This window comes from Chenopodium album, chromosome 25, assembly GCF_948465745.1.
Source record: "Chenopodium album chromosome 25, dcCheAlbu1.1, whole genome shotgun sequence".
Taxonomy (NCBI): domain Eukaryota; kingdom Viridiplantae; phylum Streptophyta; class Magnoliopsida; order Caryophyllales; family Amaranthaceae; genus Chenopodium; species Chenopodium album.
Window position 1 is genome coordinate 10,475,219 of NC_137858.1, and position 62,483 is coordinate 10,537,701.

Consider the following 62,483-nt stretch of genomic DNA (forward strand, 5'->3'; position numbering starts at 1 on the left):
TAAAAGATTGCAAAAATTAAAGACTTACCTGGTGGTTTGTCTGATACCCGACATCCTTCATCGTACTATAATTTGTAAAAGATTGCAAAAATTAAAGACTTACCTGGTGGTTTGTCTGATACCCGACATCCTTCATCGTACTATAGACATCACAAGTATCAGTTAACAACACACTGTTGTTATTACAAGTACTATATCATTCCTTACTCCCCCCAGTATACATAGTTCATACTAGATCTATGTATACTGAGCAGTAAATGGTTGTTGCTGGTTCAGATTATAACCTCGGTCACCTACTGCTTTGCTATTTCAGCCAGTCAGGTACCCTCTCGGCGATCATTTTCTGAGCTATGCCTCATATCGGCGTATACTCGAATTGATTTGGCCGGTATTATATTTTGAACCAGCAACCTCGTGAGTTAACGTATACAACTGATCAGGTTGTATATCTATTAACTTCACGGAAGCGGTTTTGAGCTGTCCGTCCCATTTAACGGTGTTCTGTTAAATGGAGGATGCCTTTTCCAACACACGTTGTCTGAATATTTCTTCATTCATCACCGATATCTTACTTGATATCAGCTTCATATAAAAATTGTATATTACACATAGTATTTCTTCAATACAGCTGAGTTCCATACATTTTTTAGGGGTGTCCCATCTAAAGTTTCCAGATAAAACGATCCTTGGATGACGACATCTCTAATCCGATAAGGTCCTTCCCAATTTGCAGTCAGCTTTCCATCTTCATTCCCTTTACCGGTTGCTGCTGTTCTTCGTAGTACCAGATTTCCTTTACTTAACGGCCGATGAGATACTCTTCTGTTGTAGGCTCTTGACATTCTTTCCTTAAATGCAGCTGACTTAACTGCTGCCTTTTCTCTTAGCTCTGGCAAGAAATCTAACTGTTGTCGTAGGAGTAAATCATTTTGGTCTTCACAGTAATGTTGAACCCTAAATGTCGGCAACCCGACTTCTGCTGGTATGACTGCCTCTGTTCCAAAAACCAGAGTATAAGGCGATTCACCTGTGGCTTCTCTTACTGTTGTTCTGTTTGCCCATAATATCTCCGGTATCAAATCTGCCCACAAACCTTTTGCATCTTCAATCTTTTTCTTGATCGCTGTCACAATTTGCTTATTTGCTGCCTCTGCCTAGCCGTTAGACTGTGGATGGCATACTGCTGCATAAGCAAATTTCACCTTGTACATCATGAAGAGATCTTTGACTGGCTTACAGTCAAATTGGGTCCCATGATCAAAAACCATCGCCATTGGCAACCCAAACCTTGTGAAGATGTTTTTCCATATAAACTTTTTTACTTCCGATGCCGTTATCTTCGTTACTGGTTCTGCTTCTATCCACTTTGTGAAGTAATCAATTCCCACTATCAGAAATTTTCTTCCACCTGTGGCCGATGGGAACGGGCCTACTATATCCATCCCCCATTGGGCAAAAGGGATTGGATTTAGTATCGGAGTTAGGTCATTTGGAGGCAAGTTGATAACTGGGGCAAACTTTTGACACTTCTCGCATTTTTTAACATAAGCCGTTGCATCTGCATTCAATGTCGGCCAGTAGTACCCCCTCCTCATTGCTTCCCTAGACAAGGCTCTTGCTCCGAGATGGTTACCACAGCTTCCCTCGTGCAATTCTTCTATTAACCTTGCTGATTCAAAATCCGTTATACATCTTTGCAATGGCAGTGAAAACCCCCTTTTGTATAACTGGCCTTGGTACATAACGAACCATACACTATCCTTTCGCAGTCTTTTCAGCTCTCCTTTATCTGTCGGCCCTACACCATGAACGATGTATGCCAATATTTTATCGTACCATTGATTCCCAACATCAACACATAATACGTCCGCCGACATCTCATCTATACTTCTCCGCTTTAAAACCTCCACCATGACTGTCCTTTCCAAGTCGTTAAAACTTGAACTTGCTAACCTTGCTAGCGCATCTGCCTGAGCGTTTTTTAATCTCGGAACTAGTTTGATCTCAAAGTACTGCAACTGAGCTGCTAATTGCTTCATCTTTTCCAAATATTTCACCATTGCTGGTTCTCGGGTTTCATATTCCCCACTGAATTGACTTGATACCAGCTGGGAATCAGTTGTCAGAACTAGCCGTTTTGCTTCTACTGCTATTGACAACTGCATTCCGGCTACCGCAGCTTCATACTCGGCCTAATTATTTGTTGCCTTGAACTTAAATTTCATGGCGTATTCAAACATTTTCCCATCTGGAGCCGTTATCACAATTCCAGCCCATGCCCCCGTTGCCGTGGCTGATCCATCAACTGATACCTGCCATGTTCCCAACTCCTCTTCTTCATCTGTGTATGTGGTTTCAACAATAAAGTCTGATAATGCTTGAGCCTTAATTGATGTTCTGGGCTTGTAACTTATTTCATACTCCGACAACTCTACTGCCCATGCCAGTAATCTACCAGATGTATCCATTTTGCGCAATGATTTCTCTAAGGGATGATTGGTGAGCACCTCTATCGGGTGTGCATCAAAGTATGGCCTCAACTTCCTGGCTGACATTATTACTGCTAACGCCATTTTCTCTATTACTGGATATCTGCGTTCTGCCGCATTCAAAACATGACTGACAAAGTAAATCGGCTGTTGTTGTCTTCTTCTTTCCACTAACAAAACGGCTGCTACCGTTTTTGGCGATGCCGAGATGTATAACTGCAACACTTCTCCCTTCTCGGGCCTGGCAATTGTGGGAAGAGATCTAAGATGACCCCTTACTACTTCTAAGGCATCACTTTGTTCTTTTCCCCACTCAAATGCCTTATTCTTTCTTAGTACCATAAAAAATGGAAGTGCTTTATCAGCCAATTTGCTGATAAACTTAGTTAACCCTGCCATCCTGCCAGTTAATCTCTGTATATCACGAATGGTTTTTGGTTGTTTCATTTGAAGAACCGCATTCACCTTATCTGGATTGGCATCTATTCCCCGTTCACTGACCATGAAGCCTAGAAACTTCCCTGATCTCACCCCAAAAACGCACTTCTCCGGATTCAACTTCATTTGATATTTCCTCAAAGTTCCAAATGTCTCTTTCAGATCTGCTATGTGGTCTCCTTTTTCCTTGCTCTTTACTATCGTATCATCCACATACACCTCTACATTACGCCCCTTCTGCTTCTCAAAAATCTTGTCTACCAACTTCTGGTAGGTTGCCCCTGCATTTTTCAACCCAAACGACATTGCTTTATAACAGTATACGCCTACATCTGTTATAAAAGTCATTTTATTTCTATCAGCCTTATGCATGCTGACCTGATGATACCCTGAAAATGCATCTAGAAAGCTAAGCATAGCATGACCAGAGGTTGAGTCTACCAGCCTATCTATCCGGGGTAACGGGTAGCAATCCTTAGGGCAAACTTTATTCAAATCTGTAAAATCCACGCACATTCGCCATTTCCCTGTCGGCTTTCTCACCATTACTACATTTGCCAACCATTCTGGATATGTGCAAGGCTCAATGAACCCTGCCGCTAAGAGTTTATTTACTTCAGCTTGTATTGCTTCTATTTTTTCAGTTGAGAAATTGCGCTTCTTTTGCCTTATTGGCCTGAACTTTCTGTCAACATTCAACTTATGCTCCATTACTTCTGGATGTATTCCCGGCATCTCACTGGCCGAGAACGCAAAGACGTCGGCATTTTCACGCAGCAAGCTTATCAGGTTACACCTAGTGTCCACATCCATATCAGCCCCAACCTTCACTGTCCTACTCGGGTCACCTGGTTGCAGTTCAACTTGGACGGTTTCTCCCCCCGGTAACGGCCTTGGTGTTTCCTCAGGTCTTGCATCAAAGTTTTTCATGGTTAAATCCTGAACTGTCGGCTCACCTTCCCTTATTGGGTTACATGGTACCGTAACACTACCAACTGGGTTCTTCAAAGCTGTAACATAACAGGCTTTTGACCTAACCTGACCCCCATACACCTTCTCCACAGCACCCAAATTCGACACATAGGCTATTGCTAGATGGTAAGTTGACACAACGGCCTGCATGTCGTGAATTATCGGTCTGCCGATAATTGCGTTGTAAGCCGACTTGACATCCACCACCAGAAACTCTGCCATCACATCTCTTGCCTGTGGTCCATCACCCATCCTTACGGGCAACACAATGCTCCCTTCTGGCCTTACAGTCGACCCATTAAACCCGATCACTGGATACGATACCGGCTTCAAGTATTGCCTTCCTATATTCATCTCATTAAAAGCTTGCACAAACAACACATTTGCTGAACTACCCCCATCTACCAGTACTCTTTTGATGTCAGCCCCATTTATCTTGGTTATCAGGACTAACGGATCGTCATGCGGGAATACTACACCTCGTGCATCTTCCTCTGTACACTAGGCGAAAATATCAATTGGCCACCGGTTCAAAACCCCCCTATGCCACCGGTTTTGAACCGGTGGTCAGTTGGGGGGTGGCAATTAGCTTTTTAAAAAGCCACCGGTTCAAAATCGGTGGCAAAAACAAGTATTGCCACCGGTTAACCGGTGGCAATAATCTCTCCCGCTCTTTTTTTTTGTGTATTAATGAGTTTTGCCACCGGTTAACCGGTGGCAATAATGCCCTTAAAAAACAAAATTTTTTTTTTTTTCATTTTTTTCACTTAAAGTGTAGCAGAAACATATTTATATGTATAATATAAATAAAAACACATATATTCATCAATATGTAAGTAATTGTACAACAATTCCAATTTAGAAGATCTAAATTAATCAAATTACACAAAACTAAAATCGAATATACATAAAAAAATTTCCAATATAAAAAAAAATTACAATATAGAAACAATATTCCTTCATCTTGACTCTTCGATTCCATTTAAGATCTAAATCAATAATATTCCTGCATCAATCAAAACAAAAAAAAATCGATTAAAACAAGGCACTAAGATATGCAAACAGTACATGCACAAAAATGCAAAAACCCAGAAAAAAAAATCCACAAAATTAAAAACAAAAACAACTGAAAAACCCAGAAAATCTACAACTCGTAATACCCGGAAGAAAACCCAGAAAAAAAAAATCAAACAAAAATGAAAACAAAATCCCATAAATAATTTTAAAAACCGAGAAAAAAAATCAAAAAAATCAACAATTTAAACCCAGAATATTCGAGAAATAACGAATTAAAATCCCAATTTGATTATAATCGAAAATCTCAAATTGATTATAATCGCATAATTAAACCCCAAAAAACGCATGCATCAATTAAAACAAAAAAAATAATAAAACTCATGAAACATAATCCCCAAAAACCCAGAAACCCCAAAAGACCCAGAAAACACGAAAAAAAATCAAATTAAAAATAACCAAGAAATTAAAAAAACCCAGAAATATCAATTAATTGAAACAACCTAAACCCAGAATAATCGAGAAGAGAGTAAGAGGCGAGTTGAGACAAAAGCTTAGCTGCAGTAATACTTTGGAAGAGAGTAAGAGGCGAGTTGAGACAAGAGGCGAGTTGAGACGGCGGCGGTGGTGAGACGACAGAGCAGGAAAGAGAAGGGAGGCCGACGTGAGATGAGAGAGCAGGAAAGATCGAAGAGATGAGATGGGAGAGAGAGGAGAGGAAATCTGGAGAGAGAGAGAGGAGATGAGATCGAGAGGGGAGGAGATCTGGAGAGGAGATCAGGAGAGGATGGAGAGGAGGATATGGAGAGGAGATCAGGAGAGGAGGATATGGAGAGGAGGAGAGAGAATGAGCGAGGGAGGCTGAGAATGAGGAGAGAGAGTAGGGTTTGGGTTTATAAGGAGAAAGAGTAGGGCTTTTTTTTTATTATAAAAAAAAAAAAAGCAAAAGCCACCGGTTCAAACCGGTGACAATAATTATATTGCCACGGGTTTAGTTTGAACCGGTGGCAAAAACCTCCCCTCAAAATCCCGCCTATTTTTCCCCACATTTTGCCCATCGGTTTTTAAAAACCGGTGGCCTTAGGGCGGTGCTTATCTTCTTTTTTCACCTAGTGGTAAACACAACTTGTGGTATTGACGCCGGCCGAGGACGGTTGTCTACATCCAATGCACAAACCAGATGACGGTGCTCCGCCAAATGCTTCTTTGCCCCATTGATCGTCCCTCCATGAATCGGTCCCCCCGTTATCACATCTACCCTTCCTGTAGATAACGGTGGTATTCCTGCATCCCCTTGTCGGACTATTCTTCCTTGTGTTCTTTCGGGCCTTGCTTCTATCTGTTGCCTCTCAACTGCTTGTGCCGGTTGCTGATTCCTGCTTGAATTCAACCGGTATTATGTTAAGTGCCCTTTTCTGATCAACTCCTCAATGTTGTCCTTCAATTGTGTACACTCCTCCGTATAATGTCCCACATCCCTATGGAACATACAATACTTCTTCACATCCCTTGGCCTTGCCCTCATGGGAATCGGCCTCGACCAATCTTCTCTGTTCTGGTTTACTGAGTAGATTGCCGCCCTTGGTGTATTCAAGGGAGTGTAGGTGCTATATCTCATTGGCAGCCTTGTCGGTCTGGAATCTTGCCGACTTCCTCCTCCCCTTCCTGGGGCAGGAGCTCTCGGCCTGCTTCCTCCAAACGAGGTCCCTTCATACTGACTTTGCCCCTTTCCGGCAGTGACATGTCTGCTACTTGTCTTCATTAATTCCTCACTCTTTATATAATCATGAGCTTTGCTGAATGCCGCTGCCAATGTCGGCAGGTTCTTCCTTGTAAGATATCTCTTAAAATCCGAATCAACCAATCCATTCATTAAAGCCATCACAGCTATTTCCTGTTGCAATTTCGGAATGGTGTTTGCCTCATTGTTAAATCGCCTGATATTATCCCTCAAAGATTCATCCGGTTTCTGCTCCACAGCCATCAATTCTCCAGAGGTTCTCTGCCTCACACTGTTACTGACATACTGACCTACAAACATCTGAGTCAATCTTTCAAAGCTATCTACTGACCCAACTTCAAGGTTGTTAAACCAATCGGCTGCAGCCCCAATCAGAGTTGTCGGAAAGACTTTACACCAGACTGCATCCGAGTTAGTGTATAGCAACATGTGTCCCTCATAGGACGTTATGAATCTTGCCGGATCCCCTCTTCCATCATACCTACAAGTCGGCATTTTCACCTTTTCCATTGGCTGATCCAAGATGTGCTGGGCAAATGGAGATGCCCTTAACTGCACCACTGTGCGCACTGCTTGACCCTCTACTTGCGAACTTCTCTGCTGCTGAGTTCCAGTACTCACAACGTGACTTGAGGATTGTTCAACCCGCCGTGATGTTGTATGCGATCTTACCGGCGACTCATGTCGGAGTCTCCTCGACGAGTTCTCCAACTGATTGTGTTGTTCCTCCTGGTGACGGTGCGATGTTCCTCTATCGGCCTGGGCAGCTTCTCTTTCAGCCCGTACCGCCTCAGCCTCCTTTCTCTTCTTACTCATTGCACTCATCACCCTTGCGGCTGTTTCCAACTCATCTGGAGTGAATGCCGCCATAGGATCCTCTGCCTCCCCTCCTCCTGCAAGGGGAGTTATCGGCACATGAAATTGATTACCCTCTAGGGTATGGGTTTCATCTATTATTTCCACCTGGGGTTGTTCTACTGGTATTCCATTGTTTCCGGCCATGGTTATCGTTGTTATATGAATGTTTTTGTGTGAGGTTCTTAGGCGATAGAAGTGATCAACTACCCGTCCTTCTAGCGCCAAATTGTTTCAGTCTGATCCTGACTTCCCCAAGAATTCGGACCTGAGATCCTGATACTCCTATCGGCAAGCTGAGAACCTACACAATGAGAAGAAGTTAGCTAACCCCGGGGTGACCGGGGATAACCACTCCGATGATAAAGTCAGAAAGTGTGTAAGAGAAGAAGGTAAGTAAGGGAGAGAAAGTAGAGAGAGAAAGAGAGTGTCATTAATGTCCCTATTAATGAGGTCTTACCTACTATTTATAATGATCTACCTTGACAAGTGGCTTTCATCCATGCAGAGCCTTCTACGCCAAGTGTCGAGCTTCTGTTGCCACGTGCCGGATTCCGACAGGCCGACATGTCTTCTTTTTGGGACATATCGGCATCCTCTCATAACTGTTTAGAGCCTGACCACGCGCTTTCACAAGATATCGGTCATGCTCAGATATCATCCCATACAATAGTCACTTTGTACTTGTAATAACTCGCTCCTGCATTAGTTCATTCAATTTCATATACTACTTGTCCTATATACTAACCATTATTTTTAAAAGGCTAAAACTCTGAGCAAACTCAATTGTTAATTAGGAACTTATGATTATTTTAATTAAATACTCATAATAGGTGTTAAAAGGAATAGTAAGCCCAAAGGCCAAAAGCAATAAGGTAGTATACAATTGATAATCAATAAAACTATATCAAAAAGGAAATGCTGAAACTATTCTGAAAGATATGAAAATAAGATGTATTCAAACTGGAGTATAAAAATTCTACTACCATCCCTATATATTTTTTTCATTTTTCTTTTTGGTAATCTTAATTACTCTCTTTTATACCCATCAAAAAAATAAAAATGATTTATTTATGTGATTCAGTATGTTATGTAGATGTTTGATATGTTATATAATTGTTTATTTATGTATTAATTTTACTATTTAGTACAAAAAAATACAAGAGGAGGGAGAGTGAAAAATTAGTTTCTAACTTTAAACTACCCAAATTGCCCTTAAACTAAATGCCTTGAAAGAAATCCAATATGAAAATAGAAACATAATCAATATGAGTATCACATTTGCATTCTTCCAAAAATATACAAGTCCATAATAGAATAAAATCAAATCAAATAAAATAACACTAATATCACTACTATATAAGAATAATATATAACTCGTATGCAATCAAAGATTCTTATAGAATATCATACAAAACCTTAAAAAATTATATTTCTATCATAATACTTCCTCTCATTTTTTAATTGAAAAATTTGTGATTTCACGTCTATCAATGTATTATTTTGACGATCAATATCTTTAATTATAGATTAGTGAAAACTATAAAAAGATGAAAATTAGAAATCGAGATGAATCTATTTAGATCTCTTTTTTTTTTTTTTTTTGACAAATCTATTTAGATCTCATGTGATTATGTTTTCCTTACAAATAAATCACAAGAGATGGTCCAAGAATATTGTGTGAAAAGTGTCAAAGTTAAATTTCATTCAATTTTTTTTATTTGCATAAAACAATAATTCTCAGTTTGTAGATTTTAACTTGTATATGTGCGACAAAAAAGAATAAGTATTTAATTAAAGTAAATAGTTATCCCACTTACCTCTTATTAAAATAATTCAATTAAATTGTCTAAAATTATATGTCAGTGAAAGTGTAATAGTGCTTAAAAGAACAAAAGGAGTATTATATTTTAATTTTATGTGTTTACTTTTAAGCACTTTTTTTTAAAAAAAAATGGAAATTATGAATTGTCATAGAATTTCGGAAACCAACATCTTTAGGTTAAATATTAAAAATTTGTAAATTATATTAAGCTTTAAGGGACAATTTAGGTGGTTCACACTCCCCCTAGCTTGTTTAATACAAGTAGATATCAAAACCAAATTAAAGTCATTTTTTTTTCCAAACATTTTGCTCCGTAGTTTCTAGTTTTAGTTTGTACGTTTTTTTTTTTTTACCTTGTGTCCATGTTCATCAATATCAGAGTATATAAACCGATCCTAAGATTCAATCATTAGCTTAAGTTTTTGGTTGAGTTGGTCTTTTGAAATGCTATTAAGAGCAGGGTATGACATGGGGTCCATGTTGCATCCATATTTCAAGCTCATAGGGCTCTCATGTGAGGGGGTGTGATAGAGAAAATAAACCGATCCTGAGCTTCAAACATTAGTTTAAGTTTTTAGTTGAGTCAGTTTTTAACAATCAATGTAAACCCTATCCCATCTTATTCATTTTCTACATGTGGCTTATGTTGTAAAAAATGCTCTAGTCACACACTCCCTCCATCTTTCAAGAAGTTTGCCGTGTATACTAGAAAGAGATGTTTTTGAAGGAGTTTATCTCTTTCGTTATCAATAGAGTTTGAGACAATTCTCTAAATACGATACCAGGTATATCTTAATCAATTTTTATACCCTTATTTTTTGCCTTACAAAATTTCAATATTCTACCGCGTACACCTAAAACAATAAGAGTGAAATTATTTTCATTTTACTTTTTTTTTTTTTTTTTGACAAAGAAAAGAGGGTATCTTTGCCGAGTAAAAGATCCCTACTTTTACGTCTGAAAAAAAAAAGATATGAATACACTAGTACACTTAGGTACATGGTCTACAACATCCCCCATAATTCGGAATTGGAACGAACAATAACATCGCCTAGTCGCCACTCGCCACACTCCAAGCAGGCCAAGTGGCCCCACATCAACATTATATCGTTCCGTTGTCTTGCTCACCAAGCTACTTAATGAGACTCCACCATTGACATTTTACAATTGCCAAGTTGACCATCCTTTTCATTGTTCATTTGCAAGCCAACATCACCTTATGGGCAATAGACCTATGGTGATACGTCTATATGACTATATGTATGTAGGTACATTTCACAATTGGTTAAATTATCACATTGGTGTGTAGTAAGAGCGAGGCTAAAGTTATGTCGAGGTAGCTAAATTTTTTTTTTTTTTTTCCTGACACGGAATAAGTTAGGGTCTGTTCATATTTACTAAACTGAGCTGAACTGAACTGAACTGATTGGAGCTGAACTGAACTGAACTGAATTGAGCTGAAATGAATATTTTATGTGAGAGGGAAATTAAGAGCTGAACTGAACTGATTGGAACTGAACTGAACTGAACTGAAATTAAGTAAATATGAATAGGTCCTTAGTGGGGTTAATAGTTTATTGAAAAGTAATAAATATGAGAGGAAAGATATAATAATAATAATAAAAAAAAAAAAGTAATATTGGGTTTGGGTGGAGACCATGAGAGGAGAGAGATATAATTTTTTAATGTAACTTTTTGACAAAAAAGGAAGTGTAACACTTATTAAAACACGGTCGGATTTGGTAAGTGTAACACTTATTAAAACACGGAGGGAGTACTATATTTTATCAATTTTCTCTATTACTTTAAACCCCACTTAAATTATTTTATCATTTCTCTCTCCTCTATGGTCCTCACTTATATAATAAAAATATCTACTCCCCTCACATATTATCTCTTACATGGTCACCATCTTACCTTTACTATAATAATTTATTCACCCACTCATAATAATATATTACTCTCCTAAAACTCTGCGCATCATAAAGTGATACAAATAAAAATAAATGGAGAGAGTACATATTATCAACTGTTATCTTCAATTTTTAAAAGTCAATTTAATACTAATAAATAAAAGCTACCTCCATCACTAAAAGCTATTCCAACTATTGCGTTACTTAATATTCAAATATTTTTTATCAAGGAGTGATTTGACAAGTCAAAAGCTACTTAAAGCTACCTAAAAAATAAAAACTATTCAAAAGCTAGTGTCAAACACGTCTTTGACATTACGAACTACGATCATAATTATCACTAGTCCATTTTTGGAAATATGTTGTTAGCATGTACTCCCTACTTTTAATTTTGTAAGTGTTGAAGTCTTAGATGATAATCAATGAAGTCTACACAAGACCGCTAACACACACGTTACTATGAGTCTATGAGTCCTATGACTATGATTATGACTTCCTCCCTTGCCCAGAAATTTCTTAAAAGTTTCCATTCACCGATTTTTAACTTGTTTTAATTCTGAGCACCGGAAATTTTTTGTTCTATGTCTTGTACATGGCGAACTTACGTAACATTTACTCCGTATTATGATAACTTTAACCTTTTAAGAATAACTTTTAATTTGTAATGAGTTTAATTTATTTTAATGTGTTTATCTAATAAATCAAAGCTAACTAATAACTATTAAGCAAATACTTTATAATTGCTTTTTTAAGAGTAAAATTTATATTTGTAATGAGTTTAATTTATTTTAATGTGTATATCTAATAAATCAAAGCTAACTAATAACTATTAAGCAAATACTTTATGACTGCTTTTCTAAGAGTAAAATTTATATTTGTAATGAGTTTAATTTATTTTAATGTGTATATCTAATAAATCAAAGCTAACTAATAACTATTAAGCAAATACTTTATAATTGCTATTCTAAGAGTAAAATTTATATTACGAAAATGGTAACTTTTATAATGTATAAGGATAACTTTATAATTTTTAGAATTTTTTTTTTACCCGTCTTACAATAACTTAATAAACCATCTTAATCAATCAATAACTATATACTAAAAGACACATCAGCAATGACACGTGTCATCTCCTGGTGTGTCCTTAGTATTTTTTTTTTTTTAATTTAGAAAATTTTATTTAAAGAAGTTATTTAAAAGAAATTTTTTTTTTGTCAACCAAATAAACAAACAATAATATTTACCTTTCTTATGTTATTACCCAATTAAGTACGGATTAATAAGGAAATAAATAATCTTTCTACAAATATATTAACTTTTTATTTTGTATGCCATAAAGGCGTAAATTAATTTATATAAAGAAAATATGGAGTAATTAAAATAACCGTGCATGGCACGGGAGCTAACCTAGTGAAGAATAATTTGTGTGTGTGTGTGTGTGTGTGTGTTTTTTTTTTAATTTTTTTGGCTTACATTCACTAATTTGTTTAAAAGTGTTTGCAGGTATGTTAAAGAATAGACCTCTCAAGTATTATTACATATAAGTGTCCTACATTAGTTGAAGAAGAGAGAGCTAATCACTTTATAAACTAAGGGGCTACTCCTCCCATTACCATATGATTTTGGGATGGAATCTTATTTGGACTAAGTGGACTTTCTCTTGGTTCGCGGGTGCGTCTTAATTTCGTATTTAACTAGATAGTCTTAAGAGTTGTATGATCGGTCGTGTTATAGGAGTTACTTTGTTTTATTACAAGCAGTTACATAGTACGATCAGTTGCACACGCTTTGTGGAAGTAATGTTAGAATGTACTTTGTAATATATTAAAAATAAAATTTATTTTAGGTGTTGCTGATTGTCCAATCATGAATTTAAGGTGATAGTTGTCCTTTTCTTTTCGATTAGTTATAAAAACTATTGTCCCTCCCACCCCCCCCCCCCCCCTCTCTGATAAACGCGGGCCTAGGCCGCACCCGCAAACCAAGGGAGAGAGTCTACTTCACAAGTCCAAGGAGGTTCCATCCCAAAACCATATGGCAATAGGAGGAGTAGCGCCTTAGCCTTATAAAGTGTTTAATTCTCTCTTCTTCAACCAATGTGGGACACTTACATGTGGTGACACTTGAGAGAGGTTTATTCTTCAACACTCTCTCTCTCTCTCTTTTTGGTTAACTTCTATTTATTTCTTGATCAAAACGTATCTAAACGTGTTGAATGAAATTTTAGATATTAGATCAAAGACTAGTTGATGAACTTGACGTAGATTAATCACAAGATTCACAACAGTCATATATCAACACAAACACTTTGGTAAGCATAGGGGAAGAGGGGGCCGTACGTGTATAATATTATTGTATGATCAGTTCATTTTTAGGGATCACGGAATCACCTTTGTGTACTACTTAAAATGATCTAATGTAATATAAGTTTCAATAACATCTAATTTGGGCATCCCCAACCTTTGGTGCTTCTTAAAAGCATCAAAGATGTACGAGTGTATGACTTATTTTAACATTAAGCTTAAAAGATAAACCAACAAACCAAATATGTATAGTAAAGATGGTGGATAATTCACTTTATGACTTTGAGGTTTTCAAGTTCTACCATCTATGTATGCTTGGGAGTAGAGGATTCTTTCACCCTTCCGATCCCCTCCACTCTCAAAATATGATCTAGTTGAGCTAGCCGACCTGTGAGAGGAATGATGCTAGTTCTAATGTTCTATAGGATAATAGCATAAAGCTATTGATAGTGATAGGTGACATTCTTTGTGCCATCAACGCAATATGTTAAACAACAATGGTAGATCCCTTGGCCTAATTACCATGACCATAAAATACCATGGTTTCGTCTGTCAGGATTAATCTTATGGTAGAGGCTAGCTTAGTTATATATGAACATTAACATTTTGTATTAAGTATAGTTTGCCTGCCTTTATAGTACGGAGTAATTATGTTTGGTGAATGATTAAACAGCCAAACTAACATGAAATACATGTGAATTTTCTATAACTATAAAATTTCTGATAGGTTAGTGGGTACATAATAAGATAACCCATATCGGCTTATAGGCCCAAGTGGGCAGGTAATGATGAGCCCAAGTTGATGAAAAGCCCAAATGGCAGACTGCTAGCTAAGCAATACAGATGTTAGCCCATTTAGTGCTATTGTGGTCTCTGAATATGAGTAAGTAAATACGTAGTAATGAATTTGGCTTTCTAAGGTAATTTATTTTATGTCAATTTTGGATTTCCCGGTTCATAAATTTTACATGTACTTGTATTTAATTAAAAACAATTTTAGATGATCAACTACCTTGATTAAAGAATTAATGCGTATTACTCAAAATTAGAGGTCAAATTCCGTTTATATCACTTGTCCTTACATGCGGTTTTATACTTTTATGCAAGTTAAAATTATAATTCTCTTAGATGAAACACAATTCTTCGGAAAATGCTTGAAACAGATAAGGTAACTGGTTGAAAGGGAATTATATATAGCATGTACAAATGTACAATAATACTGTAATCTTTAATGTATTGTTTATTCACTGGGCGAAGCCTGACTTGACTAAGGATCAAGGGAGGCCGGTCTAATAAGCGCGATTGAAGAGGGGGATCGGTCTAATACTCTAATATGCATCCATGCTACTTCAATAAGTGCGAGTAGGACGAAGCATTAGTAAGGTAAAACATTACAGGGGCCATGGCCCTCTTAGACCTCAACTAAGCTTCGCCCACCCTATTGTACAGAGAAGGGCAAGTGCAAAATATCACATAATTTGTGTAATATAGCTGATAAGTTATACTCCCTCTATTCCTATTTGTTTGCCCCATATTTTATATTTGGATTTTCCTTAAAAATTGCTCCATTTTCTTATTTAGTAATGTGTCCCCACCATTAACCCCACTTGCAAACTTTGGTATTTTTTTTTTTTGAAAGGTTGCAAAAATGCAAACTTTGGTTTAATCCTTAACAAAACACATTTTGCCTATGAAGCAAACAAATAGGGACAGAGGGAGTATCATAATAATTAATTTGCAGAATTAAACATGCTATTTAAATTATTGTGGTGTATGATCTACGATTTCCATAAATTTAATCGGTGAATGATCTTAAAGGTCCAATAAATATAATCGTTGCATGATCTACAATGTTTGGTAAGTTTAAAAAATTGTGGAACAGTACATACTGCATCCATCACTAATGTATTGATTAATTCAACTTGATACTTTACTTAATAATGACCAGTTCTTACTATAGAGTACTACTACTAATCTCTTGGGTCAAGCATATTGCTATGGAGTTTGGAGTGGTTTGCTTCCCAACATCTGAGTATTGAGTTAATATTGTCATAATTAAGGGACATAAAATAATAGTATGGAGTAATTGTAGACATAACCATTCAATATCACATCCAAAACTCCTAAAGTACCATATGTCCATATATATCCATTAAGCTTGGATGTTACATGTTAGGAATAAAAGCGGATGTCAACTGGTACACACAACTCGGAATCAAATTCCATATACATCACCACCTTTGTGGCTCTCTTTAGTCTTTACAGTTAAAAAAACATTTAGTAAAAAAAAGTGTAACTAGAAAGAAATTTCGAGAACAACATATATTAGGGAATGAAACCGATGGACATTAGGGAACAAAAAGGTTAACTAGAAAAGAAATTTCAAGATGGATTGATGTTAGGTAACGAAAGGGATAACCTTGAATAAAATTTCGAGAACGACTGATATTATGGAACGAAAGGAGTAACTCGAAAGAAAAAATGTCCCTTGTAATGTCATTTGCTGTGACTGTTCGAGCAGTGTAACAATTCAATAATACTCGTAGGAGATACCAGAGTGTTCAGGTTAATAAAAGAAAAAAAAGATCCACTTTGCTGCAATAAACAGATAGCCCAGAAATAGTAGAACTATTTAATGGAGATGTGAAATTTAAGAAGAAACAAGTTTGCTTTAGAAGTGGGTCGGTCAGGTCAATTTTCATCACTTGCAACACAAGCTTAGCATCAACTATTACCATTTCAAATTGAGTAGGGTTTTTGTTTAATTATTGCAACCTACTTTAGCTAGGAACATGGAAAAAAAATGTACGAAATTTTCGGTCTATTCCGTCTATAATTTAAATAAACTTAACAGCCCCAACCACTTCATTGAAATATGACAACGACAATTTAGGAAAACAAAAAATAATAAACCAAAGTTTTTATAAACATTACAACCCAATTAGCAAAATGTCTTTAGCTTTCTGATCAACAAGTTAAGCCTAAGAGAAATATGTGACCAAACCCGAACAGTAGCAAGGTCATGTTATATGCGAACCCTTACCCACAACGAAGAATGAGACACGCGGAATCAATAATGTGAATAAGAAGATGAAAAAACAATGTTAGATCTCTGACATGATTAAACCAGGGCGATGCTGCTTTCACCGCCTGGAGGCTTTCGTACCCCTGTGTAGTAGTCTCGGGATTCTGCTTTACCATCTGAGAAGATATTGTTTCCGCTTATCTCTCTCAGCTTGGCATGACTCAAAGGTTTTTCTGTTGAGCTAGGAGGTGCATCTTCTGTGAAAATGTTGTTTCCTGATAAGTGAGCAAATTTCTGGTCGGAAATCTTCTTTGCTGTTTTCACTACAGGTTCGCTGTCAGTTTCCTGGAATGCAGGGGATCTTACAGTGGATCGTGGCTTTATTTCAGGTGGAGGGGCAAAGATGTCGTGTCCACTAAGCTCCTTGCACTTGGCATCGGAGAGTTGTTTCTTCAACTTTGCTTCTGCAGCGCTATCCAGATTTCCACTCAGTTCTCGCTGTTTTGCCACTTCTGGTAAGGTGGCAGGTTTCTTTGGAGAAAGGCTCTCATCATCAGCACCAAATGAGATTTGACTCATTCCAGTAAGAGCTTGCTGGTACACCAAATCACCATAAAATATTGCAAGATCATTAGTACATCGTTGTATACTAACCAAACGTTGAAGAACTATTAATTATGAATTACTATAAAAGATAAACAAATTTTCAACAAGGCAAAGCAAAACAAGAAGCTTCTCTAAGACATTTGACCAAACATATCATGACAAAGTGGCACTTTCCTAGGAAGTACAAACACCCAAGTTTGTTTGTAAACTGGGAGCAGACTAGTAGCTACATTTATCATTTTCCAACAGCCACTACTAATTGTCTAATTTCCAGTAATGTCATGACAAGGAAGTACTTGACCGGGGCATGGACCTCGATTTTTTGTTGATAACTTGATGATCATGATACCGTTCACTCATTTTACCAATCAATACACAACTACAAGGGGGTGATTCATAGTATACCTGGTACATACGTACGCCAGTCTTGTTACCCGGGGTTTGGTTGGCACCTTCAGCTTCTTGTTCATCGGTTTCCTCTTCACCGGCAAATATGCCACTACCAATCATCTCTTTCGACTTGTAAGCAGAACATGGTTTCCTGAGATTAGGCACATTACATACACTTGTTATACATAGTCCTTTCGAAGTTGCAACAACAACAAACCAACCAATCCACAAAAACATACATCTCCTTGAACAAGACGTTCAATTATTCAATCAATTATACTTCGCTCTATTTAGGAACAACCACTCGTATCAACATTGAACATCAATTAAAACAAACCAAAAATTGACAAATACATAGTAACATTAAACATAAGAAATTGATCACGACATCCATCTTTCGCCATCAATCCAACAGAACACCGTAAACCATCAATCCAATCAATCAAAAAGCCAAAAACACAGAGTTTACTTAGATTGCAAACAAACATTATATCCTCACAAACACAAATTATACTTACCTATAAAACACTATAAGGTCTATAACTGAATTATAAGCAAATAAACCTTAATCCCAAAGCAATAACAATAACATAGAACAATTCACACTAATGAATAATGAATGATACTTAATGAACACAATGAACAGACAATTGATCAAACAACCAAATTTTCTTTTTTGAATCATTCATTTCACATTTCTTCTTTTCCATTCTACATGTGAAGAATAAAGATCCAATGAATTCAACATAAATTCACAAACAAAATCACAAAATAAATGGAAAAAAAAGGGTACAAACAAGAAAAACGTGAGAAAAAAAAATATGTTTGGTATAAATTGAACTATAAAAATATAACAGATCTTACCTTTTTACCAAGGATTCAAACTCTTCATCTGTCACTTGACCTCCAAACACCACCTTACTGATCCCATCCGATGGCTGCTCATTTCCCAGCATAAATTAAAATTAATAAAAAAGAAAAATCACTCTTTGTTAATAATTCAAATATCCCAGAAAAATCCAAATTATTAAAAAAAAATAATAATAACCCAGATAATTTTTCAGTAGCAGGGAAACAACCCATAAATTAAAATTAAATAACAACTCAGAAAATTAAAAATTTCTGTTCCAAGAAAATCCCAAATAAAAATGAACCCAAATTTTCTAAAAAAATAAAGAAATTACCTGAACGTTGCGAATAGGGCGATTAGAGGAGGAGAGAGCAGGCGAATCGGCGGGAGGATTTTCCGACCAAGTAAGCAGATCTGCAGTTGAAGTGTGAGGTTTTCTCACCGGAGTTCCTCGGTGCTCCATTTTCTTCTTTAACTCCTCAATTTCCCAAAATGTACAGTTCCAAAATTATCAAAATAAATTTCACTATCTTATATTATAATTATTCTTATGTATAATAATTCGAATCAAATTGTTAATGTTATTATGATAATATAGCACGCAAAGAATAATTAAATTTGAAAAATTAAAAAAAAAATTAGAGGGGTTGTTTTTCTGACACTGAGTTTGTTTAGCTTGTGCTACTACTTGAAGTGGTATGATATTTAGAGAGAGAATGAAATGTGAAATTAATTTTCTTCTTCAAATTCTCTCTCTTCTCGAAGCAAAAAAAGGGTGAAGGGTGAAGGGTGAAGGGTGAAGGGTGAAATGACGAAATTGCCCTTTTGTGGCGTTTAAGTTTTACTATTACAGCTTGGATTATACGGATGCTTTAAGCTACACTCTTTTCTGACCCCACCGTATTAAACCGTATTTTTTAATTATTAATTAAAATATATAATTCCACGTTTCACTCTTTTATTTGTCTATGTATTTTTTTAAGGGGATAATACGAAGAATAATAAATTGATAATTAGGTATTGTAGATTTGAATGTAAATTTGTTATTGGTGAGTGGATATGGCAAATTGGAAAGTAATTTTGAAATTCAGTTGGTGGCAGCCTCAGCTATAGTGATGCTGCGTATATAACGGTTATTTATGATCTTATCTTGACGATTTTTAAATTTTAATTTGGGATTGAATATTCTTTTTTAATTGTTTTAAAATTGGAGGATCGACAAATACGAGTAATATGTTGGTTGTAATCTAAAATTTGAATTTAATTTTGGAGTTACATTTTTGGCTTATTAACAACATTAATTAACATTGATATTGTAATAAATTTAAATCCTTTAGAACTATAAAAAAAAAAAAAAATTGGTGTGGCCGACCACACCATGCGGCAAGCTGACATACACCAAAACACTAATCGGGTAATCCCTGGCCGACTGAGGGCCTATCTCCTCAACTTAATTTCAATACGATTTAGCCTAGCTCCAATCAGTTCTGTTCAGCTCTTTATTTCCTTATCTCATAAACAATTCATTTCAGCTCTATTCAGTTCAGTTCAGTAAATAAATCAGAACAGACCCTGGATAAACCCTAACCGAGTAACCACTAATTGTCCAAGTAACCCTATATAACCACACCATGTGGGCAGCCACGTGAAAATCATATGAATGTAACACACCCTTAATTTGATGTTTACATTTTGGCTATGGGAAATTATAAATGACATAGTGAGTATGCATTAATATTAATGTTTATTTCTTTATGAGTAAAATTGACATTTTTAAAAATTGTTTTGAATTGTGAGAATTGACAAATATTATGTTGGTTGTAATCCAAAATTTGAATTTAATTTTGATGTTAATTTATTTATTAATTATTTACTCTTATTTTTATTTTTTAGGGAAGAAGCTAGCATGAGATTTTATTCCAAATCCAATCTAGCTAAGGTTAAAAGACTTTGGGGAAACAAGTCCAAACAAACAAGTTCCATACAAGTATGCGTATGATTGAATCCCATCTTGCAACAAGGTGGGCTACAATATTTCCTGCTCTACGAACATGAAAAAAATAAAAAAAATTCAAATCGTCTAGCCGTCTAATAATAAGCTTGCTTATATCATCATAAATAAGCCAAAAATATTAATTTTGATGTTACTTTTATGGCTTATTAAAAGCAATTATTAATATTGGTATTGATTTCTTTTGTAAAAAAATTGGCATTTACATTTTGGGAAATATTTAATGTTGTATGGGAAATCATTAATTATTACTCCCTCCATCCCAAAAAGAACGACCCATTTGGCCAAAACTTTGTCCCAAAAAGAATGACCCATTTGCATTAAAACACCCACCAATTTGCTACAATATTTGTGCAAAATTAACTTCCCCATATAAAAATTTGATTTTCCATGTTATTTTATTACTTTCTCTCTTTATTTTTTAACAAACCCCATGTAAATTTATCTTTCCAATATACTTTTACTTCTTTTTACTTAACTTCCTTAATACCCGCGTAATCAACCCAAATGGGTCGTTTTTTTTGGGACGGAGGGAGTATTATGACATATTGGCATATTGCACAAGCATCAAAATTGATTTTTTTTTTTTAATTTTTTAAATAAGTTGGCATTTATTATACAAACATTCTTCAAAAATATTAAGGCCATGTTTGGGAGAAAGCTTATTGGGGATATATTAGCTTATTTGACTAACTTTAGCTGATTGACTAGTCAAACAAGCTAATACAAGTGTTTGGTAGTAAGCTTATTGAAAGAGCTTATTCCACTAAATAAGCTCTTTTTGAAAAAGCTCATTTAGGAGCTTTTTCAATTAGCTTATTCATTAATTATTGTGAAATGACACTTATAACCTCATTTAATTTAAAATTCTATCTAAACTACCTACCCCACAATTAGCTTATTGGTCATTTCACATACTCAATCGCCTTTAAGCTATCAGCTATTTACCAAACACTTTTGGGGGTGTTTGGTGTTCAGCGGATTGAGCCAAAATTCAGCGGATATGCCTCAAATTAGAGGGTTGACCAATACAATCAGCTAATGTGGGTGTTTGGTAATTGGCGGATAGAAAAGGCTGATTGTATGAAATTAGCTAATTTTGAAAACGTTGGGTTTAGCAACGTTTTGGAAGAGCTGATTGAAATTTAGACCCAATTTTACAACACTGCCCATTTGATCAGAGATAAATAACCATCTAAATTCAATTGAAAAACTCCATGAATAAAGCATTGAATGAAGTAAAAATCTGATTTGCAAAAAAAAATAAAAAATCAGAAACAAGAAAAAATTAGCTAATGTTTACAGTAATAAAATTAGAATAAAGAGAAATTAAAAGAGAAAAGGGGGAATACTTGAAATTTTAAGAAGATCTATGAGGAAAAAAAAATACTCCGTATTAAGTTACTCAGCACCATGATTTTGTTGCATTTTCATTTTTAATAGAAAAAAAAAGAGAGAAAGGAGGAAGAAGATGGCTGAGGTGTGCGGTTTGAAGGGTTTTTTTTATTTTTTTTCACTTTTTTTACTCTCTTTGTAAAATAAAATTCATCTAATGGGCTTTATTTATTGCATAAAAAAAAATGGGCTTTATCATTTAGTAGGGTTGGGTTCAATGTTTTGACATGTATGGATTAGTTGGCACTTGATTAATACTCCATAGTAATACTCTATAATAAAAATAAATAATAAAAAATAATAAAAAAATAAAATAAAATAAACAATAATCCTAAATTGTAGTAATAAATAATTTAGTCATTGCAAAAACAAAATTCTGTATACTTAAACATTCTTAAGAATTTTATTTAAAAAAAAAAAAATCTTAAGAATGATTAATATTTAATAAGAGTATTAGTAAAATTTCATTATAATAATTAACACATGAGACTATTAATAATGTACATGAAATAACTACTCCTTCAAAGTTAAATATGCTAATGTCCTTATTGGTCATTTTGCATACTCAAACAGCTTTAAGTAATACGCTATTTACCAAACACTTTTATACAATCAGCTAACACAATAAGTTAGTCAAATCAGTTAATAAAATCAGCTAGTCAAAATCAGCTTCAGCTTTCAGCTTTTAGCTTTCTCCCAAACAAGGCCTTTATAAAATCAGTTAATTCAATAAGTTAGTCAAATCAGTTAATAAAATCAGCTAACTCATCAATCAGCTTCAGCTTTCAACTATCAGCTTCAGCTTTCAACTTTCAGCTTTCAGCTTTCAGCTTTCTCCCAAACAGGGCCTAAATAAAAATAACTAATTATTGTTTGATTTTTTGTTATAGACATATAAAAAAAACTTAACTTATTTATACTGAAATAAAATTATTACTCGTATTACTCTGTATTAAGGCCTTGTTTGGTAATTAGGTAGTAGTTGATTGATATAGCGTGCGGGTTGTACGATCTAGATTTGACTAGTTGATTACATTATGCGTTAATTGCTTTAACTTGCTTGTTGTAAATATATTATTTTTTTTGGTGTTGCGAGAGGCATAAGAGCGATTAGAGCGTGTGATGAGAATTGATCCCAGGATGAAAACTCTTACCACCTGAGTTATCCCTCAGGGCCTGTTCATATTTACTAAACAACTCAACTGAACTGAATATTTTATGAGAGAAGGAAATTAGGAACTGAACTGAATATTTTATGAGATAAGGAAAAAAGGAACTGAATTGAACTGATTGGAGCTGCACCGAACTGAACTAAACTGTACCGATCGAACTGAATATTTTATGAGAGAAGGAAATTATTAGGAACTGAACATAACTGATTGGAGCTGAACTGAACTGAAATTAAGCTGAAGTAAACAGGCTCTCACTCTCAACTTGTTGTAAATAGTTGATTATATAAAAATGTTTGGTAAGTAACAATTAGATGTTAGTTATTTTAATGTATGTAATTCCTAAAAACTAGATTTTCAATAACTATAATACTTTAATAGCCCAAAAAGCTCTTTCAATAAGTTGTTTATCAAGTGTATGAATTAACTTTTTCATATAGTTGAACATCTAATAGATATCAATAAGCTAAAAACTCTTATAAAAAACTCATTGCCAAACAAGTCGTAAATATCATTTGATTAAAATGAAGAGAATACGGACTAGTGGACTACACTATTAGGTTCCCCAAGGAAAAATTTCCTAAAAATAACCAATGCCAATATTTTTTTATTTTTTAAGGTTTGTTTCAATCACTCCTTAATTAAATTCTGGAATATATATTTATCTTCTTATATAAAAATAAAGACAATCCTATAAATACTCAAGAATCATCTTAGGTAAATTATAAGTTTCTTATCAAATGAATCTGTTCAGAATTGGATTATAATAATTAGGTTAAACATAAGTTAATTACAATTGTTAGTTGGCTTTTGCGACATTTGTGTTGTTGTCCATTGCAGAACTTTCATAAGAATTTTTGCATATGTTTCTGACACACCATTATAAGTAGCTGTCTTAGTTGATTAGTGGATGCGTGTCACGTGCGAGAGAGACACTAAGGAATTAGACTTTTCAATCACTTCTTAATTAGGTTTAATTGAATAATCACCTAATTAGACAATTAGTTAATCGAATTTTATTTCTTAATCACGAAAGATGTAGACACAAAACAATTCTAACAAACTCTTAATTCCACAATTAGGGCCTGTTCTGATTGACTGAAATCAACTGAATTGAACTGAACTGAGCTGAGCTGAACTGAACTGAGCTGAGCTGAACTGAACTGAGCTGAACTGAACTTATTAATTAGTGATTTTTAACTACGGATTAGTGCTCTTTGATTATATATTACTATACCTATGTGTATATTATTATTATTAATAATTATTATTATTATTATAATTAATGATTGATTATTATTATTAGTATTATTATTATTATTATTTATTCATGATTATTATTATTATTTATTGATAATAATAATAATAATAATAATAATAATAATTATTATTATTATTTGTTGTTGTCGTCGTTGTAATAAGAGCTTAAAAGAATGAAATTTGGCTTTATATCATTAGCAATATCATTAGACATAAGAGCTGAACTGAACTGAACTGAACTGAATTTCAACGGAAGAGAACAGGACCTTAGTGTATAGTGGTAAAAATGGTAATAAGTCCAAACCATTTAATTATAAAAATGTAAAAGCAATAGCTCTAATTGGAATTTTAGAGCACTTTGGACACTGTGATTTCTTCAATGCTGCCAAAACTCATAACCAAAAGGCAATAATCAAGACTTTTTAAATTATAGGAGGCTTGCCGGAGACAGTTTTACAATAATTTATTAGATACGATGTATTACACGTGAAAAAATGATAATTAATTTATCACTAAATTGAAAGAGAAAATAATTGTTTCATTACAACCATTTAATAAGTGTTAATAACTTAAGATGATGTATACGAAGTATATTCTATAATGTTAAAAAGTAAGCGCAGACGATATAAGTATAGATACTATAAAGTATAGTTTTAACAAAATAAGTAAAGAGTATACGAATAATATTATTATTCGAATAAAGATCACCCAATAATATAATAATTTCACAGTCGTATAAATTTCAACCAATTTCATCATTTATATTTTGTTCGAATATTATGAGACCGTCGAGTACAAGAGTTTGCATAGAGATGAGCATTATTATAAGTTGGGTATGAATGTGTTGACCCTCCCGTAAAGAAAGGCTTTTATATTGGGGTGGTGGGGAGGATGAGAAAGAGATGGTGTTGCTCTGAAGCAAAGAAGGGATGAAGGAATTCTATTCATTCACTCTACATCATGAACTAACTCATCGATCGGTCATCATCATAATTGCTACGACCTACGAGTTGTATTTTACAGCATTGCATTGCATTGCCAGCCTGCCTACACATATGCTGTATCATGTATGCTCTGATTCAAGCGATCTACGCGCGAGTAATTAATTTGGTTGACATGCATTATTGCTTAACAATTGCTTCCTACATGAATTGCTTGTTTTGACTAGATTTTTTTTTTTTTTTTTTTTGTTTAATGATTAACAATTAATTGTAGGCCATTTTGTATACGTTAGAGATGCACACATACGTCTATATATGTGAAGATCAATTTGCTTTGCTACGTGGTATTATTAACGAACCGAAAATGGTAGTAATACTTTTTCCGTTCTAGAATAATCTACACAATGTGATTTTTTACACTGTTACATACTACGTGTAGATTTTGACTATAGTGGCGTTTTAGTAATAAGGAAAATTATACATAACTCTAAGGGATGCATATAAGAGGTAAAAAGCGAAAGATAAAGCATAAATAAACATTAATGCGTGTTGTCATAAGTTTTCAATTTTAGAAATGTATTTAATGCTTATATAAGACTAATAGTTGTATTGTTTCCAAAAAAAAAAGAAAAAAGACTAAGGGCATGTTTCAATTTACTGAAAACAACTGAACTAAAATGAATTGTTTTTGAGAGAAAGAAATTAGCAACTGAAATTAAGTTGCGTTGGCAAGTGTCCGTGTCAAATTTAACCGTGAAAATCGATCGCAATCCTAGAATTGGGAGAGAAGCTCTAACCACTTGAGCTATCCTCACTCTCTTATTGTTTAATATTAATATCTAAGTTTTAAATTATTACTTATTCAAATCATGGATCAATAGCAACCAACCGCAAATAAAAATAATTGATCTGATCGGATTTGGTCAATTCTGAAATCAGCAAATCTGCAAATATTCTCTTAAATAACTTTGCATTCAATTTTTTTTTTTTAAAGGTTCAAGTAGCGTTATAAGACTAATAACTATTACGGCCTTACGGGTACACTAGCGTGACTTCTGCGTGAGTACTGAGTAGCATCAGAAATTCCTTGTAATTTACACCGTACGAGTATCAATTACACTAATTACCACCAGTCATTATTATTACCTGCATATTACTCTGTAGGGTGAGCATTAGTACATGTACGGAGTTGTATAATTTAGTTGATGGTATTATAATTATACTACGTATTTGCTAATAGAAGTACTAATTAAAATTCCAAGTAGGTATGTGCCTAGTTAAATGGCTGTCCTTTAGCAAGTAGGAAGGTTTCGTAGGCTCATTATTAGTGTGTACGGTACTCAATATTATTGTTTGTTGAATCTGTAGGCATTATTAGAGGTCATTTAATTAACCAGGATCATGTACTACTTACAAAAGAATAGAATGAGCAATTCTCTTTTCTCTATCTACTAGCAACTCATCATTCTAATTTTAGAAGTTATTATGAGAATTAATTACTTTTGTACCATGCAAAAATGTTATGAGAATTAATTTTAGAAGCTTTGACAAGTTATGATGGGGCACTTTGTAAAACTTGTATGTTATAATTAAGGGCATGTTCATATTTACTTAATTTCAGTTCAGTTCAGCTCCAATCAGTTCAGTTCAGTTCAGTTCAGCTCCTAATTTCCTTCACTCATAAAATATTCATTTCAGCTCTATTCAGTTCAGTTTAGCTCCAATCAGTTCAGTTCAATTCAGCTCAGTTCAGCTCCAATCAGTTTAGTTTAGTTCAGTTCAGTTCAGTTCAATTCAGTAAATGTGAATAGGCCCTAAATTAGTAATTAAGAGTCTTAAAAAGAATTATACAACATAAAGTAAACCCTAGAAATCAGAGGATTGAAGGGACTCTAGCTAGTAGCTACTCTCTTCATTCCCAACTGTTTGCTTCAAAGCCCATTTTTTTACTTTGTTAATTTTTGATTGAGTAAAGTTGACAAGTGATAAATAAATGAAAACAAGATAAACAATAAAAATACGAGTATTATGTAATAAGTTATTTGATTTCGGCAAATATAGCTTAATTAAGGCTTAACATGCTAAAACAATACTCCGTATTTGGTTATGCACTAGGAGTTACTCTCGTGAACAACATTTTGTTCCTCTCTTTAACCTAAAAGAGAAAGAAAACAAATCGTATACATGACAATATGAGCTGTGATGATGATACCCCAATGCAAAGAGATGAAAAGAAAGATAGGGGAATGGGGTTAAAAAGCAAAGGTGGAATTGAAGTAGAAGATGAAGGAGAGGAGATATGATGGGCTCTGACAAAATAGCATTTGGGGCACACGTTTTTTACATAAGAGGTTAATCATTGCATCAAGTAAGTGGGATTCTAATGCACATGTAAGTAGCAATTAAAGGGATGTCCTTTAACTCTAGGGCGTAGAAAAAAGATCCCAAAGTCATTTTAACGATAACTTCAACTGCTATTTTGATCTGTCCTACTGTCCCACTGCACATTGCATCATCCTATATTCCTATTCGAGAATGTTCACGAAAATTTAATTTTTGGGTCATGCATGTTACAAATTTACAATTGCATAACTAAGCTAGCTTAGCTTCAATAGGTTTTTTCCTTATAAATTTGTTTGTGTTGCGTGCATAATTAGAATCTACAGAACATTATATGATCAAATAAGAAATATATGGGATTAGATATATGAATTGGACTTGTCAATATATATATGAATTGGAACTCTAGCTAGAAGTTTTTTTCACATGGTCAATTACAAAGATTATCCTCCTACATTAACTTCTGCGGAGTACAGATCAATATCATATATTTATATGAACTATTTATAATTTCATTTGGAGATGAAAACGGTCTGTTTTAAGGCAAATAGAGTGCGTGATAGTGTCTACATAGAGATGGGATCAGGTCGATCAGAACGAATAAATTGTTTTCATTTAAATTTTATATTTCTATTATACAAAGTGTAAGTTAAGCGGATGGGGTGGGGGTAGTGTCCACTAAAAATGACCTTGATTTTACATACTCATTTTATACGGTTATATATAAATTTAAAACACACATCACGTGCATATAGATCTAGTCTAGAGTAAATGTGATGCATTACGTGTTTTGGTGTCATATACGAAGTACTATATAAGGTTTGCGCAAGTGTGTATTTATAATGTATATTTATAATGTATGTAAGTGATAATTATATTTACATACAATGTGAACGAGTTATTTTTTAGTGTTTTACCTTTGTTTTATATCTATATCACTATATCAATCTTGTCATAATGTCATTTAATAATGTAAAAAATGGTCTCTAGCTATCAAGGCAACTGTTAGGCTAATCACTTAAAATGGTCTATAGCTATCAAGGCAACTGTTAGGCTAATCACTTTCATCTAGAGCTTTTTTTATTGAGCTACTTATTTGTTGTTAGCTGGTATTAAACAATATTAGAATTATTTCCCTAGCCCTTAATAATCATTATCTTAAATAAACTAAACCATAATTAAACATGGTTTTTTTTTTTAATTTTTTTTAATCAAATCGGGCTATTACCAACTTCGACTATAAAATCACGGTTGTTTTCTTGTTCGGGGGAATCGGTATAAGTATAGCTTATTTTGTTAAAAATATTTTATTTTAACCAAATTACAGGTTGATTTTGTAATTTTAAAAGTTGTTGTACTGCCAAAAGAATTAGTACGGAGTAATATAGTTTAATTCCAGGAAATAAAGAACATCAACCTAAACAATAAATAATAAAAACAAAAATAGAATAACGCCCACCGTGGGGCTCGAACCCACGACCACAAGGTTAAGAGCCTTGCGCTCTACCAACTGAGCTAGACGGGCTTGCTTGTTGATTTGACGTGCATATTAAATATACTACGTATATATTTGTCTATTGTACAATTACGAAGTTATACCAATAGATTTTACATTTTTACATCATCTAAAACAGAAATCCATTATCATTATTCAATGTTTTGTTGATTACCTTTTGGGGGATAAGGATTCAAACCCCCCAGTTCACCACTTGTGTGGGTGTGGAGGAGATCCCTCCATCTGATCTCCATATGATTGCATTCCCATATTTAAAAATGTTTAACGCAATTTCTATTTTTTGGGCATAAGTTTATGTGACTTAATCGATCAACCTCATAACGAAAAGTGTCTTTGTGTAGCAGCGGTGTGTAAACCTTATGAAATCAGTTGGCAAATTAGTTGAGTACCTCGGTAGCGCCAAAATTTTGTTTTCAGTAATCCTTTATCACAATTGTGAGTTTCTTTGTGTTCTTTTGTCTTCCATTTTTCTTGTTGTTCATATCGTTATATTTATAGCCTTGAAAACACAATATTTTCCAACATGCACAACCATTTAGGCATTCACTTACGATTTTAACAAATTGAGCACCGAATCCAAATTTAATATACTTTATTTATTTATTTTCATCACCCAAAACTAGAATAGTTGCACGTAATATGACTAATATCTTAGCACCTCCGATCCAGGCTCCAGCGAGTCTCTATTACAAGGTGAACATTGATGCAGGCGGACTGCTAGGAGCCGTAGGGTCCGAGGGTACGGTGGTGGTGCGCTATTGTGGAGTACTTGATGGACCTAATAAATGGGATACGAAGACAGAAGAAGCGAAAGCAATGCTTTGGGGCATGAAGATGGCTTTGGGCGAGGGCTTGGGTAGGATAATGGAGGAGAGTGATCGAGGTCATGCGAGGAAAGTTTACAAGGATCAAGTTCTTTCCATAATTGTTGAAGATATTTTAGAATTACACTCTAGCTTTATTTGTGATGCGTAGTCTTTAATTAAGTGAAGCAGAATAGAGTAGCTCATGAGTTGACTCACTTTCAACCTTAAAAAAGTTGGCTAACGAGTGTGAAATAATGCTTTTTAGGTGTTGCTTCCAATGAATATTAATCTAGTTTCTTACATAGGGATACTTAAATAAAAATGACTTGATAGTTACGTTTTGGAAATGGATCTAGGGTTCGTAATTAGTTTATGTACAAGGTGTTTGTCTTTTTTGTTCACCTCATTAGCTAATTACTTAGTTCAACTTGTATTATGTGACCAAAGTAGATAGCAAGAATTATCAAAAAGATTTATCAATAGAATATTACTACAATACACAATTCTAGTGTAAAACTGTCATAATTATGTTTTGGGTGAGACTGTCTCATACTAATTTAACAAAAGACATTAAAAGTTGAAATTAAGTCATTGAACTCTTCACTAACATAAATAATATCCAGTAAAAAAATTGTACTATTAATTTCAGCTTAGTGTAAAAAAAATTTAATCCGTAAAAATTAGTAACTTTAAACAAAAAAAATAATAAAACAAATTAGTAAAATTAAATTAAATTAAAAAAAATAAAAAAAAATAAAGAGAAAAATAAGGGCTGAAGTCAATAACAACAAGGTTTTTGCTCATTCTTTCAATTTTTTCTCTTTAAGTTACCTGAATATTTGGGCTTGTTCTATTCAGCTTAATTTTAGTTTAATTCAGTTCAACTCCTATTTCCTTTTCTCATAAAATATTTATTTTAACTCTTTTCAATCCAGTTCAGTTTAGCTCCGAATTTTCTTTTCTCATAAAATATTCATTTCAGCTCTATTTAGTTCAGCTTCAATCAGTTCAGTGTAGTTCAGAAGAATAGGCCCTTTGTCTATAATATGGCCAAGAAAAATAGAAAATGGAAAAAAAAAAAAGAAAAAAGGAAAATACCTTCTACTAGTGTTTTGCAATAACAGGTACTTAATCATACACGTCAAAACTATAAATTATGAGATGAAAAATTAAAAAAATCCTTTTATACTATTTTAAATTGAAAATGAACATTTTCATCTTAAATTGAAATTGAATCACTTTCCAGATTATACAAAAGTAGCAGAAAAAAAATGTCAAGCATTACAAACACTTTGGCTCCTAATTTTAGCAGAAGTCAACTGCAAAATTACCGCCGTAATTATCTCAATTCCGTCAATTTTACCTCCAATTCACCTGTCCGGTTAACTTTCCCGAGAATCCCGACGCTTAAGCTTCAAGCTTCTTCTGTTGCTGTTATCGAAACGACGCCGGTTTGAATCTCCCACTCTCTTTATTAATTTCATTTTCAGCTCAATTTGTGGATTATTTTGTTGATTATAATCGTATTTTCTGAATATTATTGCTTTATGTCTGTTGTTTTGAGTGTGAATTCACTGAATTGTTGTTGTTGTTGTTGTTGTTTTTTTTTGCTAGTGTAAATTAGGTTATGTTTGATTATTAGAGTGAATATATGTAATTCTAAAAACTGTAAAAAAAAAAAAAAAAAAAAAAAGAAAAAAATCTGAGTTAGACTATTTTTCAATATGGAGTATACAGTTGTACTGGGTATGGTTGATTAGAAGAAAATGTACTGTTTCTATTTAATTGCAGAAATTTTTTAGTTGTAAATTGAAATGAATAGCCTTATTTTTCATGAATTTATCTTTTTTTAAATTTATGAACTCTAATTTGGACTTATTTTTCCAGAATTTGGTGGAAATAAGGTGAAGAAAACATAGTCTTAGTCGTGTTTAATTCGAAAAACTAGAAATGAAGGGTTATTAGTACTCCTTCGTATAGGTAGGGTGGTTTGTTGGAGAATTAGATACGAGTATTAGAATATGAGATGGGAAATATATATATATATATATATATATATATATATATATATATATATATATATATATATATATATATATATATATATATATAATTATATATATATATATATGGAGTACTAAAAAAAGTAGGATTGAGAACCATGAGCGGAGAAATAATTTTAAATGTGGTAGTGCCATGGTGGGAACAAAAGAGATATATATATATAAGAATGTTTTCGGAAAAATAAAGTGTCATTAATTAAACAAAATAAGGTTTAGGGAAAGTGTGTTAATTAAATAAAGCAAAGGAGTGGTGATTAAATTGTGACTCTAGATTTGAAATGAGCCACGATTAGTACTCTCTCCGTCCCTAAATTACATTCCTCCTTTTTATTTTTGGTATTCCAAAATTACATTCCTCCTTTCTATTTTTGGTAAGTTTTTTTTAGTAAATCAACTCTCTTTTTCTGTTTTATATTTAATGCTTTCTCACTCATCCTTACCTAATCTCACTCATAGTCCTTGTGCCAAATTACAATGAATATAATTGGTTAAAAAATTTCAATTAGGAGCATGTGATTGGTCCTTTTTTTTTGCAAAGGATTGATGACATGTCATAGTAATAACTACTCTATATTTGTACTTCCCATTGCATTATCTAATTATTGTTATTTGTCTTATTCTTCCCTCCTTAATTCCCGTGTAAATTTCCAAAGAGGAATGTAATTTAGGGACGGAGGGAGTATTTGTCTTTATGAAGGCGTTTCCAATAACATATCTTTAAAGAGGTAGGGAGTGGCTAGGAAGTTCTTTTCCATCCCAATTAATGTTATAGGACTGAAATTTGCACTTCGACACAACTTGATGTATTTTTTGTGAACATGATCTATAGTTTTTGGAAAATAACCTATGTGTGAGATGTCTCGCATTAAACAAATAGAGGCTTTATTACTAACATATGATAATGAGTGCGTGGTTACTTACCTATCAATGGTTTTAGGATGGAGCCATGCTTGGCTTACATGTGGTCAAAGACATGGGCTTGTCTATGAAGATATAGGGAGAGAAGGACTAACATATAGGATTGGTGGTTGAAGTAGGAATTGAGAGATACAAGTATTTGTGCTTAAAAGCAAATTGAATAGAACTTACACATTCGTAGTGTAAATTTTATGGTTTTTTTTATTAACATTTCATGAGGAATCCTGCCCTTTATGGGAACATGATCCTCCTTTTAATTGTGCCTTTCTTTTGTGTGGATTACTTTCAGGAACTTGTGACAACTGACCAGAATTCTGATACTAACGAAAGTATTTTAGGTTGCCCAATCTGTTTTGAACCCTTAACATGGAGTGGCGACTCTACTTTATCAGTGTAAGTTATATTCTTGCTTATTATAGCAATGTAACCCTATCTCCGAAGACCATGGTCTGGTGTATTTTGAGCAAAATTATAGGTTCACTTAAATGAGTTAAATATATTGCAGAGACACTGCTCAAGGCACTACCCTATATTGTAACACCAGTAAGAAGACTTACTATGCAAATGGACCCATTTTTAATCTCACTGCATCAAGCGGGGCCAAGGACTATGTTGAATCAATGCCTCTAGTGACAGAGTTTTTCAGGTGCTGCGAATGTTTACACACTTGAAATTTTGCTTAGTACAAATTTGAGGTTATTTTAGATGCAAGCATCACGTAAATGAATTGTTTCTTTGTACAGCACTCCTGCCATGTCATTTCTGTATGAGAGAGGCTGGCGCCAAAATTTTGGGCTTGGTGGTTACCCCGGCCCTGATAGAGAGGTGATCTCATCACTTTTCTGTTTTTTGTTTTTCGTTCTTTGTCTTCATCTCACACAACTAGATGTATATTTTTTTTCCATCCATCATAATTTAGCTTTGCAAGATTTTGAAATGGGCAACACTTGCCATGCCATTGTGTCTTATTTATTTCTTTTCTCTAGAAAGTAGTCTGTGATACTCTTGGTGAAAGCATTATGAATGCCTTATTTATGGATTCAGTACATTGTTCTTGATTGCAGTTTGAAATGGCCAAAGAATACTTTAAACCTGTTTTCGGTGGAAACATTGTTGACGCTAGCTGTGGAAGTGGATTGTTTTCAAGGCTTTTTGCAAAGAGTGGACTGTTTTCTCGTGTTGTTGCTCTTGACTATTCAGAAGCAATGTTACAGCAATGCTATGAATTTGTTAATGAGGACCCTGGCTTCCCCAAAGAGTCGGATTTCCCATATTTGAGATCAGCTGAAATTCAAATTTTATAGCAAATTCTTTTGACGACTTTTTTGACACGTTCTGATTCATAATTCCGTTTCTCTACAGGAAGTTAGTTTTGGTCAGAGCTGATATCTCCAGGCTTCCATTTGTTTCTGGCTCCATTGATGCTGTGCATGCTGGTGCTGCGTTACATTGTTGGCCCTCACCTTCCTCTGCTGTAAGTGTGCCTGTGCATGCCATTTTTTTTTTCTTCCAATTTTTAAACTGTTGATCTTTATCCTGCATGTAACAGCTTACCACACGACTTGTTATGTAATTGTGCGTGTGTGTGTGTGTGTTTTTTTTAATCCTGCATGTTTTGGTTTATAATACTAATACACAGACTTAGATCCCATCAATGCATTTTTTTTGATATAGTACATTACTTGACAGCAGTAAAACATTACATAAATACATATTCAGGAGTTTGTGATGAATATATAAATGGTAAGAGATCCTCTGTTATATCATCATTGTAATCCTTCAAACTCTATTCTGATGTTGAGATAGTAGTTCAGAGATCCTCTGTAATATCATCATTGTTTTTTTTCAAACTCTGTTCTGATGTTGAGATAGCTTGAATTCCTAATGTAGCTTTTTTTTTAAAGGCTATATTCTTTATATATACCGTTTATAATTATATACTTGGCCTTTGAGCTCTGTAAATCAATTACAGGTCTTCCTAGTTTATCCTTTATGGTGCTAGGATACTTACTGGAGAAACATGCTGTACATAGGGATCTGAACGCATTTGATTTGACTCGTGTTGCTTAATATCTTTCATCGCTGCTTATATTCAGCAAGTGTTATAAAGGGCAGATTACATCAAGTCATTTAGCTATTTCTTCTATCTGTTTCCTTCATTTTCTTCTTCAGGACAACCAGGACAGTGTGGTCCATCAAACTTGTCCCATATTTCATTTTTTTCCAACACTTTTGGTGATGCATGTGGAGTAATATCACCAGCTTCTGCAACTTGCTTCTGTTTTCTTGTCTTTGCTTAGATTGTAACATGCATTGATGGATATGCAATTTGTTACTCATACAGACAATTAGTCTCTTAATGCATTTACTTACAATCAAATTATCACTTTTTTGGGGTTGACTAATGTTTAGGTTGCTGAAATAAGTCGAATATTAAGACCTGGGGGTGTATTTGTTGCAACTACTACTATAGCAGATGGCCTTTTTACACTGGTGCCTTTTAGAAGTAATTTTCGTGAGGTAAATGACTTATCTTTGCAGTGATAAACTCATAGAATCAATCCTACTCAGTTACTAATATTTCAAACTTTTTTTTTCTATAAATTTGGCTAATATTGGTCCACTCTCATACTTCTGTAAATTATGTGGTGTTATTGTAGTATCTGCAGCAAATATCAGGATCACGTGTTTTCCTCTCTGAACGCGAGCTTGAAGATCTCTGCTCAACCTGTGGCCTAGTGGACTTTAGGTGCAAACGGAATGGGCTATTCGTTATGATATCTGCTACAAAACCCAATTAAGCTTGTTGATTTCCGCAATTGTCTGTAGTTCTGCATGTCCAAGGTGTCAACGCACAAAATATATTACAAGTACTGCATTGCTATCAGTAATGGTATCCATGTATGGTTATATGATTATTATGCAGGAAGTTTTCCTGTATCATCCTGACTTTTCATTTTCTTGTACATCTTTGTATCATTCTTTCTGCTTGTATAGTGTGCTCAAAAAATATTAACACCATCAGTATAAATTGTAATAACACCAAACTTCTATTTTTTGGCCGACTCGGAGTTTGAATAAAAAAATAGCAGTTCTAGATTGTCAAGCTTATTGTGGTGGATTGGTGGTGAATTTAATTTATTTCAGTTTATTTGGCTCACGTATAGTATTAGCCTGTCAGCCTGCAGTGAGTTCAATAATTCTGGGAGAAATCTTCATTGAACAGCCAATCAAATCTCTAATTCTGGATGACTCTATCTACTGCTCCAGCAACGTTGTACGAGTATTGTAAATTTGTAAGTGCTCATAAGCTGTGCTTTCCTTTCTTTAATTTTTATTTTTTGGCGTCATATACTTGCAAAAAAGGTGATTTTTTTTTTTTCCCCACTAATATGCAGACAGCAAGTTACTTTGAGTTTTTGGTTCTTAAATTCTGACATTTGAGATACTTTGTTGCACGAAAATAATCTAATTACTTATACAGAGCTGTTACAAGGTTCATCACTGTATGTATACAAAATATTGCAAAGTATAAAACCTATTTCTTATGGGGGGAGACATTTTGTACAAAAACAAATACACAGAAAAAACTACACTAGCTAAATGCGGTGAGTACGGAGTATTTTACAAAGCTTAGAACTTTAATTGGTAACTGTGCATTCCTTGGGAAGACCCTGAGGGAACCTTTGTGTGTCAGTGCAGTAATTGTAAATCCTGAAGTTTTTCTGCACCCATTGCAGCCTCTGCTGACCTGTGGTATCTAGCTGTTGGTTCATCCAAGAAAATGTTGAGCCGGATCCATGGCATGAAGATCTGCCGTTGGACCAAACACATGCATTGGCATTGAAGTTTCTGTAATAAGCTGTAAATGGAGCCTTGGTCCAGTCTGTCTTGATCCGGCCACCTTGTGTTGCCCAGTCTTCGGCATCCCAGAGGCTTGAGTATATCCTCATGGCCTGGCTCTTTGGGAATGGGACTCCAATATATTCCATGTTCTTAAATTCTCTGATGGGTGTACCATCCACAGAAAATCTGAGGCCAAACAATAGCAAGGTAAGCATCCTAAACTATTATGATCCTTTAGTATATACTACCCCTTCCCATTTCATGACATCTTATTTATGCGTCCTTACATTTCAGAACTACAAATAGTCCTAGGTATTTTATGTGTATAAATTAAATAGATTGTGACTTACATGATTCTTCGGGGATTCCAGAGAACAGAATAGGTGTGAAAGTTGGTAGTTGGGTCAAACCAGAGACGGAATTGTTGCTCTCGACCACCTTTCCCTTGACTGAAAACGTTTGTGTGGAGTGTGTAAGGCTGTCCGGTGACGTTGCCTAGAAATTCGAAGTCTACCTCATCGTGGGTAGGTCCTTGGGAAGATAACTGTAAAATACAAATAGAAGAATGTCAACGAATTTGATAGATTGTAGGGGGTAGAGGTGGCTAGTGGGACAATTCAGGTACATAAGTGTGGGTTTATTCCCAACTAGCAGTCCAGTTGAATTTGCCCAACTCAGCTGGCCTGTTTAATTTAAAGCCTTTTTTTTTTTGGTTTTGGAAAAGTTCTGGCCCGCTCGTTCAACTGGAACCAGCCCAGTTTGATTGCTTCGTGGGCTGGTTCTAGTTCCCCAACTGCAGCCTGGCCTGGCTCTGTGGTCAATAGCCAGCACTGGCAGGGCAATAATAACTTCATTGTAATATAGGATGGTAATCATTCAAGGGATGATGAATGACATGAGCGAGACTTACATAATAGGCAGTCACAGTGCCAGCAGAGTTCCCTGGGACAAGCTTGATTTTCATGTCAATCTTCCCAAAGAGATATTGGTTCTTAGATTGGAAACCAGAGCCAGAGGCTTTGTCAAGGGAGAGCTTGAGGAGCTGGCCGTTATTTAGAATTTTGGCACGTCCATCACCCCAAGTGAGGTCAAAGTTCTGGTAGAAATTGCTAGCAGGAGAAGCCGCTGCAGTTAAATATGCAAACACGAGGACCTTGATGAGAAAAATAGTAGTAGCAGCTGCCATAGTGAGGCAAGTGAGCTAATATTAGTAAGCAATATATTTATTAGATGAAAATACTTGCTTGATGGGTTTGTAGTGTGCATGGGGCAAGGATATTTATATGCTGCAAGAGATGGCGAACGATGATTAGGGCGGCTGTTGAAGTTGGTAGAAAGACAATGACTTGTTAATTACTACTATTACTGATAGTTATTGGGATTATAGTTAGTAAGGTTGAAATCATAAAGATAAAACAGCTGTTATTTTTTATGAAGCACTAATATTACTGTACCTTATGAAATAGATAAAAAAGGAGAGGTGGTGGTGGTGGTGGTCATCAGTCAAATTGTCTTCTTGATGTAACGGAGTTGAAAAGTTGCCGCCAGGTGGCACCTTGGTGGATATTCTGTTATTGCACATAGCTAGTGAACCCAAGGTGAAAAGGACGGTGTCTTTTGAGGAAGAAGCTTGCTACAAACCTATTGGTAGTGTATTTTTAATACTTAAGCTAACTAGTGTATGCTTGCTACTGCTGTTTGGTATGAACTTAAGCCTTTAAATGCTTGTTTGGTAGGTGGAAATTATAATGAATATATATTTAATTTCACACACAAAAAAAAGCTGTATGATAATGTTGTCCACCTCTAAGTATGTGTATTTCTTTATAAATTTACATTACCACTATATTTTTTTCTTCTAAGGGCATGCTTGGATTGGGGGTGATACATTAAGGGAGTAATAAAAGTCAAACTAAGCAAAGTGAATGTGAAAATAGGGAAGAAAGAGATAGTGATGGTGTGATTGTAAGAAGATTATGTAGTGATGGTATGGTGTGAGCTGAAGGAAGAGGAATCAATACCCTCATTTTGGGGATAATAGTTACACTAGGGGGAGGGTGGATAACTATTACCCACATTATGAGAGTAATAATTCTTCCATCTCTCTCTTTTCCTCATGGCACAACTGATTATTTCATTTGTAAGCACCATGTTTCCTACAACACCACCTCTAATTACTTTTGTTTTTTCAAGTTTGACTTTTATTACCCCCTTAATGTATTAACCCCAATCCAAGCATGCCCTAAGGGGTAATGAGTAGTAATGAAGATTCATATGAAGTAGTATTAAAACATTGAGGAAAGGAATGCAAATTATATACAACTTCTATTGCATAATTACATGCAAGTTTATCATCTTTACCATCATTTATTATCACCTACTAAACAGGCTGTTAGCGTAGAGTTTAGTGTTTGACTTTGTCAAATAACGGGCATAGATCCTTTATTATGTTTGATATATTAACTTTTTGCTAAGAGCCAAAGAGGTTGGCAATTTGATTAGTTATCCGAAAGTAGCTTTTAGGTGGATAGAACTAAGAATAGTGTTCTTAATTCCTTCCACTTGAACCATACGGCCCCTTATTATGGATTACGTGCTTATGTATGTTGATTTATTTGATTAGAACTACTATCGCAGCAAATTGTTTGGCCATTTGCTGCAGTTAAATTTAAATGAGTAAAATAAACCTTTAACTTTTATTGTTTAATGTACAACCACTAACTTCTAGTAAATTGTTAACCACTTGCTATATCATGCTGCTTCTCTGTCCTTCTAACATGTTGCTGAATACATTTCATATTAAGATATATTTTACATTTACAATTGAGATCCTAATCTGACTTATATTGACCCTTAATCTAAAGTTGTGTTCTAACAATCAATAGAAACACAAAGCTGTGTATGCATGGCTTTTATGTTACTTGTAAATATTTGTTAGGTATGGAAAGAAGTGTAGGATGCGTAGACGAGACAAGGTTATCTGTCCACTAGCAGGCAGCTTGGTCGCTAGAGAAAAACATGTAAGCTGCCCTTGTAGGCTGAATTGATGAAACCACATCTGACTTCAGTTAGCAAATTGAAGTAAGTTGAGATAGAGTATAGCGTATAAGAAGTTGTTAGTGTGGGATTTCTCTTATTGCCGATTGGTTTTAGGTTAAAGCTCGAATGGAACTGTAGTTGTATGTGTAGGCCCATTGAGGATTAAAAAATGGTTTCAAAGCCACTAATGATTTGTTGTCCTAAGGAGAGAAATTGCCCATTGGTTAGCAAAAGGAAAAGGATTTGAAGATTTGTTTGGCTGCCTAATACTATTGGCTACATTAAGACCTCAGGCTGAAGGAAGTCTATTTCTGAACTCTTCAAATTGCAAGTATGTAATGAGTTAATGACTCACTTCAGTCATGTGTGTGGAGAGTGGTAAGAGTAAATCCACACGTGTGTTGTCGCACATGGAAGAAGGAGATAACTTGGAGCTGCTTTAATTGGTTTTGGGATAGAACTTTGAATAGATTTGTATGTGGTTAAGCCTTTCTCCAATATGATTTTATATGGAGGTTTCTATTCAGAAAATTGTGTGGTAGCCGGTAGTCGCGAATGAATTATTGTTGGCATTTTTTCCATCAACTGTTGATGGTGTGAAAGGCTTTACTGTATGGTGCATTTTAAGGTTCATTTGTTTTAGTTTTGTTGGTGGTTGTAGTAGCATGATCCTTTTTTTTTAGTGATTAGGAATTAATGTCTTAGTAATGATTAATTACCATAAAAAAAATGATGATTAATCCTCCACTCATGTCCCTGCATCTCACTATTTCAGTGTCTTTAATGTTAGTGTAATTAGTGCACCATCATCAGCTATATAGAATTATGATACCTTCGAATCTTCGATGAAGTTATCAATGTCAATTTTAAACCAATTGGTGAAAGAGAGGGGCAAGCCCCAAAATGCAACAAATGTTAAGAATACTAAGATATTGTATTAGGAACTTGGCTAATGTTGCTCCACATGCGTACTTTCTTGATAATTTGTTACTATGGTAGTGTCTGCATCAAGTATTAGGATTGTGTTTTTTGCAACCCGAACGTAAGCTTGAAGATCTCTGCTCAATCTGTGGCCTGGTGGACTTTGGATTTACAAGGGATGTACTTATTTCTTATGTATGCAACATGTAGTAATTAGTACCAAAACGAATACATATAAGAAAAATTACACTGCTTAACACACAAAGTATCTCAAAAAGCTCAGAACTGTGATTGGTAACTGTCAATCCTTAGGAAGATTCTGAGAGAATATGTGTATTGGTGCAGTAACTGTAAGATCATGAAAATTTTCCTTCACCCATGGCGGCCTTTCTGCTGACTTGTGGTATTGAGCTGTTGGTTCATCCAGGCAGATGTTGAGCCAGACCCATGGCATGGAGATCTGCCGTTGGACCGAACACATGCATTGTCATTAAACTATTAAAGTGTCTGTATGAAACTGTAAATGTAACCTTAGCTTGGTCCAGTTTGTCTTAATCCATCTGTCTTTTCTTCCCAATCATCGGCATCCTAGGGATTGAGTATATCCTCGTTGCCTAGCTCCGGAAAGGGAACCTGTTAGATTCCGAGTTCTTAAATCCTCTGATGGGTGTACCACATCACCCATCAGAGGAAGAACTCGGAATCTAACAAGTTCCCTTTCCCAAAGAGAACAACAGCAACAGCAAGGCAAGAATCCTTAACAATTATGGTCATATATAATGTATTCCCATTTCATGACACCTGATTTTCTTGTCTTTGTAATTCATACTACAAATAAGGCTGTATTGTGTGATTTGTGATTATGAATTGTATACAAAGTATATTGGTTCCATGAATTAAATTTTTGAGGATTCCGAAGAACAGAATAGGTTTGAAATTCAGGAGTAGGGTTGAACGAGAGATCGATTGTTCACTGGTATAAGCTGGATTTGAATGTCAATCTTCACTTAAGAGTAATTAGTCCTTAAATTGGAAATCGTAGCGGGAGTCCTGGTCAAGGGGTAGGGTGAGAAAATGGCCACTATTTAGAGTTTTAGGCATGACCATCATGCCAAGTGAGGTCGAAATTTTGGTAGAAATTGTCAGTAAGAAAATATCTTATGCAGTTATGCATCTTTCAAAAAAAAAAAAATAAAAATTTGTGCAACCGTTGTATATTTTATGCGACGCAATTAACTATCCGTTAACCAATCAAACAATGGATCTAGAAGCCGCTGCAGTCAAAGGTTTATCAACTATAATAATTAGTAGAAGCAGCAGCCATAGGGAGCTAATGATGTCAAGTAATATGTTAATTAACTATAATAATTAGATACCTGTTTGATGGGTTTGTAGTATACTAGTATGCATGGGACAAGTAATGATCAGGGCGACTGGTGAAGTTGGTAGATAGTTTGATAATGACTTGATAATGTATTATGGATATGGATTAGGATTATGGTTAGGAAGTTTCAAATTATGAAGGTGAAACAGCTGTTTTTTTTTCTATGAAGCGCTAATATAATTATGACTTTTGAAATTGAATGAAAGAGGAGCTGAAATTATGATAAAAGTGTATTTCCCAAGAGAATCATATTGATGATAGTATTGAACTATTCCAAAAAAAAAAAAAAATAAATAAATAAATGGGTAATGTTATATGTAGCCCTTATGGCTATATATAAGCATTACATATACTTTTGGAAATTGTATAAAATTAGGAATTCATGACAAAAACACGCGTAAATCAGTGTTTATATTTTGACGGTTTCTTAACTTTTTGCGATTTTCAAGTGTAAATTTAATGCTTATATGTAGCCCTTAGGACTATGTATAACATTTTCCTAAATAAATTTAGTTTTCCAGTGGAAACTCCGGCCTTCGGTGTCAATAATGTCATTTTATGCACTTAAGACAATAGGTTGTGCTATAGAGTATTTAATGAATAGGTAGTGCTATTCTACGCGCCTCTTCAATATGTATTGTGGCCAATTTTCTGATTTAGTTATTCCTCAAAGTTATTTCTCAAAGTTAAACCACTAAGGGTCTGTTCTCATACGTTGAAATTCAATTCAATTCAGTTCAGTGCAGTTCAGTTCAATTCAGTTCAGCTCCTAATTTCCTTCTCTTATAAAATATTCATTTCAGTTCAGTTTAGTTCAGCTGAGTTCAGTCAATGAGAACATGCCTTAATTTCTACTCAATTATTAACTAATATGGACCACTATTGTATTTGTGCTCAAAACTAGGAATCCTTCTCCTTCAAAGTACACTTTGCATGCATATTATATTTGGTATATTTAAAATTGCAAAGAGGGTGGCAATTTAAAATACAAGCATTGTTTTTGAAAAGCTACTTAGTGCTTCTTAATTCCTTCCACTTAAACCAAATAGCGCCGTTTTATGGATTACAGTACTTGTTTATGTCTGCTAATTGCAGCAACTTGATTTGCCATTTGCTCCACTTTAATTTTATCAAGTTAAAAAAACCGTGAACGGCTAATTGGTTAATATACAACCACTAATTTTTAGTAAAATCATTAACCACTTTCTTTATCATACTTTTTGTTCAACAATCAACTTATTGAAACACAATTCAAAGTAGTTGTGTATGCATTTTTCTGTAAGCACATCCGTTAAAGAAAGGATTTAAGGTATGATAAAAACATGTAAGCTACCCGTGAAGGTTTATATAAAGTTAATGTGAGATTTTCACGTACTTAATTGTCATCAATTGGTTTTAGATTAAAGCTTCGATGAGACTTATCGTGTAAGTCTTTAGAAAAATAAAAATTGGTATCAAAGTCAATAAAGGTTGCCAATAATTTGGAGTTTTGTTTGGCTGCCTAATCTTATTAATTGTCTTGGTTAGGAGACCTCAGGTGGAAGTAGTCTAGTCTTAACTTTTCAAAGTGTAATACTCACGTCAGTCACATGTAGAAGTGATTAGTTGACGCACATTTGTGAATAACTTGTACTCCATTGCTGCTATTATTGTAGATTTAATTTGTAGCTATTCACAATTGATTTTGGGATAAAACTTGGATTAGACTTAGCGCGGGCCAAATCTTTCGCCAATACGAGTTTATATGTAGGTTCATTGAATAGTTCGTTACATACCTAAATGTTGAAAGTGGTTTGTCATTAGGACCTGTTTACATTTACTTAATTTCAATTCAGTTCGGCTTCAATCAGTTCAGTTCAGTTTAGCTCATAATTTCCTTCTCTCATAATATATTAATTTCAATTCAGTTCAGCTCCAATCAGTTCAGTTCAGCTCAGCTCCAATGAGTTCAGTTCAGTTCAGTAAATGTGAACAGACCCTTAGTCCCCAATGAGATTATTTACAAAGTACTCGTACGTATTTAATAGCAACAATAATAGATAAGTTCTAATATAAAAACACTTAATTTCATATACAATGGTGAAACAATAAAAATGTAGAAAAGTTAAAACTTGCAAAATTTACTTATGATAACATAATTCAATTTTTTTATTTCATGAAAGCTGCTTCATTACATAAATAAATGAATATTGATGAATTTTACATATGAAATTTCTTACAAAAACGAATCACTAGATAAATTACACTTTTAAAAGAATTACTACGTATTAATTTAAGTACAACTTATTTGGTGGAGGTACATTCTTTAGGAAGACCTTGAGGAAACCTTTGAATGTCAGTGCAATAGTTGTAAATCATGTAATTCTTCTGCACCCATCGTAGCCTTTGCTGGCTCGTGGAGTCGAGTTGTTGGTTCATCCAGGAAGAAGAGGAACCACGGTTCGAGCCACTACAAGAAGATTTACCATTGGACATAACACAAGCATTAGCATTGAAGTTTCTGTAGGAAGCTGTAAATGGAGCCTTGGACCAATCTGTCTTAACACGTCCGCCTTGTGTTGCCCAATCCTCGGCGTCCCATAGACTCGAGTATACCCTCATTGGTTGGCTCTTAGGGAATGGAACTCCAATGGATTCCCAGTTTCTGAATTCTCTGATAGGTGTATTATCGACTGTAAATCTGAAATTAAATGTAACGAATAATGTTAAAAAAAAATGTTAAAATAACATTGTCACGTGGTGTTATTGTTACTATAGGTAACAAATTAAAAGTAGTTTTTTGTGAACTTACATGATCCTTTGAGGGTTCCAAAGAATGGAATAGGTGTGAAAGTCGGCAGTAGGATCAAACCATAGGCGGAACTGTTGTTCCCGGCCACCTTTCCCTTGTGCGAACACGTTGGTGTGGAGAGTATAAGGTTGACCGGTGACATTACCCAAGAACTCGAAGTCTATCTCATCGTGGTTAGGTCCTTCGGATGACAACTGTAAATATATACAAAAAAAATAAACAACGTCAATAAGTAATCGTTGGGTGAAGTTATAAATCGTTACAAAAAGTATGACTATGGAAAAAAAAACTTACGTAATAGGTAGTAACAGTTCCAGCAGAATTTCCAGGGACGAGTTTAATTTTCAAATCGATTTTTCCAAAGAGGTACTCGTTCTTAGACCGGAATCCAGAGCCAGAGCCCTTATCAAGAGAAAGTGTAAGGAGTTGACCATTGTTTACAATTTTAGCACGACCATCACCAAAAGTGATGTCGAAATCCTGGTTAAAATTACCCGCACACAAAGCTGTAGCAACGAGTGAGGCAATTACGAGAACATGAACAAGAGCAACAACACCCATACTTAAAGTAATTGTAATGACTAGTATAATATTTTTGTTACTTGCTTAATATTTGAGAGTAAAAGGAATGAATGAATGAATGAAAGATGTTTGAGTGATGAGTAGTGTGGAAGGAATAGGGAATTTATAGGCGTAGTAGTAGTAAGAAGGGCGGCTGGTGAAGTTGTTAGAGAGAGTGTTTGGTTGACTACGTACAAGTCTAGTGGCGAGGTTGCGCCTTGGAAGTTTCGTTGTATTGCATGAAATTGAGGTGAAACAGCTGGATATCAAATTACCATACTAATGCATGGGGGTATTGCTTAATTTATTATTCTATCCGTCTCTTTTTTATAGTTACACTTTGATTTTCACGGTCTACAATACACATCTGTAACCATATATATGTTCAATATAAATTGAGTAAAAAATTTTATAAAATGAAGATGAATCTTACAACAACTCATATGTTATGTTTCTGATCTTTATAATACAGAGTACTATATTTTATAGTCAAACTGTCAAAGTTTTTAAACGTTGACCACCAAAGTCAAAATGTAACCATACAATAGTGAAAGAGGGAGTTGATATAATTTGACTTTAACACTATTTACACTTTGTTCTTTGACCGTGTTTTATATTAAATATGTAACGAAAAATATAATCACATGAGTCTAGTTAAATTTGTCTCAAAATAAAAATTTAGAAAATTCATTTTTTTTTTAAAAATAATATTCACTTATTGATAATTAGTTAAAAATACAAACGGTTACATTTATATATTGAATTACATGAGTAAAAAACGTGTCAACTAAACAAACATGGAAGTTCTAATCGTATGAGGGAAGGTTGTGTTGTGGCCTTGTGGGCATTAGTCAACAACCCAAAAATGTGGCAAGGGAGGTGATCAAAGATGCCGCCTCATAGCGGATAATGTGCGTCACACACGCTAAGTGAGCCCAAAAATTAAAGGACGGTGCCTTTTGAGGAGGGTTCAACAAATCAAATTACAGTATGTTTAATTAGTTTGTTGTATGTAGTTACTAGTGGGGTGGGTTTTACTTATGTTTTAATTACTATTTTATTTTATTTTATTTTATTGGTGATGATTATATTACGAGTAGTACCAAATTATGTACAGTATGACTATATGAAAAAGTTCAATTTGTTACTTTTGGTTTGGGTCATTGGAAGTGAGACCGTGTGGGGAATATGGACATAACAAAGAAATTTACAAATTGTTTTGTAGGGCATAATGTTTTTTTAATTATTATTATTATTATTATTATTATTATTATTATTTGGTGAAATGTAGGGCTCAAGAATTTTAGCTCATTTTACACATTATAATGAATTAGTGGAAACAAGATTGGAGTACTAGTGAAGTACGTAAGTGAGTATATACGTGTACATGCAAGAATAATTAGGGAGTATTTTGATATTATTGTAAAGGGTCTATAAGTGGAAATGAAATGTGTTGAATTTATTTATTTTTTTGGTATGGAAACATCAAAACATGAGAAGCTAGGTTTTTTTATTTTTAATTCTAAATCCCCCACTTACTCATACTTAATTTACAAAGGCAGGCAAATGAAGATCAATAAATTAAATCCTCTTTGTTCAATTTGTATTCTCCTTTGGAAATTCAACAACAAAATTATATTACTCGTAGTAGTAAGTAGTGGGGGTGGGTTTGTTTAATTTATAATAAGGGATTTCTTCTTCTTCTTCTTTTTTTTTTTTTTTTTTTTTTTCCTTTTTTTTTAATATATCATTACCAAATATGTTTTATGGAAAAAAAAAACCATTTTCTTACTGGATTGGATGTAACGAACCGTGTGGGGTATATGAGCATAATGGAGAGCTACAAAAAAAAAAAGGAATAAAATTAAAAAAAATAAAAAATAAAAAATAAAATTGTAGGAGCTCATTGCCTCATTTTACACATGGCAATGAATTAGTGGAAATTGGAATGAGTAGAAATGATATAAAGGGAGTATTTGGATAATATAATCTATACTTGTATATGGGAATGAAGTAGGTTGAATACTTGAACGTATTGGGTATGAAAACTTGAGAAGCAAGCAACATTTTCACTTCTCCAAACCCCCTATTATTTAACATAGGCATGCAAAAGAGGATTAATGAATTATTAGGATGCTTGTCATTAGTTAGATTTGAATTTTTTTTTAGATGTTGTATGACATGCAATGTTTCATTGAATCAAATAACAATTAAAAAGTTAAGAGTATGTTCACTTCCGTTTATTCATTTATAATGAATCATAAGAGTGACACATTTTTCTACAAGTTTTGTGTGTTAAATTAGATGCAAAACACACATGTATTATATAATTGATACGCAATACTCGATTAATAGTTGTAAAGAGACAACAAAATGATAAGATGTACACACAACATATACGTGGAATATTTCGGTAATTAGCTATTAAGAGCCCAAAACTAGTGATAATCAGAATACTATTGGTGATAAGAAGTTTTAGAAATCATATAATTTAATATTTCAAATGAAAATTTCTACCAAAACCAGGAAAAATAACTTTGGGATTTAGCATTTCATAAACTTATAGGAGACACTCTAATTAGCTTATTCTTTTTTATATGAATTTTTTAAGCTAGCATTTTTAAATAGAATGATGATTACCCATTGAATGCTCAATAGTTCTAGAGACACGCACAATATTGATTGATGTCCATAATAAAGAATATAAGTATGCTTTGAAATTTGGAATAATTATATTGTACTCGTATAAAATAGGAAAATCTAGATCGAGTAAGAATAATTAGCTCTTTTTAGGAGTTGAATTTGGTAGCATTATAATTTGGTCCTGTGTATATGAACAAGAATTGTTCCTTAGACAGCTGGACGCCGTGAAGAACCTTCAAGGATCTTCTATTTTTGCTCACTATTTGCTTTTTAGGTGTCTCTTTCGTCCACAATTTGATCTCCTACTACGACTACTTTTTATTTTGATCCATTCGATTCTCTGAACACTATTTGAATCCAAAAGTATGTTGAGTGTCGTTATGTACTAAGACTATTCACCCCATAAGAAAATAATAGTCGCACTTACAATTTTCGTACAAAGAGCGAATAATGGTTAAAAGTTTAACATCTTTTAGTAAACTTGTATGGTTGAACACAATCTTATGTACGAGGGTCTAATATCAAGTACGAGTATCAACTATGTGACTATTAATTCTAAAATATAGTAATAAATCAACTGATATTGTATTATTCGATTCAAATTCAATAAAAGAAATACAACTTCCTTATTATACAACTTGACTAAAATGAAAAATGTGACTTTGTACAATAAACGAATCACTATTACATAAAAAGAACCCAAAACTCAACAAATAAAAAAATTACTACAGCAAAACTTGCAAAGCAAAACAGAACATATTTTTTCCTGAAGCTTAAGACAGTGTGACAGTGCACTCCTTAGGCAAACCCTGAGGAAACCTTTGTAAATCAGTACAGTAATTGTAAATCATGTAATTCTTCTGCACCCATCGCATTCTGCTTTGGCCGGTGGCGTCGAGCTGCTGGTTCATCCAGGGTGAGGCAGAGGTGCAGGAAGATCGACCGTTCCTCGAAACACATGCATCAGCATTGAAGTTCCTGTATGATGCTCTGAACGGAGCCTTGCTCCAATCTGTCTTGATCCTTCCACCTTGTGTTGCCCAATCTTCGGCGTCCCATAGACTCGAGTATATCCTCATTGGTTGATTCTTTGGGAAGGGAATTCCCATTGATTCTAAGTTCCTGAATTCTCTGATAGGTGTACCATCTACGGAAAATCTGTAACCAAAACAATTAACATAAAGTTTAGTACGTCTGAATTTAGTTGTCACGTTACTATTTCAGATAACAGCGCAAGTCTGATGTGACAGTTATTAATTCCGGACATAGGGAGTAACATGGATTAGTGTACTTACACAATTCTTTGGGGATTCCAGAGGATGGAATAAGTGTGGAAATCGGTAGTAGGATCGAACCAAAGGCGGAATTGTTGTTCACGTCCACCTTTGCCTTGGCTAAAAACATTGGTATGAAGAGTGTAAGGCTGACCAGTGACATTACCCAAGAATTCAAAGTCTATCTCATCATGTGTAGGTCCTTCAGATGATAACTGCAAATTCAACATTAAACAAAATGTCAGTAAATTTTATCTTCATCATAATATATGCATGATAGTAATTAATTGTAAGGGATTGAAAACAAGAAAACAAAAAATGTAACACATGTACTTACATAATAAGCGGTCACGGTGCCAGCAGAATTACCCTGAACAAGTTTAATTTGCATATCGATTTTCCCAAAGAGGTACTCGTTTTTAGATTGAAAACCCGAGCCAGAGGTTTTGTCAAGGGTGAGGGTAAGAAGTTGGCCATTGTTTAGGAATTGGGCACGACCGTCACCCCAAGTGATGTCGAAATTATCGTTCAAACTACCAGCCGAGGCCACGGCAATCAAAGAAGCAACTAGAAGAACACTAGTAAAAATGGAGTGGGAAGCCATAGTTAGCTAGGAAGTGTATACAAGTATATGTTTATATTAAGAGTTAAATATATGATTTGATGATGGTATAAAAATGTGCATGGAAAGGATATTTATAGGGCAAAAATGAAAGGTCAAAAGATAAGGGCGGGCGACTAATTGACTAGTAAAGAACGTAGCAAAGAAGGTTCAAATTACTGAAAAACAGCTGTTGCCTTTGCATGGGGCACTAAATATTAATACGAGTGATAATATTATATTTTAAAATTAAAAAAAGCATGAAAAAGGGGAGAAAATATAAATAGTAATGTTGGTGAGGTTTGAATTTTTTAAAATTTAATTAATGGCATGGCGTCTAGAGTTGACAAGTATTGGCTAATAGATTAGGCGAGCTGAGACGCGGTGTTGGTGTTTGTCCCACGGGAGAAGATGACATACAAGTGCCTTTCTGAGGAAGGTTTATGCTTGCTTGCATTACGTCATGCAAGGGTAGTTTGGTCATTTTTCACCTTTGACTTTTGAGTATATTTATTAAATTAGTAAACACACCCAGAATGAGAAAAAACAAAACTCACACTCGGTTTGATTAATTTAAACTACTAGCTTTCTGGCCCGTGCAATGCACGGATTGTTCATAGGTATATAATATAATTTTTAATTTTATAATATGTTTTTTATTGGAAAATGAATAGTTTATAAAGGAGAAAAATGGTGAAAATTGAATGTAATTGTAGAAGATATTAAGTTGGGGGAAAGTGAACCAAACATTCATTCATGTGTTGAATTAAAGCTAGTGTATTTTTTTTAATATGAGAAAGGTTAAATGAGATGACTTGTGGCATTGGTGAAAAATTTAATTTACATGTGGCATTATGAGGATGATGGTTTGTGTTTTTAAATACTAATAAAGTATAGATAGATATAGATTTTATCTTAAATTATCTAAAACCTTAACTCCATGCCTCCATTGATTAATTACGAGTAATTAATTTGAAATCATTTAAGGGCCTGTTCTGATTGACTGAATTGAGCTAAATTGAACGGAAATGAACTGAATAATTTATAAGAGAATGAAATTAAGATAAGAAAGGAACTGAACTTATTGGAGCTGAAAGGAACTGAAAATAAGCTGAATAGAATATGCCCTAAAATAAATACTCTGTAATATTGTTCGAAATTATCAAATTAAAAGAAAATACCTATTTTTCTGCAATTTACTAAACGTATTTTGTCTGAGCTTATATGAAATCATCTTAACTTGAAATTCTTTAAATTAGTACGAAGTAAACTTAGCTTAACCTAAATGAACTTAATTATTTAAAATAAATTTAAACAAAATTAGCGAGACCTTAGATTAACATAAAGTTTTCAGTTATCTTTCTAATTGGTAACTATTAGGCTCTATTCTTTTGAGTTTATGGGCAAGAAGATTTCACCAGAGCAGATTAAAACAGCAGGGCAAAGAGCAAAACAGATTTTCACGAGAGCAGGGCATACTCTATTTTCCGATAAATATGTGAGAACACAATAATTTTTAATAATAGAATTTATTGATTCTATAATCGGTTGGCAAATTAGCAAGGCATGCTCGGAAAGGTATTAATGGAGTTTTTCCAAGTTTGTTGATAGAGATAACCTATTTCATTGAAATTCCTATGCGGATCACTACTAGTAGTTCGAGGACAATCTAAGATTACGTTGTAATGTTGAAGAATAATATGGCGTGTAAGAACTTCATCCTAAGGGTTCTACAAAGTAAAATTTGACGATTTTAAATATTCCAATGGAAAGTTGTATTTGGTGTTTATTCTTTTTAAATTGAAACTCAAATATAAAACTAGTCATGCGTGGTTGGTGCTAAAGTGATTGATGATGCAACAAGTATCGATCATATAATGGGTAGTTAAAACGATGACATTTAGGAATTAATTTAAGTGACTATATTTTTTTTTTTTTGAAGAAGTGACTATATTATATGTCTCATGTGTGTGTAATTAATTTATGTGATGATAATCTTTGTTTTAAGGAAATTTAAAAGTAGTGGAAGGTACGTAGCTTGTCAACATTAAGAATTCAAGGGCAATTACCTTGCTTTCTTAATTTCCCTAAAAAATTAAAAATTAACCAAATGAGATAAATTAATTGCTACTCGTAAAACTGTAAATTAATATAGAGTATGATGAAATACTATCTATTAATAATTTAATAAAAACCTTTAAATTATATTTATCTTATTACTTTTTTCAAAAACAAAAAAAAAAACAAAATCTTATTACTTTTTTTCACGTCACAATTATACGGTGGTTTATTCCCTGATTCCATCTACAACTTGAGTCTTGACACATCTCCTTTATTTGCAAAAAATATGACTTAATTATAGTTTACTCAAAGCACTAAGATGGCTACAATTCACAAAGCTTGAAATCATGATATACTCCCTCCGTCCCCTTTTGATAGTCCTTTATGAACATTTTTCACGGGAATTAATAAACACAAATAAGAATAGTAAAAGTACATTAAAAAAGTAAATTGACATTGGGTATGCAAAAAAGTAGAGAGAAAAAGTAATAAAAGTATATGAAAAAACAAAATTTACATGGGAAATTTAAATTTGTACAAGTATTGCTGCAAATTGAGGGAATTTTGGTAAAAAATTAATATTAATGGTTGTTGGAAAAAGCAAATGGGGTAAACATTTTGGGACTAAAATTTGCCCATAAGAGACTATCAAAAGAGGACGGAGGGAGTACAATTTTATGTTTATTAATTTTATCGTTGGTAATGTGAATGCCATGCTAATTAAATCAATTAAATCCGTTTTTAAAATGTTCATTTTTTGTACTCCCTCCGTCCTTTTATTAGAGTCTTATTTCTAACATTTATTACTCGGATAATAAAGAAAAATGAGACTCTACTAAAAAGATAGAGGTAGAGAAATAGGACTCTAATAAAAGGACGAAGGGAGTATTATAATTAAATTTTCGTAACTTAAATTTGATGGCGTAATTTGGCTATTATGCACCGTCTATATCAACATACTTCTATACCTAATAACGAAATAACTCTAAATGGAAGATGTGGCGGTATATCGTGTGAGTGTGTGTCTATTTCTATTTTCTAATATAAGGCAAATTCAAATAAATAAATACTACGTATAAACTTTGTTTCAGAAAAAAAGAAAATAAAAAAAAAAAAAAAGAAAAAAAATTAAACTAAAAAGAAAAATAGGATAATCTTTCAGAAACGGGAACTATCCCGCTTTGGGTTTGACTTCTGATAGCATTATGTTGATTTATGCCTTTCAGACGTAGACATCAGAAATTAGCTATAATTGATATTGCAGAGCATAATTATGAGGGAAAATCAATCTATACTTTATTGGTATTTAAAAACTCTAACCATAATACACACATGTCTTCATCCTATGTTTTCTTTTCCAATTTAATGTGCCACATGCTCACTATTCCAATCCAATATGCCACGTGTTCACTATTCCAATACAATGTGCCACGTGTACAAATCAATATTTAAATAGAAAGTAATTAATCATCAAATTATTAATTATTAATATTAATTAAGAATTTAAAACTTATAATAATACTACGTAATAATATTTAGAGATATTAGTTGGAGTAAAAGCTAAATTGTTTGTATTTTATGTTAGCTAAAAGCTAGCTTTGACCTTTCATTCCACCTCTACAATTTACAGTTTTACACCACACAATTTAATATGGAGTATTTGTAAATTAAACCAAAAACCCACCATAATCCCATGGCCTGATGGCCGCTTCATCTTCATCAGCAAACCCACAAATAATTCCACACTCTTCCTCTTCAACTTCCCCTCTTCAATTCCCACAAATTAAATTCCTTTAATCATGTTGTTGGCTACAAATTCTGAACATAATACTGATGTATGTTAATGCTTTTTTAGTATTTATTCACTCATCTATCACTGCAATATTAATACTATATTTCTATATAACATAGTACTTCCATCATCAAATTCACATGCAGATTCACATTTGGTGAGTGACTATCATCTTGTGCTTTTTTTTTATAATTATTATTATTACGGAGTATTATTCTTATTTTTGTAGATTTTATATTTAAATTTTCACTGAAATTGAAACAAAATTTAAACATGCATGAATTTTTGTTAATTGAAACCCCCAATTGTCAAAATTGGAAAATTGTTGTTTGCTTTTGTAGAGAGCTTGATGCAAATTGAAGGTGGTTGCTACAGGTGAAAATGCTTGACTAATTAATCTCATACTACGTATTTGGTTTAAGCTTTAACATTTTTAGGAATTGAAATTGTATAGGTATTTTAACAGTTTTGTTGTTACATTAGGTAATCTGTATCTGGATTGTTTGTTCTCTGTTTAATGGGTTTGTTTTCTTTGTATTAAGGGAGACAATAACACATCACCATATGGTCTTTTATGAGGTTTGTCAAATTACTTTGATTTTTAATAAAAGTTGAAAAATTAGATAAATTTAGATAATGTTGGCTCCACTCCCTTCAAAGACAATGTGGGATTACTAGATATAGAGAATATTTATCACAAAGCATATTTATGTATATTGGTCTTAATAAGTGTGCTAATTTGCAAATGCTCATTCTTCCCGCATTTCATTTTCTTGATTTCAAAAGTGAAATCCAAAGTACTTATTATTTTACTAATCACCAAAAACCGTTTTTTCAGTCTATTTACGGCTAGCAAACCCACTAAACCAGCTTGCTACTAAAGTCTTCTTAGTGCTAATTGTGTATTCTACCTTCTAGACAATAATATCTAATTGATAAACAAGGCCCAAAGAAAATAAACCTACATTCTAATACTCAAATTTTAATCCGTTTACAGGAATGATGAGTCAATCCCGGAAATATAACTACTTGAAGACAAAGAAAATCTACATGAGGCAAATTCCACGGCATACAAAATGGAGGAGACAAAATATGAAGACATGACGGGAAAATGTGGATGCTATCTCATTGGGTCATTCCAAAACTATCCTATGTAAACATGGTTACTTAAACATATATTCAATAATATTTTGTTAATCTAACTTCCTAATTATTGATTGCTTACCATTCCGTTGAATGTCAACTTCAACATATTATAATGCAAAGTAACAAATAAAAACAAAAAAAGAAACAAAAAAAAACCTAAACCTAAATGCGTTAAAGTTAATTGTTCCTCGCAAAATAACTCACGACCAAAAACCCCCAATGTCTCCATTCTATTTCATGATTAAATAAACTACATGCACAAAGAAAAATACACCAATAACAAGCTCGTACATTGTACGGGCCAAAAGACTAGTTGAGTTTCTATGAATGGACCTTTCTTTTGATTCTAGAAAGTAGGAAGCCCGCTTTCTTTTCTTACATTGAACTTCATTCTTTTAAATGCCGTGTATTCGTGTTACATGTATGCTCAAAGTTTATCCATTACATTAGACAACTAGTTAAATGTCAAATTAATTACTCCTATTTAAGGGAGAATGATTATGGTTGATTTGACTACTTAGTAAAAAGGTTTTTTTTTGATTTTTTTGGGAATAGATAAGAATAAGACTTCCGATCAGATTGAAATCTCGCACAAATCAACTTAGTTTGAATTAACAGGCAAGACCTCTTATTTAGAGTAAGAGGGAATAGGATACGTATGAAAATACCCACTCTTTTACAATTCTTATCACTAGACTAAGGGCCTGTTCACTTCAGCTTAATTTCAGTTCAGTTCAATTCAATTCAGTTCCAATCAGTTCAGTTTAGCTCCTAAAATATTAATTTCAGCTCTATTCATTTCAGTTCAGTTCAATTCAGCTCCAATCAGTTCAATAAATGTGAATAGACCCTAAGTACTATTTGGTTGTTTCAAAGTAATTTTGTGATAAACTTTTTGTCATGACTATATTGTAAATACTGCTTTCATGCTGAACCCTTTTTTTTTTTTTTTTTTTTTGAAGAAATTTTCATGAGGAACATTGTATTGCACCTTCATCTATAAATACTTGCCAAGTAGAATTTTATAAATTTAAGTTACCACCTAAATTTACCGTACTAAGCATATTGTTGTTTGTCGTGTTTGTAGAAAAAGAAATCAGAGATTGGACATAAACATTAAATACAATTAGTTGGTTAAACCTAGTGAAATATCAAAGATCAATAACTAACAAGTTTACTCAAAATAAATAATCAAATACTTCATTACTTTAATACCTTACTTATGTTCATGTTAGTGACGTTTAAATAAATTTGCTAATTTTGTAATTCTTGGCTTCTTGCAAGTTGAGATCGATAAACTGAAGATGGTAGCTTAGATAACCATATATATATATATATATATATATATATATGTCTTCATTGATCATCACCAAATACAAACTAAAATTGCAAGAGGGTTAAACTTATTACTATACATGTTAACCCTTTACAACAACGATGAACCAAATCTACCATACTAAACAACATATATATTTAACCTTAAAATTAAAGAGAAACACATACAAGAAAATAAAATTAACGTAGGATATACTAAACCGATATACTACTATATGGTATCGATGTTATTTACTTAGTCGATGGCGTTACATTCCTTAGGAAGACCTTGAGGGAACCTCTTGTTATCAATGCAATAGTTATAAATCATGAAGTTCTTCCTCACCCAATTAAGCCTATCTATGCTCGAACCATCTAGTTTCCTTGTCATCCAGTTAACGGTTTGAGGGTGGCAAGATGTAGTTCCACCGAACCTAACACAAGCTTCAGCCTTAAAATTTTTGTAGGTTGAACTAAACGGAGCTTGACTCCAATCGGTTTTGACACGGCCTCCTTGTGTTGCCCATTGATCAGCATTCCATATGCTCGAGTAGAGTCTCATTGCATGAATCTTAGGGAATGGAATGCCCATGTGTTCTCTATTCTTGAATTCTCTTATGGGTATCTCATCTATGGCAAATCTACAATCATTTTTGGAAAAATGAAAGTCAGAAATACTTTGAATTAGACCATATGCAAAAGTAATTTATGCTAAGTACATTTCTTGCTCTAAGAGCAATAGAGACTTGTATACACATTTACCTTATTAAGTTTTTAATCCAATGCTAATTTTAACCGATTTTTGTTTGATTGATTGATAAAAGTAGTGCAGAAAGACTTGCGTGGACCTGGTCCACAATAATATTATTGTGGACCCTAGATTTATACACACGTAACTGACATTATATTGAACATAGTGACCCTTATTTTTGACATATATAGTAACCTTTACAATATTAAAACTTGTATAACGTTTAATATTATTGTGAAGTTGAATACAACTTTATGGCCCTAATTTTAAAAAGTGGCCTTTATTATTCATATTGACTAGTAGATGAAATATTTCATTAAATATTTCAAAATATATATATATATATATAATATATATATTTCATTAAAAAATTAACCTCTTATGCCTATATATTACCAAAATGACTTTTATTTCAAAATAGTGACCTTATTTTGATTATAGTGAATTTTTTTTATTAATAAAACAATCATAGTTTCTCTAATATTAGCGTTCCACAATAAATTAGTGTGAATTAGGTTTATTTAAGAATTTGTAAAAGTAGTGATGACCTGGTCTTAGAGTCCACCACAAAAGGGCCAAAACTGTACAAAATCTATGGATTAGTTTTCTTATCTTCTGTTTTTATCTTTTCAACTTACAATCGTCTAAAATGTTAACTTTACAGTTTACATCAAATTTCTATGTGGACAAAACACTTGTGTGAGACCCACAAAAGCTAAGGCCCAACAAATCTATATGGCCTGGCCCAAGAAAGAATAATCAATTTTGGCTTAAAATGGGAGCCTATCAACTTGGTATTTTTGTTTAGGTGGGTACGATGAACTATCCTATTAGATCGGAATCTCGCACATGATAATCCGGCTGAGTTTGCAAATGGACACTTTGAGGGGTTGGAATCTCGCACATGATAATCCGGCTGAGTTTGCAAATGGACACTTTAAGAGTTAAGGGGAAATTTAAAGTGAAATAACTCCTCAAAGTGTCAGTTGTGGGAATTTAACCCCTAACCTTAAGGTTGGCGGGCTCGATCCTTACCACTCTAGACTAGGTTTTTAAGGTGCCTATCAACTTCATAATACCAAGTAGTCTCAACGCATACGAATGACACAATTATACGAAGTATTAACTAAAAATGAGAATAATTCACACCCCACGAATAACAACTTTATCTACTACTCAACCAATTTTATGTAATTAACATGAAAAGGAACGAGTATAATAAAAGAGTAATGAACTTCTTACATGATAGTTTGAGGATTCCAAAGGATGGAGTAAGTGTGAAAGTCAGAAGTAGGGTCGAACCAAAGGTGAAATTGCTGCTCTCTCTCTCCTTTCCCTTCAGCATATACATTGGTGTGCACTGTGTAAGGTTCACCCGTCACGTTTCCAAGAAATTCATAATCAATCTCATCATGAGTATCTCCTTGAGACGATAGCTAAAAAACAAAACATAATTATAATTAAATATCGCCTAAACTTTAATTAAGTAGTGATAGTTTAGTTGACATAAAAATACATACACAAAGTTAGTTTACTGATAGTGCAAACAAAAAAAAATATATACAAGTACTACTTTCGTTTCTTATTATTTGCAATAAAGGAATATTTTTTAACAAGTATATGTAATTAAGAAGTAGTGAGTACATAATATGCGGTGACAGTGCCAGCAGAGTTGCCAGGGACGAGCTTGATTTGCATATCAATCTTACCAAAGTGAAACTCCTTATTAGATTCAAAACCAGAACCTGAAAGATTATCAAGAGTAAGGGTTAAAAGTTGTCCATTATTGATAATCTTTCCTCTATCATTTCCCCATGTTATCTTAAAATCTTGATCAAAGCTTTCTCCACTACTAACACTAATAAAAAATTGCACTAGTAGCACTATTATAATCATCATCTTGGTTGAAATAAAGCAAATTGAAAGGGTAAGATCAAAGATATATAAGCCTAGAAGTTTATGGAGTGATTTGTGTTGTAGTGTTTGTTCTAAGCTAGGAGTTCTTATAGTAGGAGTAGTGAAGACAAAGTTAAAAGCATGTGAATGTATGGTTGGGAGTGATGTATGGGAAAAGGCCCAGGTAGTATTTATATAGGTGAAGACAGGGGTTTAATTAGTATGTGGAGAATATAATTGGATTATATGGAAGTTTGTGTTTAAGTCCATTTAATTTAATTTTTTGACTTATTTCAAATAAAGTAAGTACAATATAAGTTGAATAGAACAAAGCTTAAGATCTAACCCCACTTGATAAACAATATCTAGTTGATTTTTTAATAGAACAATTTCTTCTTGGCACGAAAGTTATAATTTATTTTAGAAGTACGAAATATAAAATTCAGACACGATATACTTAATTATTTATCAAAGTGAGCATAATTGACTCACTTGTTCAATTTTTTCCTTAAATGGGTATAAAATACTCTTGAATATAGATTTTAAATTTAGGTGAGAATACTCTTACTCTTAAGGGTCTGTTCTGATTGATTGAACTAGCTGAACTGAACTTATTGGAGCTGAACTGAACTGCACTGAACTGAATATTTTATAAGAGAAGGAAATTAAGATAAGAATTGAATTGAATTGAATTGAACTGAACTTATTAGAGCCGAACTGAACTAAACTGAAAATAAACTGAAGAGAATAGGCCCTAAGTGTCTGGCCCGCTAATTGCAAAACAAGACCCAAGGGGTAACAAAGATGGGACCAAAGTAAAGAAAGATAGAATTGCATGGCAAAGGAAAGGAAGAGATGAAAGTGAAAGAGGCGGTAGAGGAAAGGGAAAGATAGCAAAGGTCGGTGAAGTTTGTCATGACGTATGTAAACACAGAAAGAACAAGACAAGTAGCAGCTGCCTCACTGGCTCCCTCTCACCAAGCATAAGGACCAAAACTCCTAACAAAATCAGGAAAATTCACCACGGATTTACATAAGATACCAAAAGGGAGATTTAACGTACTTATAGATATAGGACAAATTTATGCATATGGTACGGTGGTGATCATATCATATTCTTCATACTAGTAATATAAAACAAAGCTACATACCAATATACCATGCATGCTTACTTGAAGAGTTGAAGAAAAACTACATATATATTCATCTTTCATTTTACAACCATTTTTAGAAATGGATATTGTCATTCATATCTTGGTTGATGATTTTTGATAGATATATAGATATGTTAAAACCTATACAATACAATTCTTCCATTATTTTTATTGACTCATTTTGACTTCTACACTAGTACGAGTACATCAAACTTACATTACACCCAAATTGATTAATAATTATCTATTGTCTAATACTGTAATTAGACATTATATATACATCAATTTAATGTACTAAAAAATATCATTGGAGTAAATTTTTCATTAACAAACCTTATAATGTTTAATTACGATAGTTGAGAGATAAGGTGATTATTTTACACATAAGATATATGTGTAAAAAGTTGAAAACAAATCAAGACAAGCAAATATGATTTTTTTTTTTTTTTTTTTTTGTTTTTGTAGTCTAATTTAATCTGATTTCTTAATTGATAAAACTTTAACCTATAAAAAAAATCTCTCTATTACGATTTATAGGTAATATTTGAAGTATTACAGAGTAGTACATACGTAATATAAAAAATGAATGTCGTTAATATTGTACTCCTTCTGTTTCGTAATGTTAATCCCATAAGAGAAATTAAGAAAATTCTCTCACAAAATTCTAAATGAGACTAAAGGTCTGTTCTCATTGACTGAACTGAACTGAACTTATTAGAGCTGAACTGAATTGAATAATATATAAGAGAAGGAAATTAGGAGCTGAACTGAACTGAACTAAATTGAAAATAATCGTATGAGAACAGGCCCTAACATTATAAAACGGAGGAAGTATTTTTATTTTTTTTATTTCTTTTTACAACCACCTTATACACCACCTCCCTAATTTTCTTAGATAAATCCATTTATGTTAATCAATTCATACATCATACTCCGTACAAGTCACTATTAATGAACCATTTTATTCAATAATATCATATATGTGCCTCTTTTTTATGGAAATTGATGATGGTCTCTTGTGTTTCTTTCACCTGTTTTAATATGTATTTACCAAATGTCATCTTCACTTGCCTATTTGAAAAAGACTGTATTAAAGCCTCTTAAAGCAGTTCGTAATGCACATGCAAGTCACGTAGGGTATAATTAACATGGTACATTTTGGTAACTAACGTGTCTGGTTTTTGCAAATTGATTAAGAACATCTTTGAAAATTGAGAGGATTATAATCTTTAATAATCTAGGTGACTTCATACTTAACTAACAGACAATATCACTGATTTCACCGCTACTAAGATCATGCTCCTACTAACACGAACTAAGATAATAATAGAAGCATCATTCATGTAATTAAGGCTAAGTTCTTTTAGGTTTTGTTCTTCTTGCATATTTACACTTATTCAGGGTTAATAAGTTTATATAAATTCAATTGTATGTAGATTAAGCTCAAAAGTTCAGATGAGTTCGGGGCTTAAAGTTTTATATAAGATTAAGACTAATAAGTTCAGACTAGTTAAATTTCGATAAATTAAAGTGAACACTACCTCGATGTATGATCTAGTTTGATTTGGTTTAATCTCTTAGTCCAGGACTTCTAGATAAATTCAAAGTTAACACTAATTTCTAAGAAATAAAAAGAATAATTATGTAGGATCTTGTTATATAATCTTTATCTAGGTTAAAGAGGAACTTTTCAAGAGTATATAGAGTGACGTACAAACGTGAGAAAAAAGAGGAGAAAATTTTACTTATAATTTATTATTACAAATAATCTAGTTATGTAATAACATACTCTCTCCGTCCCTAAATTACATTCCTACTTCTCTCTATTATGTGAGGAATAAATGCTTGAAGTAGGAATATAATTTAGGGACAGAGGGAGTACAATTTAAAAGAGAAATATTTCAAGAGTTTCCCATCACAAGGATGAGAGTTTTTTTTCAAAAAAAAAAAAAAAGGAAATTTTTTTTATAAAAATGCAAATGATTAAGCTATGTAAATAGAAAGTATAATTTTTTACACACAATTAAGCAATTTATAATATAGATACCATTAGAAAGTTTAAAAATAGCTTAAACAAAATCCATTTATGATGTGTTTATAAGCGAGCCTATAAATTAAACCTATATATGTTTTGATGTTTGATATTTAAAGTTTCATTCAATTTATGCATGTATAAGGGGATCTTTTCTGGAGCATAGGGAGTGTCAAACACAAATTATGGAGTACAATTCATTAAGCATTAAAATTTCATTGTTTCCAAAAATAAAAAAATAAAAAAAAAAATAAAAAAATAAAAAAGTATAAAATTTCATGGGCATTGACTCAAGTTAAAATGAAAATGGACAATTATATTCATGTTGAACATGAAAAATTAGCAATGACAAGCCATGTGTTTAGCGCTTATGGAGGAGAACCCAACATCAATCGTTATTTCAAGACAATTTCCCACATAAAAGATATCCGAGGAAC

The 62,483-nt window shown here is 33.5% G+C and overlaps 7 protein-coding genes and 1 non-coding gene across 9 annotated transcripts; 1 reads left to right on the forward strand and 7 right to left on the reverse strand.

Annotated features, from left to right (window-relative positions):
• Positions 1-6,309: 6,309 nt before the first annotated feature.
• Positions 6,310-7,656, reverse strand: LOC145613639 (uncharacterized). Its single transcript, XM_081668730.1, has 3 exons — positions 7,467-7,656; positions 6,892-7,055; positions 6,310-6,807 (listed from the first exon to the last, which is right to left on the reverse strand). Exons 1-3 carry the CDS (start codon positions 7,654-7,656, stop codon positions 6,310-6,312), a joined length of 852 nt encoding a protein of 283 aa, XP_081524856.1.
• Positions 7,657-16,354: 8,698 nt separating this feature from the next.
• On the reverse strand, positions 16,355-19,176 carry LOC145614448 (uncharacterized). The gene is made up of 4 exons (XM_081669502.1): positions 18,756-19,176; positions 18,436-18,509; positions 17,587-17,722; positions 16,355-17,169 (listed from the first exon to the last, which is right to left on the reverse strand). Exons 1-4 carry the CDS (start codon positions 18,882-18,884, stop codon positions 16,672-16,674), a joined length of 837 nt encoding a protein of 278 aa, XP_081525628.1. The 5' UTR covers positions 18,885-19,176; the 3' UTR covers positions 16,355-16,671.
• A 9,813-nt stretch (positions 19,177-28,989) lies between these two features.
• TRNAK-CUU (transfer RNA lysine (anticodon CUU)) lies at positions 28,990-29,062 on the reverse strand. Its single transcript has one exon. It is a non-coding gene; the product is annotated as a tRNA-Lys (tRNA).
• Positions 29,063-31,070: 2,008 nt separating this feature from the next.
• LOC145615422 (putative methyltransferase At1g78140, chloroplastic) lies at positions 31,071-35,946 on the forward strand. 2 transcript variants are annotated; one of them, XM_081670495.1, is made up of 8 exons: positions 31,071-31,310; positions 33,130-33,233; positions 33,346-33,486; positions 33,584-33,665; positions 33,905-34,098; positions 34,203-34,314; positions 35,253-35,360; positions 35,501-35,946. In XM_081670495.1, the coding sequence occupies exons 1-8, from the start codon at positions 31,131-31,133 to the stop codon at positions 35,639-35,641; spliced, it is 1,062 nt and encodes a 353-aa protein (XP_081526621.1). In that variant the 5' UTR covers positions 31,071-31,130; the 3' UTR covers positions 35,642-35,946. The 2 variants fall into 2 exon arrangements, with proteins under 2 accessions (XP_081526621.1, XP_081526622.1); XM_081670496.1 differs by lacking the exons at positions 35,253-35,360; positions 35,501-35,946 and adding an exon at positions 34,813-35,238.
• A 240-nt stretch (positions 35,947-36,186) lies between these two features.
• Positions 36,187-37,872, reverse strand: LOC145615424 (putative xyloglucan endotransglucosylase/hydrolase protein 23). The gene is made up of 3 exons (XM_081670497.1): positions 37,597-37,872; positions 37,037-37,230; positions 36,187-36,872 (listed from the first exon to the last, which is right to left on the reverse strand). Exons 1-3 carry the CDS (start codon positions 37,870-37,872, stop codon positions 36,482-36,484), a joined length of 861 nt encoding a protein of 286 aa, XP_081526623.1. The 3' UTR covers positions 36,187-36,481.
• A 6,283-nt stretch (positions 37,873-44,155) lies between these two features.
• LOC145615645 (putative xyloglucan endotransglucosylase/hydrolase protein 23) lies at positions 44,156-45,481 on the reverse strand. The gene is made up of 3 exons (XM_081670711.1): positions 45,116-45,481; positions 44,822-45,015; positions 44,156-44,710 (listed from the first exon to the last, which is right to left on the reverse strand). The coding sequence occupies exons 1-3, from the start codon at positions 45,380-45,382 to the stop codon at positions 44,314-44,316; spliced, it is 858 nt and encodes a 285-aa protein (XP_081526837.1). The 5' UTR covers positions 45,383-45,481; the 3' UTR covers positions 44,156-44,313.
• A 3,113-nt stretch (positions 45,482-48,594) lies between these two features.
• LOC145614774 (putative xyloglucan endotransglucosylase/hydrolase protein 23) lies at positions 48,595-49,923 on the reverse strand. The gene is made up of 3 exons (XM_081669838.1): positions 49,637-49,923; positions 49,321-49,514; positions 48,595-49,183 (listed from the first exon to the last, which is right to left on the reverse strand). Exons 1-3 carry the CDS (start codon positions 49,901-49,903, stop codon positions 48,799-48,801), a joined length of 846 nt encoding a protein of 281 aa, XP_081525964.1. The 5' UTR covers positions 49,904-49,923; the 3' UTR covers positions 48,595-48,798.
• Positions 49,924-56,437: 6,514 nt separating this feature from the next.
• LOC145614112 (putative xyloglucan endotransglucosylase/hydrolase protein 25) lies at positions 56,438-58,863 on the reverse strand. The gene is made up of 3 exons (XM_081669110.1): positions 58,609-58,863; positions 58,207-58,400; positions 56,438-56,854 (listed from the first exon to the last, which is right to left on the reverse strand). The coding sequence occupies exons 1-3, from the start codon at positions 58,861-58,863 to the stop codon at positions 56,470-56,472; spliced, it is 834 nt and encodes a 277-aa protein (XP_081525236.1). The 3' UTR covers positions 56,438-56,469.
• Between the last annotated feature and the right edge of the window lie 3,620 nt (positions 58,864-62,483).

Coding starts and splice junctions, on each gene's coding strand:
- LOC145613639 (XM_081668730.1), bottom strand. CDS start 7,656: ATGGCCGGAAACAATGGAATACCAGTAGAACAACCCCAGGTGGAAATA. Junction 7,056..7,466: donor AAGGGTGATGAGTGCAATGA/GTAAGAAGAGAA, acceptor ACTCGGATGCAG/TCTGGTGTAAAGTCTTTCCG. Junction 6,808..6,891: donor CCTCTGGAGAATTGATGGCT/GTGGAGCAGAAA, acceptor AAATTGCAACAG/GAAATAGCTGTGATGGCTTT.
- LOC145614448 (XM_081669502.1), bottom strand. CDS start 18,884: ATGGAGCACCGAGGAACTCCGGTGAGAAAACCTCACACTTCAACTGCA. Junction 18,510..18,755: donor GCCCTATTCGCAACGTTCAG/GTAATTTCTTTA, acceptor GGAAATGAGCAG/CCATCGGATGGGATCAGTAA. Junction 17,170..17,586: donor CTGGCGTACGTATGTACCAG/GTATACTATGAA, acceptor TTGGTGTACCAG/CAAGCTCTTACTGGAATGAG.
- LOC145615422 (XM_081670495.1), top strand. CDS start 31,131: ATGTCAAGCATTACAAACACTTTGGCTCCTAATTTTAGCAGAAGTCAA. Junction 33,234..33,345: donor GGCGACTCTACTTTATCAGT/GTAAGTTATATT, acceptor AATATATTGCAG/AGACACTGCTCAAGGCACTA. Junction 33,487..33,583: donor CTAGTGACAGAGTTTTTCAG/GTGCTGCGAATG, acceptor TTCTTTGTACAG/CACTCCTGCCATGTCATTTC.
- LOC145615424 (XM_081670497.1), bottom strand. CDS start 37,872: ATGGCAGCTGCTACTACTATTTTTCTCATCAAGGTCCTCGTGTTTGCA. Junction 37,231..37,596: donor GCACTGTGACTGCCTATTAT/GTAAGTCTCGCT, acceptor TGTATTTTACAG/TTATCTTCCCAAGGACCTAC. Junction 36,873..37,036: donor TGGAATCCCCGAAGAATCAT/GTAAGTCACAAT, acceptor GTTTGGCCTCAG/ATTTTCTGTGGATGGTACAC.
- LOC145615645 (XM_081670711.1), bottom strand. CDS start 45,382: ATGGGTGTTGTTGCTCTTGTTCATGTTCTCGTAATTGCCTCACTCGTT. Junction 45,016..45,115: donor GAACTGTTACTACCTATTAC/GTAAGTTTTTTT, acceptor ATATATTTACAG/TTGTCATCCGAAGGACCTAA. Junction 44,711..44,821: donor TGGAACCCTCAAAGGATCAT/GTAAGTTCACAA, acceptor ATTTAATTTCAG/ATTTACAGTCGATAATACAC.
- LOC145614774 (XM_081669838.1), bottom strand. CDS start 49,903: ATGGCTTCCCACTCCATTTTTACTAGTGTTCTTCTAGTTGCTTCTTTG. Junction 49,515..49,636: donor GCACCGTGACCGCTTATTAT/GTAAGTACATGT, acceptor TTGAATTTGCAG/TTATCATCTGAAGGACCTAC. Junction 49,184..49,320: donor TGGAATCCCCAAAGAATTGT/GTAAGTACACTA, acceptor TTTTGGTTACAG/ATTTTCCGTAGATGGTACAC.
- LOC145614112 (XM_081669110.1), bottom strand. CDS start 58,863: ATGATGATTATAATAGTGCTACTAGTGCAATTTTTTATTAGTGTTAGT. Junction 58,401..58,608: donor GCACTGTCACCGCATATTAT/GTACTCACTACT, acceptor TTTGTTTTTTAG/CTATCGTCTCAAGGAGATAC. Junction 56,855..58,206: donor TGGAATCCTCAAACTATCAT/GTAAGAAGTTCA, acceptor AAATGATTGTAG/ATTTGCCATAGATGAGATAC.